At 44.0% G+C, this 72,089-nt stretch overlaps 1 protein-coding gene across 1 annotated transcript; it reads left to right on the plus strand.

Annotated features, from left to right (window-relative positions):
* Positions 1 to 12,260: 12,260 nt before the first annotated feature.
* On the plus strand, positions 12,261 to 52,701 carry fscn2b (fascin actin-bundling protein 2b, retinal). Its single transcript, XM_078401274.1, has 5 exons — positions 12,261 to 13,180; positions 45,402 to 45,558; positions 47,207 to 47,328; positions 50,400 to 50,567; positions 51,589 to 52,701. The coding sequence occupies exons 1-5, from the start codon at positions 12,358 to 12,360 to the stop codon at positions 51,792 to 51,794; spliced, it is 1,476 nt and encodes a 491-aa protein (XP_078257400.1). The 5' UTR covers positions 12,261 to 12,357; the 3' UTR covers positions 51,795 to 52,701.
* Positions 52,702 to 72,089: the final 19,388 nt, after the last annotated feature.

The following is a 72,089-nucleotide window of genomic DNA, read 5'->3' on the forward strand; positions in this document are numbered from 1 at the left end:
ATTTTAACAATTCTGATAATAATAATATAGTGAAAATTGTCCAATGCTATTAATGTTAAACAACTGACTTGTGTAAAAAGATTGTAAAGGTTGGTTATAAATTGAGCACTTTAGCTTTAAATTCCTGTTGCTGCATATTTCCAAGTGATTAACTTTCTGCAATTTCTCCACAGAGGGAGAGAGTTGTAACTAATGGAATATGAGAGATCTAAGGAGCTTGTCAGGGATATATTTCTGCTGAGAAGTCTGGAAAGATTTAAAGTCCTCAGTGCAGGACTAGAAAGGTGGGAAAAAGTAAAAGTCTATCGTGAAGCCCTAACTTATGAGTATATTTTCTTTGTGTATACAAAGGTGACAAATATTTTTTTTCCCTGCCACCTGGGAATAAGAGATGCCACACAGCAGAAATGTATTAAAATTAAGGGTAGGAATAGGTAAAGAGTTTCTGTAAAGTTCTGTTCATATGAACTAAATCAAACTACTAACTTGAGCCTGAAGAAGGATCCCAACATGAAACATCACCTATCCTCCTCCAGAGAGGCTACCTGACCCGCTGAGTTACTCCAGCACTTTGTGTTTTCATCAAGATTTCAGCATCTGAAGTTCCCTTTGTCCATCTAATTATCCTCCTCAATTCTTTTTATTTGTCAAGGGCATTGATTGGTATCCATTCCCCAACAAGAGCCAATTGTCATCAGGAGACAGTAGTTTCCATCAGAGTTCTGTCAGAAGATAGATACAACCTTTAATTTCTTTTGATAAGGGTTTCTAATTACTAAGGTATCAGGAGACAAGCTCGTTTATGTTGGTAAGATTTGTTTTCATGTCCTGTAGCTTTTTGATTGTACTATCTCTAGAATTGATTGGGTAATAGATGCCTGGCTGTAGGAGGGAAACCAAGTAAAGAAGAATGCAGTGTGTAAGCAAAACTAATGACATGAGACTCAGTATGAAATAATCATTAGAAACCAAACCACCAAGGCTGGCAGTGTAGCATTCATCCCGACACAACTGAAACTCAACCCGTGCTGTTAGTAAAATAGGAAAGTGACTAGGAAATCAGAGCCTGGCCACAACTTTAAAGAGATTAAACAAAAAAATTAATCATGGATTCCTTAAGTAGATATAATGCTTGCTGCACTGCAGGAAAACCAGCAAAATTATACCATGCGTTTACCACAAATTCTTAAATCAGTGCTCTTATAGGGCAACACACAGACACAGTTGTAGAGTTGCTGCCTTACAGCGCCCTAGACCTGGGTTTGATTCTGTCTACGGGTGCTACCTGTACAGAATTTGCACATTCTCCCTGTGAAAACGTGGGTTTTCTCTGGGTGCTCGGGTTTCTTTCCACATTCCAAAGATGTGTAGGTTTGTAGGTTGATTGGCTTGTGTAAATTGTCCTTAGTGTGTAGGATAGAACTGGTGTACAGGTGATTATTGGTCGCCGTGGACTCGGTGGGCCGAAGGGCCTGTCTCCACACTATATCTCTCAACTAAACTAAACTAAAATATCATTAAAAACAGACATTTTATTTAAATACATGAATCATGACATTTTTTATGTTTTTTAGCAATTAGTTTTTCTGCATCCAGTTACTGTCTGACTGAGATGGCAGGACAATATTTCTTCAAAGACATCAACATTTAACAAGCTAATTGGAAGTGTGACAGTATGATCTATGGCAATTTAGTCTCAATTCTCTTTATTTCTCTTTAAACTGATGTTTTTTTCTGATGTGAAACACTACCTTTTGATTGAGCAAATGACATTATTTTTATATTAATGCTCATTAAATTATTATTTCACTCACTCACATACTGATGCAACCAAGGTCATGAACGATGAATTAAGGGTCATTCTGGAAACCTACACCCGTTCAAAAGCCCCCACATCCTTCCTGGGTGGGGGTGAGCAGAACCACAGACAATAACTCGTTTTCACCTAACCCACAGCTAACAATGGCCTGTTTTCTTTATCATTGGTACTTTTTTTGCATATCTTCCATTCATTTCTTCTATATCTATATCATCGTATTTATCTTTCCTTTCCCTTTCCCTGACTCTCAGTCTGGAGAAGGGTCTCAACCCGAAACGTCACCGATTCCTTTTCTCCAGAGATACTGTTGGACTCGCTGAGTTACTCCAGCTCTTTGTGTCTATTTTTGATTTAAACCAGCATCTGCAGTTCCTTCCTATACAATATTCCAAATGCGGCCTAACCAAACTCCGACAAAGCTGCAACATAACTTCCTGACTCTTATACACAATGCCCCGAATGAAGGCAAGCATGTTATATGCCTTTTTTACCAATCTGTCTACTTGTGTTGATGCTGCTTATTGTACTGCATCTGACTGACAGTGCTCTGTGGTATAAGAAAATAGCTGCAGATGCTGGTACAAATCGAAGGTATTTATTCACAAAATGCTGGAGTAACTCAGCAGGTCAGGCAGCATCTCGGGGGAGAAGGAATGGGTGACGTCTCTGTGGACTCAGTAGCTCACCATCAATGCTTTCCAGCCACTAAAGTTGTAAAACCTGGGGCAGGTGCATAGGCAAACAAGATGAAAGTTAAAGAGTTCCTGGCAAACCAGGAATTTTAATGACGAATGTCATGCCCTGACTCTGTTCTGATGAAGGGTCTCAGATCCGAAAAACTAACTCTTTCTTTTTCCATGGATGCTGGGTTTTCTGGATTTTCAGTTTTTATTTCTAAGCGTTAGCTCAGTTTGTCAATGTGTTTCCCATCTTACATTTGAAATCACTCTCCTCTCCTAAACCAGCAATGTATCAAGGCCTTGAGTTAATCACTTGGATTGGATAAATATTACTTAATTTTAGACTAAACAATGAATTGTATCAGAATTCCTTTCATTCCACTTTCCCCCAAAACTGATCCAATTGCTGTTTGAAAACAAATATGGATGCATGCCTCAATTAACTTTCTTTTCAACACCATTTTCTGAGTACTTGTTCAATAACAATAACATAAATCTTGGGGCGCAGAATAACACTCATGTACCCACAAGTACCATGACTTTTACTTGCAAAATATGACTGTCATGGCAGTATTCCTTTGGGTTAAAACGTTGTGTGAATTGCAGAAACATGGCAGGTACAAATTGGTTTTGGCCCTTTTTCAGAATTAAACTAAATGACATGCTGCAAGAAGTCTGTGGCCCCAGGCAACTAAAGAAATTGACCTTTTTACCACTTTTTAATTAAAAGCCATCAAAAAGAGACAAAAGCAAAAAAAAATGCAGTTGCTGTAAATCTGGAAAAAATAAATTGGAATTAACAGGTCAGCCAACATTTATGAAGAGACAGAGTTAATGTTTCAGGCCTTCTGATGATATGTCTTTGACCTGAAATGTTATCTCTGTTTCTCCATCTGCAGATACTGCTTGACAACACCCACTGAATGCTTCCAATATTTTCTGTGTTCATATCAGTTGATCTTTCATCCATTGGCAGGTCTCCAAAACGTCTGTGATAACAGCTCTGCCTGTTGCCTTGCTGATATATTCCTTGGGGTGACAAAATGGGGGAAGGGAGATTATTGGTGACATTGGAAGCTAACAGCTGCTATCAGAGGTGCCAGATATTGGGTGTATGCTGCCGCCTCTGGCTCTGTAATAAAGTGGATGGAGAAGGTCTTGACTGGTGACAGATATGACTGAAGTCAGCGTGATACTACACATATCAGAACTGAACTGTACTTAGGCCTGCTACTTAATGCAAACCAATTCCGCGCAGATATCCTAGGAAGCATAACAAACAGGATTAATCCCAGTTTATGCTGACTGGCTGCGTGTTGGTGGCGCGAGCCACAGGGTGTTGCATGTGTCTAGTGCCCTGGTATAAATCCAGATGCTGCTGGCTAGCAATTTTTGTGAGAAAGGGAGCCGAGTGCGTAAGCCTCCCTCTGCCAGTACATAACCTCTGCATCATCAAGACTCTCACAGTGCCTCCTCGTGGCAACACATGGTAACTGGGGCCACCTTCAGTCCCAGGCTAAACTGCGCGGGGCTCTCGGAGGAACTGGCCCCCAGAGATGTGACGTGCAGGCCCACCGGCGTGTGGACACATCCTGATGTCCATCAACCAGGTCCCAACAAGGTTAAATAGCACCCCGCTGCCTTGTGGGTAAGGCTCAGGAGAGCCAAAGACACTGGAGCTGGAGTCCCTAAATACGGTCGGCTGATCACTCATGCATCCGCCTTCCGGCAACTCCTGCAACCGAGTAGGCCCCAGACGTAGCAGCCACGCCTGGAATCAGCCTATCAAGTCGAGAGGGGAATGCAGATGCTGGGCAAGTTTGTATTCCCATTTACCTGCCCAGGCTCAGCGGCCAAATCAAAAGGAAAGGACACTTCATCTTTGCTGGGCACAGGGAGATGTAACCACAGATGAAAAATCCCCCTCTCCAAGCAGGACAACGCCAAGCCGCACTATCATCTCTCACAGATGGACGGATGCCAGTGCCATGCTGACTGGCCTTGTGGAATCACAAAATGGCTGGAACACAGATAGAAGCCTTTTGGCCCATTGAGTCAGTGCAGGCTGTATATAAAGCCAACTCGGCCAATTCCACGCGAAACTATGTTTTTGAAAATCCTTTCCTTTTGAAATACTACGATTGATGCTGTCTCCACTACCACATCTGGCAGTGCATTCCAGACCCTATCAGTCATTCCTGGCTCATTTGCCAAACATCTTCATTCTATCCACCCTAGTTCTTGGATTCCCTGCCAAATCAAAGAGTTTCTGTCCTTCTAGTCTAGTCTAATCATATCCTTTCTGATTTTAAACACATCTGTCAAGTTTCCTCAAAACTGCTTTTCTAAGCAGAACAAAGCTAGCTTGTCCAGCAACTCCCATCCTCATCCCTGGAATCAAATTATTTAATCTCTTCTGAATCTTCTCCATAGCTTACCCATCTTTGGAACGGCACAGTGGCGCAACGGTAGAGTTGGTGTCTTACAGAGCCAGGGACCCTGGGTTCGATCCTGACTACGGGCGCTGTCCGTTCAGAGTTTGTACATTCTCCCTGTGACCGCCGGGTTCTCTCCAGGTGCACCAGTTCCTGCTGTAATCTGATAACAAAGGGGAAAAAGCTGTCCCTGTATCTGGTTAGACATGCTTTTAAGCTTTTGTATCTTCTGCCATCGGGAGCCAGGAGAAGAGGAAATGACCAGGATGAAAAAGCCCTTGATTATGTTGGCTGCATTCTCGATGCAGTGTGAAGTGCAGATGGAGACGGTGGTGGGAAGGCTGGTTTGCATGATGGTCTAGGCTATATCACAACAGCGGCACGGTGGCGCAGCGGTAGAGTTGCTGCCTTACAGCGAATGCAGCGCCGGAGACTCAGGTTCGATCCTGACTACGGGCGCCGTCTGTACGGAGTTTGTACGTTCTCCCTGTGACCTGCGTGGGTTTTCTCCGAGATCTTCGGTTTCCTCCCACACTCCAGACATACAGGTATGTCGGTTAATTGGCTGAGCAAATGTTTAAAAAAAATTGTCCCTAGTGTTAGTGTGCGGGGATCGCTGGGCGGCGCAGACCCGGTGGGCCGAAGGGCCTGTTTCTGCGCTGTATCTCTAAATCTAAAAAATCTAAAACAAAATCTCTTCAATTTTTTTGTGGCCTTGGGCAGAGCTCGAAGGGCCAAATGGCCTCCTCCTGCACCTATTTTCTATGTTCCCAAAACAGGCTTTGATGCAATCGGATAGGATGCTATTTACAGTGCATCTGTAAAAGTTGGTAAGAGTTGTTCGAGACTTGTCAAACTTCCTTAGCTTCCTGAGCAAGTAGAGGCATTGGTGTGCTTTCTTGGCCTTGGCATCAATGTGGTTAGATTGTTGGTGACGTTTATGCCTGGAAACCTGAAGCTCTTGATCATTTCCACTTTGGCACCATTGATGTTGATTGGGGCATGTACTCCATCATACTTCCTAAAGTCAATAATTAGCTCCTTCATCTTGTTGACATTGAGGAAGGGGTTATGGTTACTAAGCTCTCCATCTCCTTCCTGTACTCTGTCTCATCATTGTTTGAGATCCAGCCCACTACAGTAATGTCATCTGCAAACTAGGAGATGGAGTTGGAGTAGAAATTGGCCTTACAGTCATGAATGTATATGGAGTATAGAGGGGAAAGAGAATATCCTTACGGTGTACCATTAAGAATTATTGTGGAGGATGTTTTGTCACCCATCCTCACTGATTGTGGTCTATGGATTGGAAAGTCGAGGATCCAGTGGGAAAGGGGAGGGGCTGATTCCTAGGTCCAGGAGTTTGGAGATGAGTTTGGTTATAGTTTTGAAAGCATAGCTACATTCAATAAATAAGAGCCTGGTCTTGATGTCCTTGCTACCTAGATGCTCCAGTGATGAATGTCAGGGTAAGAGAGATGGCTTCTGCCATGGACCTGTTGCGATAGTAGGCAAACTGTCGTTGGTCAAGGATCTCTGGGAGGCTGGAGTTAATGTGTGCCATGACCAGCCTCTCAAAACTTCATGATGGTGGATGTCAGAGCCACTGGCCAGCAGTCTTTAAGGCACTCTACCTTACTTTTCTTTGGCACCGGGATGATGGTGGACCTCAGAATGAGAGGTTAAAAATGTCTGTGACTACCTCTACCAGTTTGTCCGCACAGGTCCTGAGGACATGGCCAGGAACTCCATCCAGGCAGGTGGTTTTCGACGGGTTCATCATCAGGAAGATTGATCAGACATCTACAACAGTGACTGTGGTGCAGGTACATCCGAGGCTATCGGGGCAGAGGACGACATTCCACCAACATTCTGTTCAAAATGAGCATGGAATGAATTTTGCTTGTCCGAAAGGGACCCATTATCGCCAGAGAAACTGCCCAACTTCAGTATGTAGCCGTGTGGTATGCAAGCCTTGCCCCATCAACAGGTGTCTATGTGGTTATTTCTTTCTGTTCGATTAAGCATTTATGGATACTAAGGCTTGAGAGGAACCTGATAGAATCACCTGGAGAAGTGACTGGGTCTATCCACTTGATTAATTGGGTCTAATGCAGTCCAACTGGGCAGCTTACAACCTAGTGGTACGAATATTGATTTCTCTCATTTCAAGTAACCCTTGTATTCCCTCGCTCTCCATCCCTCCCCCACCTTAGGCATCCTGCTAGTTTCACTGTTCATATCCTTTCATTATCACCTCTTCCACAGTCAACAATGTACCATCGTGGGCTCCACCTTTTCTTAGTCACCGGTGTCGGCTCTGATTTGTTCTGTGCTTTTTTATACCTCTAGTTTTCCTCTTCCCTGACTCTCAGCCTGAAGAATGGTCTCGACTCGAAACGTCGCCTATTCCATTTCTCCAGATATGCTGCCTGACCTGCTGAGTTACTCCAGCATTTTGTGTCTATCTTCAGTCTACTTGAATTTTATTTCAGCAGAATTGTTCTACACTGCATGAGGGATGTTTTTGACCGCATAAATAACATTTAGTTTGAGCCTTCAGCATCTTTGAATGCTGTTTTAAGTCATGAATATTACCACTCATGTTAAAATTAGTGCAAAATCACCACTCATGATTAAAACTGGTGCAAAACCTCATCAGAAACTAATTTTGGTTGTTGCACTATCATTGTGATCAATTTCAGTAACTGCCACCTGCAAGGCAACATGAGTGTAAATGAAAAACGTGCATGAAAACTAAAATGATAAACAGTTATTAACGTTTAACTATCGCAGAAATGTGCTCAAAATTGATTAACGCTGCCTTAATACAACTTTCACCTACTCAACACTTTTTCTGGAATTGTGCCGCCAAATTGCAAGCCCATATGTTTTTAGTCAGTAGCAACTAAACATGTTTGGAATTACTTTTTTTTCATTTTGAAGTATTTTGTGCTTTTAAGCTTTTCTTTGTGTTAAAAAAAAAAGAAGGTTTTATAGGTTTTCAAATGTTTCTGAATGTTCCTGGACATTTCTGAAATGCTCAGACTATTTTAGTGCTTTTACTGCTTTCATTGGATGTGATGTAGCCATCTATCCTTTTTCAGTCCTTTTCGGGAGCAGGTACTATTTTGCCACCTGTTGTCCTTATTACTGACCAGAAGACTGCATTATTGAACAAGGCGTGATCTGTGAGGAAAAGTCCCAGTGAGTCTCATGTGTACTCACCTGAAAGTTAAAAAACAAACATTATAAATAAATGCACATTTCTTTTTTGATATAAAACCCTGGACCGGTTGAACAGGGAATGGCACTGTGTTGGACATGCCCATCAGCCCATGATGTCCATGCCAAACTATACTAATCTTCTCTGCCTGCACTTGATCCATATCCTTCCATTCCCTGCATATCCTGGTGTCTATCCAAAAGTCAACTAAACTCCACTATTTGAGATGCCTCCACCACCAACTAAGGCAAAGCGTTGTAGGCACCCAGTACTTTCTGTGTGAAAAGATTAACCCACACATCTCCTATAAATTTTGCTCCTCTCACCTTAAAGCTCCACTCTTTGATATCTCCACCCAGGGAAAAAAGTTCTGATGTATATTACATTTTTTTTACTTCTAGCAGGTCTCTCTTCAGCCTCCAATGCTCCAGAGAAAACAATCAATGTTTGAATAGTTTCAATAGCCTGATTAGCAAATAAACTGCCTGGTGTAATTTTATACCACACAGAACAGCCTCAACCCAATTTAATTTCTGGAGCTTTGAAAAGTTAAAATCAGCTGGAGTTACATGGCTGAAAGCTCTCTGCTGTTCCTTCCTGCAGGTGGAGGTGGATAGGAAAGATGCAGGTGCGACTGATGTCTTTCACAGATGAATTGTTCCTAAACGCTCAGAGCTGGCCACATGATCACAGTTGACGTAGTTGCTTCAGTAGAGCTTTGGAGAATATATTCATTACTTGCAAATCATAACAGATTGCCAAGATTAAATAAATTAGGTTACATGTTAAAAGTGGGAAAGAGTCATGTAGTCACGGTGTTATACAGCATGAAAACAGACCCCTTAGCCCAACACGTCCATGCCAACCAATGTGCCCCATCTCAGCTAGTTCCATATGCCCGTATTTGGCCCATAGCCCTCTATACCTTTCCTATCCATGTCCTTTAAATGCTGTTATTGTGCCTGACTCAACTACTTCCTCTGACAATAGACACAAAAGCTGGAGTAACTCAGCAGGCCAGGCAGCATCTCTGGAGAGAAGGAATGGGTGACGTTTCGGGTCAAGACCCTTCTTCAGACTGGTTAGGGATAAGGGAAACGAGAGCTATAGACGGTGATATGGAGAGATAAAGAACAATGAATGAAAGATATGCAAAAAAGTAACGATGATAAAGGAAACAGGCCATCATTGTAAGCTGTTTGTAGGGTGAAAATGAGAAGCTAGTGCGACTTGGGTGGAGGAGGGATAGAGAGAGAGGTAATGCCGGGGGTACCTGAAGTGAGAGAAATCAATATTCATACCACTGGACTGTGAGCTGCCCAAGCGAAATATGCGATGCCGTTCCTCCAATTTGTGTTTAGCCTCACTCTGACAATGGGGGAGACCAAGGACAGAAAGGTCTGTGTAGGAATGGGAAGGAGAATTAAAGTGTCCAACAACCAGGTGTTGCATCTTCTGCGGTTGCAGGGGAAGGTACCAGGGGAGGGGGTGGTTTGGGTGGGAAGGGATGAGTCAACCAGGGAGTTGCGGAGGGAACGGTCTCTGCGGAAGGCGGAAAGTGGTGGCGATGGGAAGATGTGGCTAGTGGTGGGATCCCGTTGGAGGTGGCCGAAATTTCAGAGGATTATGTATTGTATGCGATGGCTGATGGGGTGGAAGGTAAGGACTAGGGGGACTGTCTCTGTTGCAACTAGGGGGAGGGAAAGCAAGGGCAGAGCTGTGGGGTACCGAGGAGTCGTGCCTCATCTATGATGGGAGAGGGGAATCCCCAATCCCTAAAGAATGAGGACATCTCGGATGTTCTAGTATGGAACACCTCATCTTGGGCGGCGTAGACGGAGGAATTGGGAGTAGGGGATAGAGTCTTTGCAGGAAGCAGGGTGGGAAGAAGTGTAGTCGAGATAGTTGTAGGAGTCAGTGGGTTTATAATGGACGTCAGTCAATAGTCTATTTCCTGTGATGGAGACTGTGAGATCAGGAAAGGGGCGGGAGGTGTCGGAGATGGTTCAAGTAAATTTGAGTGCATGATGAAAATTGATGGTGAAGCTGATGAAGTCCATGAGTTCTGCATGGGTGCAGGAGGTAGTCATCAATGTAATGGATAGCAAAGTAGCTAACTGAATTCCCATCACCACCCACACACTGGATAAGAAACTCCATCGGCAAAAACTCAACCCACCACAGTGCAGGCCAAAGACTGATCAAAGCTGGCAAATTACGGTTTGTCGTATGAGTGTAGAAAAAAGCTGCAGATGCTAGTTTACACCAAAGATAGACACAAAATGCCACAGTAACTCAGCGGGTCAGGCAGCATCTCTGGAGAAAAGGAATAAGTGAGGTTTCGGGTCAAGACCCTTCATCAGACCTGCTGAGTTACTCTGGCATTTTGTGTCAATGTACGGATGTAATTACACGGGCGCCTGGAACCTGCAATTAGAACGTGAATAATGTTGCTGTCACAGTCAGGTACGTGTGCAGATTGTAACATCTGAGAACAGGCGAATTAAACATCTGCAGATCGATGTGGAGCAGGCACATCCAGCATGTGTTGGGCCGCTCAGCCTCTTACAGATCAGGCCTGCGACATTGTTGCTCTCTGTTCCTATCTCTCACTCCATTTTAAAACTTTGTCCCTCTTCTCAGATCAATGGGGTATTGCACGAGGATGTTGTAGTGAGTGGCACAATAAACAATGGCTGAACTAAACAATGAAGGAACATACATGCAAATCAGAATATCACCATGTTATTCCAGCAGGAAGCTAGATTTGACTTTGGTGTTTATGAATAGTTTTCAGTCCCACTATCCTTGGAACAAAGACGAAATTAGCAGTGTTTGTATTTGCATTTAAATCTTCACGCCTGTTCTGGGGTAAAGAAGAGAAAGGATGATTTGTGTAGGAAGGAACTGCAGATGCTGGTTTACACGAAGATCGACAGAAAATGCTGGAGTAACTCAGTGGGCCAGAATGACAATAATAAAGTTTCCCCTCAGAATCCTATTAAATATTTTCTCCTTCACCTTAAACCTGTCCTCTGGTCCTTGATTCACCTACTTTGGGCAAGAGATTCTGTGCTTCTACCAGATCTATTCATCTCATGTTTTTATACACCTCAGGAAGGTCACCCCCTCATCCTGCTGTGTCCCAGCCTACTCAACCTCTCCCTATAGCTCAGACCTTCTGGTCCTGCCAACATTCTCCTATGTACCCTTTCCAGCTTAATCTTAATTTTGTAATGAGGTTTTTTTTGCCAGGAAAGGAGATAACAAGGTAGAGACAGGACAGATGAAGGAAGGTGAATACCACAGGATAAAAGGATTAAGACTGAGAAATCGAGGCCCTGAGTTCATTGCAAAGAAGCTTACACTGTATAACAGGAGCCGGCTGTAGATGACCCGCAGAGAAGGAATCAGACACCCGGGTAACTCTACCCTCCAGCAAAAGAGAAAGAGGACACCAAGCCAACTCTACTGCAGGTAAACGCTATCATATTTCATCCAGGTTTACACGCTGAAAAAACTGCGCAATAATTCAGAGGGACGGCTAGCCGGTGAGCAAGGTTTGAGAGATGTACTCTGGAGGCTGGAGGTGCCGGTACCTAAACGTACTCTGAGACAGAAGAAAGGACTCGACAGTCAACCGCTTTGTGTCTGAAGAGATATATCCACTGGGACTCAAGGGGAGCGAAGGAAACGTACAAAGGACCACTGTTTGACATAAACCTTCATCCCGTTGCACTATCGGGCGCTGCTATTAATTACAGAGCGCTGGCAGTTTATTAAAATTCGTGTTTATAATCCTCGACGTGAACAATTAGAGCAGACTTCAGCAGGCGAGACAAGCAACTTACTTCCCACCAACAAAAAAAATTCGACCTGCACAAAAGCAGATCTTGAAATGCTAAAGCTTTGATAATACTTAAATGATTTGCTGAGGTGCTTTTTTTGTTAATCGCTATTAAAGGCTTTATAGCGGATAGTGGAGGAGCTAAGAGGGTAAATGACTGGGCATTTAAGCCGACGTCACTGGATGCTTGTGTAGGATTTGGATGTTTTGGCAATTTGGACCACTTTAAATCTTTCAGGAGCAGACCCGCACAAACAAAGTGCCTGTATTGTTTGTGTTTCTGAGATCAACTGGAAGAACGGGTTGAAGTTCCGCTGCAAGAAGGAAAAACATAACTCGAAAGGAGAGAGATGCCCACTAACGGAACCCACCAAGCTTTAAAGATCCAATTTGGACTCATCAACTACAACAACAAATACTTGACGGCAGAAGCGTTTGGTTTCAAGGTGAATGCATCAGGCGCCAGCCTAAAGAAGAAACAGATCTGGACGTTGGAGCAAGACGATGGCAAAAACTCCGTGGTCTTTCTGAGGAGTCACCTTGGGCGCTACCTGTTGGCTAACAAGGATGGCAACGTGTCATGTGAAGCCGAGAAGCCAGACGATGACTGTAGGTTCACGGTCATTGCACATGGCGACGGCAGGTGGACCTTGCAATCTGAACCCCACAAGCGGTATTTTGGTGGGACCGAAGATCACCTCTCGTGTTTTGCCCAGAACATCACCGAGTCGGAATTCTGGTCCATTCACCTGGCCAGCCATCCCCAGGCCAACCTTTTAAGCGTCAGTCGGAAAAGATACGCCCATCTCTCGGTGCAAGAGGACGAGCTATCCGCCGATAGCAACATTCCATGGGGGGTGAATGCTCTCATCACCCTGATCTACCAAGATAAGAAGTACAGCATCCAGACCTGCGACAACAGGTTTCTCCGCAACGATGGCAAGCTGGTTAAGAAGCGGGATTTGGACACGAGCTACACCTTGGAATTTAAAGCTGGGAAAATCGCCTTCAAGGACCACGAGGGGAAATATCTGAGTGCAATGGGACCAATTGGCACTCTGAGGTCGGGAAGAAACTCCAAGCCTGGCAAGGATGACCTCTTCGATTTGGAGCAGAGTCACCCCCAAGTGGTTTTACGGGCCTGCAACGACCGCCTGGTATCAATCAGACAAGGTGAGATCTGTGTGGAAACAAAGAACGTGTAGAAACAAAGATGCCGGTTTGTACCAGAGATATACACAAAGAGCTGGAGTAACTCAGCGGGTCGGGTAGCATCTCCGAAGAAAAAGGGTAGATGACGTTTTGAGTCTGAAAGTAGGGGGTCGGGGTATTGAGGGGGGGGGGGGGTGGTAGTGAAGAGCTGGAGGGAGGTGAGAAAAGACCAGGTGCATTCAGGGCCAGCAACAAATGACCTCGGGTAGGGTGGAGCCCTAGTAGGCCCATTGTTGGCTCGGGAAGGTATGATCTCAAGAGGAATACAATGTGGTCAACTGTGCAACTGGTTAAGCAATTAGGGTGGAGGATGGGGGGCAGGCAGGGGAGTGTTATTAGAAGTTACTTAAAATTAGAGAATTCAATGTCCATACCTTTTGGTTGTAAGCTACCCAAGCAAAATGTGAGGTGCTGTTTCTCCAATTTGTGTGTGGCCTCAATCTGACAATGGCGGAGGCCCAGGACGGAATGGTCAATATGGAAATGGGTAGGGGAGTTGAAATGGTTGGCAACCTGGAATCCCCGTAGGCCTCGGCGAACTGAGCGGAAAAAGGTGAGATCTTTCACTGGTTTACTAGGACAAAGTTAAAACCACCTCTTTCAAAACATAACTCCACATTATAGAAAAGTACAGCACATGTACGGGCTCCTTGGCCCACAATGACCAGAATATTATTCTTGTTATGGAATCATCGAGACTTTTACTGCTAAAGTTAGTTTACTTCCCAAGCAACTGTTGTAGTGTGTAGGGAGAAACCACCAAACTTGTGTTTCTAATGTAAGAGGCATTGAGTGATAGTGATACAGTGTGGAAACAGCCCTTCGACTCAACTTGCCCACACCTGCCAACATGTCCCAGCTACATTAGTCCCACACACCCGGGTTTGGTCCATATCCCTCCAAACCTGTCCTACCCATGTTCCTTTCAAACTGTTTCTTGAATGTTGGGATAGTCCCTGCCTCAAGTACCTCCTCTGGCAACTTGTTCCATACACCCACCACCCTTCGTGTGAAACAGAGACCCCTCAGGCTCCTATTAAACCATTTTTGATTGCACCTCAAGCAGGCAGAGTCATCTCATTATTATATTTATTTAAAGTGTTCTTTTCAATCGGATTGAAAACAGTGTGGGGATCTTGGACTGGCTATTAGTTTACAGAGAAGTGATACAATTTTGCTCGAAAACTGCAGTTATAAGTGAAGCCCAAACCTGTTAATAACCTGATCTTGTAGCTCTTATTTCATTAAAGCCTCCTTGCATATTCTCCATTTTTTACCCATTTGTCCATTTTTCCCATTCCTCCCTGAAGAATGTTTATATGTTGCAGTAAATTTTATTGAATAGAATATCGCATTGACGGTAAAAAAAAAAAAGTCATGAGTAGTGTACCTTGTAACCCTGTCCTAATCTGAGCTTTTCAACAACAGAAACCATTGAAATGCTGAATTTAAGTATAGTTTTTGATACAGTGTGGAAACAGGCCCTTTGACCCACCGAGACCACGCTGACCATCGATCATCTGTTCACACTAGTTCTATGTTATCTCAGTTTTGCATCGTGCAGGCTGGGGGCAGTTTAAAGAACCCAACAAACCCACACATCTTTGGAATGTGGGAGGAAACCTGCGCCTCCTGGACAAAACCCACACGGTCACAGGGAGAACGTACAAAGCCCACACAGACAGCACCCATAGCGAGCATTAAACCCAGGTCTCTGGCGCTGTGAGGCAGCAGCTGTGCCACCGTGCCGACCCACTAGCGCTGTGCCACGAGTTAGCCACTGGTCACTTTACTTTACAGTTTAATAAAATCCTGATTTATTCATCCAAAATATATTAATTACTGCGGTATTACGATGAGTTTATAACAGGATGGTCCAGCAAATTTACCAACATAGTAACTAATTAAAAAGTGATTACATGGAATTGTTTTATAAATTATTGTGGTTTCATTCTGTCAATCGAAGTGGAAAAATTGCAAGAGCTTTAAGTCTCTCAAACTTGGAGTTTAGAATTTTGGGAATTTTTTTGCAGGAAATGGTTGACAAATAGACGATTCTCCCATGGAGTGAATGACACGATTTACAGGTTTACAACGATTCAATGATACTTTGTATAAGAAAATAACTGCAGATGCTGGTACAAATCGAAGGTATTTATTCACAAAATGTTGGAGAAACTCAGCAGGTCAGGCAGCATCTCAGGAGAGATGGAATGGGTGACGTTTCGGGTTGACCCAAAACATTCTCGACCCGAAACGTCACCCATTCCTTCTCTCCTGAGATGCTGCCTGACCTGCTGAGTTACTCCAGCATTTTGCGAATAAATACCTTCAATGATACTTTGTTGTCACGTGTACTAAGGTGCAGTGAAATTCTTTGTTTTTGCACCTAATCCGGTAAAATCATACCGCAGACCTCACCCGAGCAGTACACAAAGAGTCATCAAGTTTCTGGCGCCGCCAAAGTTACAAAAAGTTCATCGAACAGTCTTATCTACTCACACTGGTGTACCAGGCCCGCCACCACACGTGGCCCCTGCATTCTCATTCTCTTCAACCACTTCCCCACTTGTTCATGCCATTACAATCAGATGACTGTCAGTGACAGTACGGAAAATGTAACTTCATAAGTTCTAGGAGCAGAATTAGGCCATTCGGCCCATCAGATCTCCGCCATTCAATCATGGCTGATCTTTCTTCGCCTCACAACCCCATTCTCCTGACACCCTTACTGATCAAGAATCTGTCAATCTCCGCCTTTAAAATATCCATCGACGGCCTCCACAACGTCCATGGCAATGAATTCCACGGATTCACCACCCTATGGCTAAAGAAATTCCTCCTCATCTTTCTAAAGATACATCCCTTTATTTTGAGGTTGTGGCCTCTGGTCCCAGATACTCCCACTAGTGGAAACATCCTCTTGACATTCACTCTATGCAGGCCTTTCACTTTTCGGTAAGTTTCAATGAGGTCTCTGCTTATCATTCTAAATTCCAGTGAGTATAGGCCCTGTGCTGTCAAATGCTCATCATATCTTAACCCAATCATTCCTGGGATCATTCTTGTAAACATCTGGACCCTCTCCAATGTCAACACCTTGAGCTCCACTTTGCCTTAGATGCATAGTTTTTGTTTTTCAGACAATTGGTAGAGGCCAAGGAGTTAGAATATCATCGCGTGTAGAATTTGATCCAACAATGTAGCTCAGCCCTGACTTTAGAAGGACATCCCACCAAGATCAGTATGAAATGGTTTCCATGTGGCGTGTGCCAATTTAAGTAGTGTTCCATCTACTCATGATAACTATCCAGTGAATTGAAGCTTTCTAAAATATATTAGATGGAGTTTCGCAAAGCACACATGCAATTAAATATTAAATTCAATTTATAAATCTGTAAACAATTCCTAGAAATGACTGGAGACATTTTATCCAGATATATTTCAATAATTATTCGTCTCTAGTCAATTGTAAAGGGATCACTGGATAGTTTTGTTGCTTTTCACTATCAGTTTTGGACATTTCCAAGGTTACCTCATGAATAGAAGAGCAGATTTCAGATTAATCCTATAAATGACACCAGTTTCAAGAATAAGCCAGGGTGCAATTTCCAGACTTTTAGTATTAGTTGTTCCAAATATATTCTGTTATAGCATATATAAAACTCTTTGCAATGAGGAGTTGAATGCCTTGAATTCATCCCTGGTTGGCAGGAACAACCCCCTACAGAACAGGTTGTTGGACTCCAAAACCATGACATAGGAGCAGAATTAGGCCATTTGGCCCATCGAGTCTGCTTGTCATTCGATCATGGTTGATCTATTTCTTCCCTTTCAACCCCAATCTCTTGCCTTCTCCCCGCAACCTTTGACGCCCTTATTAATCAAGAACCTTATGTTAAAGTATATAGAAATATAACACCCATTCAGGGTGGTGGTTGGTGCTGGATATTGAAGAGTTCTGGTGTTCTAGTGTACACACTGTTGTAGCAGCAAGTTCTGGACTGAGTTTGGAACTAAGACAGCTTTGGACTCAGGCAGGAGGCTTAAGGAACTTAAGATTAGTCTGTATGGTACTTGAGTTTCATGTGCTATTTAGTAAGATGTAAGGTGACACTATGTTCTTTGCCCTCATTCACCAAATCATCTGATTGCTTTAGTCTTCATAAATCTCGATACGATGTGCCATTTTGGAAGTGCCATCAATGCAGGATGATATTCACCATAGGTCCTGCTGTTTGATACTTAACTTGGGAGTGTGTAGGAAAGAACTGCAGATGCTGGTTTAAACCAAAGATAGAAACAAAATGCTGGAGTAACTCAACGGGACAGGCATCATCTCTGGAGAGAAGGAATGGGTGACATTTCGGGTCGAGACACTTCTTCAGTCTAGTCAGGGGAAAGGAAAACGAGAGATATAGACAGTGATGTAGAAAGGTATAGAACAAATGAATGAAAGATATGCAAAAAAATAACGATGATAAAGGAAATCTGCCATTGTTGGCTGTTTGCGAGGTGAGTACAGGAACCTAGTGTGACCTGGGTGGGAGAGGGATGGAGAGAAAGGGAGTGCAGGGGTTACTTGAAGTTAGAGAAATCAATATTCATACCACTGGGTTGTAACCTGCCGAAGCGAAATATGAGATGCTTTTGGAGTACTTGATTCTGATACTGGCAGGGCAAAGGAGAAATGGTTGCATATTCCAAGTAGTAAAATCCTTCACATTCCTGCATATTTTTCACATTAGTTTATGCCTGGAAATTAAATTAAACAGAGCGGGGAATTGGTGGACTTATTTCTCTATTCACTTTCAAGATATTGGTTTTCTAAATGGCTTAATTACAGTAAAACCCAATGCTGCCCTCATTTTAACATCAGGTCTGACTGCAGTGAGACAGCAAATGTAGCATTCCTTCTATCTTTCTGTCATTCTGCGCACACAACTGCTTTTAGGTTAAGGGTAAGTCAGTGATACATGTGTTGATTCCCAGTCTCTTGTTCACAGCAATAAATTATAGTCGACTGGTGCATTGAATGGATTTGTGGAGCTTTATGTAATAAAAAAGGCATTTAAATCGTCTTCATAAATTTGACTTTTTACAGTCAGTGCAATTTCCCCAGGGTGGGAATAAATGTCAAAGCCTTAAGGGCAGAACCATAAGTTGAGGGAGGCAACGTCTAAAGGCAATGTGCAGGCAAGTTCTTTACACAGAGAGTGGTGGGTGCCTGGAAGACCCAAAGGCTCATCGGGCCGCGGAGCCCGGCCGAAGGCTTGGCGGGCCGCCCGTACCGGGAGCTCGCTCTGAGGCTCGGCGCATTGTGGTACCGGGAGGGAGCCGCTGGAGCCATCGGACGTGAGGAACAAGGGCCGGTAGGTGGGTGAACCGGGGTAACGCCTCCAATCCCTTCAAGGTCAGCTGCAGGCGGTGAAGCCGGGACACGAAGATGGCCGGGCGAGGAAAGGGACGTCGGTTCACGGGCCCATCTGATTGAAGGTGACGGAGGAAGGTCCTGCAGGAGCCTGGGGCTTACCTGGATCGGGAACCGTTCCAGTAGAACGAGCGGGGGGGCAGACCAGACTTTGGAGTTTGGAAATGGTGCCAAGACATGCTGGTGCCTGCATGTGTAAATATGCAAAAGAATTTCACTGTGCGGTTGCACATGTGACAAATAAAGCACCATTGAATTGGAATGTGCTGCCAGTATTGGTGGTAGAGGCAGACACGATAGTGGCATTTGCTGGAAAACAGATGCTGAAAATCTAAAACAAAGCAGAAAATATTAGAAGGACTCAACAGGTCAGCCTGCATCTATGGATAGTGAAAATTAAGTAATGTACAGAAATAGAGGTATACAGCAAGGAAACAGGCCCTTCAGCCCAACTCGTCCATGCCGACCAAGACGCCCCATCCAAGCTAGTACCATTTACCCGCATTTGGTCCATATCCCTCTATAACTTTCCTATCTATGTACCTGTCTAAATGTATTTTATGGTGGCGCAGTAGTAGACTTGCTGCCTTTCAGCGAATGCAGCGCCAGAGACCTAGGTTCATTGACTACGGGCGCCATCTGTAAGGAGCTTGTACGTTCTCCCCGTGACCTGCGTGGGTTTTCTCCGAGATTTTCGGTTTCCTCCCACACTCAAAAGACGTACAGGTTTGGATGTTAATTGGGTGGGCAAATGTTTTTAAAAAATTGTCCCTAGTGGGTGTAGGATAATGTTAGTGTGCGGGGATCGCTGGGCGGCGCTGACCAGGTGGGCCGAAGGGCCTGTTTCTGTGCTGTATCGCTAAATCTAAAAAAAATCTAAAAATTGTAGACTTTAAAGATCTAAAGGGCGGAAGCTGAGTCGGCCCACCGTGTCCGCGCCGACCAACGGCCACTCCATACGCTAGCACTATCCTACACACTAGGGACAACTTACAATTTTACCGAATAACCTGCACGTCTTTGGAGTGTGAGAGCAAACTGGAGTGCCTGTACAAAACCCACGCGGTCACAGGGAGAACGTACAAACTCCGTACAGACAACATCCGCAATCAAGATCGAACCCCGGTCTCTGACGCTGCAAGGCAGCAACTCTACCGCTGTGCCACTGTGCAGCCCAACACTTGTATTTTCAAAGAATTTCATTATATCTTCCAGAAAGATTTCAAAGTGCTCCCCACACTATCATATATCTTGCAAGACAGCCAGTCTATGTAGGTAGACACAAAATCCATTTTGTTGGCTAAAAGACATCATGGACAGAAATATAATTAATTGGCTTTTTATAGGTTCATTTCAGGACGTATCGTTTGGTATCGTAAAAACACTTGTTTTCTTTCTTTCCGATAGTGCCTTTGGGGCTCAGGGTTTGATAGAGGGCAGCTCCAGTAGTGCAGCAGTACATACATACAGCAATGATGTTAAATGGCCCAAGTGGACGCTTTCCTGGGTTGTATCCCTTTTGGTATCCACAACCATCTGGACAAGGAGGCAATTGCTACAAACTGAATAGATTATCGCTTCATTCCATTTCCACAATGATGGAGATCATTAGGGAAGTAGTTGAGCCAATACTATCGCAACATTTTGAGAAACATTTAGACAGGTACATGGATAGGATGGTTTTAGAGGGATATAGGCCAGGTAGGCAGATGGGAATAATGTAGATGGGCATATTGGTCGGTGTGGGCAAGTTGGGCCAAAGGGCCTATTTCTACGCTGTATGACTCTGTGACTATGACTTTATGACTCTATGGAGGTCGAAAACAATTATGAACAATCACAAATCACTTAAAGGACAATAAAGTGCTTTCCATCTATCAATGCTATCACCCAACTCTAAGAATAGTGATGTCTTGATTTTCATTCTGAAATTCCTCCAGCAATATCTGGCTGTTGAATTCTTGCATAACTGAAAATGTCATCCTTAATTAAATACTCAGAAAATATTCCCTACCGCAGTCATTAAGCTAACAGGTTTGTTATTGTCAGGTCGGAATCAGCGGGACCAGGTGTAGACCAGGTGACCGTTTTGTCGAACACTTGCTCTCAGTCCACCAAGGCCTACTGGAGATCCCGGTTGCTGGCTTAACTCCCCTTCCCATTCTCGTACTGATCTTTCTGTCCCTAGCCTCTTTCACTGACAGAGTGAGGCCACACACAAACTGGAAGAGCAGGACCTCAAATTTCACTTGGATAGCCGCCAACCCAACAGCACGAACATTGAATGCTCCAATTCTGTAAACCCTCCTGACTTCCTCTTCTTACCCCCCCCCCCTTCACCCACTGGTTAATTGGGCACCGTAGAATGTCCCCTAATGTGTCGGGAGTGGATGAGAAAGTGGAACAACATAGAACTTGTATGAACGGGAGATTGATGGTTGATGTGGACTCGGTGGTGAAGTGCCTGTTTCCATGCTGTATCTAAACTAAACTAAACCTAAGATACCTCAGGATTTGTTTTATATCCAAAAGTACTTATTAAAAACAAATAAGAAAACCTAAAGTCTCCTTGGCTCTGCTTCACTATTATCTTTTGGAGGTATTTGTTAAAAAAAATCGTTTGATGTTTGTAAAAAAAAAAATTCTCATGCACATTGAAATTTCCTCATCCTATTCTTAATTTACTTAATTTTCCTTTTTTCCTTTTTGATATAGTGCTGGCAGGTTATTTTTCAATTTTAATTGGCTTCTGTCTTTATTCATCCAGGACATTCTACAACAATTTATTGTCACTAATGTTTCCTGAAATATGTCTACAAGTACTGTCACCATATCTTTGCTAAAAAAGAATCCAATTTTTATTTGATTGTTCCTTAAATTTACTGTACCCAATTCACCCCTTACTATAAGAAAATAACTGCAGATGCTGGTACAAATCGATTTATTCACAAAATGCTGGAGTAACTCAGCAGGTCAGGCAGCATCTCGGGAGAGAAGGAATGGGTGACGTTTCGGGTCGAGACCCTTCTTCAGACCTTCACCCCTTCTTCACCCCTTACTATCTTTGCTCTCAATCTATCTGATATTCTATATTTTGTACAGATTATTTACTTCCCATTTGGATCTTAAACCTTACCAAATGCATTAATTAATCTAATTAATTAAAATCACTCTTGAAGAGTTCACTCCTAATTCATCCATCTGATTTGCTTCATTAAATTCAGCAAAGTTTTTGCCCATAAAAAGCCCCCACTTTCCTCAAGGTTTAGCCAGTAACACACCACGAGCTACTGATCCCTGACAAATTTGTCAGAGTTTATTATTTCTAGAGATACCAATTTCTAAATTTGAAAATGAGACAAAACTTGGAACCACAATGAACTGTGAAGAGGGTGTAATACAGTGGCAGCACAGTGGTGCAGCGGTAGAGTTGCTGCCTTACAGCGCCAGAGACCTGGATTTAATCCTGACTATGGATGGTGTCTGTACGGAGTTTGTACTTTCTTCCCGTGACCTACGTGGGATTTCTCCAGGTGCTCCAGTTTCCCCCCACATCCCAATGATGTGCAGGTTTGAAGGTTAATTGGCTTCTGTAAATTGTACCTACGGTGTAGGATAGAACTATTGTACGGGGGTTGCTGAACGGCACGGACTTGGTGGACCAAAGGGCCTGTTTCCACTCTGTATCTCTAAAATTAAAACTACACTGAGAAGAAATGGACAGGCAGGTGGAATGGGTGACTCATGAAATTTAAAGTAAAAGGTTGCACTTTGTTACATCTTGGTGGGAAAAAGAATTGGCAGTGCAACATAAAAATGGTTCATCAAATGAGAAATCTGAGGATGTATGTGCGTAAATGTTTGGAAGCAGCAAGGTGCTTTGAGAAAGCAGTTATAAATAGTATATGTGCTCTCAGCTTTATAAGCAGAAGCATGAAGTACAAAACCTAAGAACTTATGGTTCAAACATACCCGTGTCCATACCATTAGGAAAGATATGAATGCCTTGTGATTGTGCACTCACGTGTTACAGAGATACACTGGCAAATTTGGAGTTTTTCTCCATGGAACAGAGGAAGTTGAGAAGGGATCTGATAGATAAAAGCCTGAATGGTCTAGACAGAGAAGATAAAGAAGAAGCCGTTCCCATTGGTAGAAGGGGCAAGAACCATAGAACGAAAAGACAAAAGTGTGAAGAAGATTTGATGTGTTGGAAGGAATTGCAGGTGTAGGAGAGAACTGCAGATGCTGGTTTAAATCGAAGGTAGACACAAAATGCTGGAGTAACTCAGCGGGTCAGGCAGCATCTATGGAGAGAAGGAATGGGTGACGTTTTGGGCCGAGACCCTTCTTCAGACTCATTCCAACCATTCTAAAGAAAGGTCTCAACCCGAAAAGTTACCCCATTCCTTCTCCCCAGAGATGCTGCCTGACCCGCTGAGTTACTCCAGCATTTTGTGTCCACCAAGGAATTGCAGGTGTTGGTTTATACTGAAGATAGACACGAAAAGCTGGAGTAACTCAGCGGGTCAGGTAGCATCTCTGGAGAAAAGGAATAGGTGTCACCTATTCCTTTTCTCAAGGGATGCTGCCTGACCCGCCTAGTTACTCCAGCTTTTTGTGTCTATCTTCGAAGAAGATTTGAACCTGACCTCCTTCTGTCATTCTCTGATTGCCACTAATAATCTCTCTAAATAGAGCTGTAAATGTCAGCATCACAGTCTCTATCTCATGGTCTGGTGTGCAGCGTGTTAGAGGATGGAACTATTACAGCAATAATTAACACAATGGTTCTTCCGGGTTCCTGAAAATACTTGTCGATCGTGAGTTGAATATACTACTTATCTATATACCGTGGCACCTTGATTGTACTTATGTATAGTCTTTTCACTGACTGGATAGCATGCAACATAAAACATTCCACTGTTCCTCGGTACACGTGACAATAATAAACTAAACTAATAAACTAAACTAATAAGGTTCCCACATATCTGATACTGGCCGCAACACTAGGGATCCTCTGCAAACAACAGCCGGCTACTTTCTAAGGCATGTTATCCCAATTCTATGGCATGTTATCCATTCCCCATAATTAGGGGCCATTTAAGCCAATTATACTACAGACCTGCACTGCTTTGGGATGTGGGAGGGAAGCGGAACACCCGGAGGAAACCCACATGGTCACAGGGAGAGAACACAAACTCCATGTAGACTGCACTTGAGGTCAGGATCAAACCCAGGTCTCTGGCACTGTGATTCTTGTCTCATGTTCAAGTGTAAATGAGGTTTCGGTGAGGTCAGTTTTTTAATTGACCAAATAATTCTGAACACAGCAACGATGCTCCTCTATTTCATCACAAATATTTTCTTTGTGTCAGACTAGAACATTTATATTTCCTATAATAACATTTATACTCTGCAAATCCCATCCTTGTCCTCCTTTCCAACCAGCCATGATCACATTGAATGGTGGTGCTGGCTCAAAGGGCCGAATGGCCTACTGCTGCACCTATTGTCTATCGTCTATTGTCATTATAGATCTATGACGTCCTTTCACGAATGTGTTCAATCCTTTGCAGTTCTTCAGTTCTCTCTAATAGGATTCTAAGTGGATTAAGTTTTCTATTTAAACTCCTTTACTCTCATGCTGTGTTGGTGAGCCCCATTTTTCTCTGTCTGATGCCTGTTGGTCCTGGCAACTGGGCTTTACAGGAAGGAAATGACAGGACACTATTTTTCCTTGCGCTGCTTTGAGAGATGGAGGGTAAAGTTCGCCACGTTGCTTAATGTTATGAATGAATGAATGTTTATTGGCCAAGTATGTGCATATACAAGGAATGTGCCTTGGTGCTCCGCTCACAAATGACAACACAAACATACAGTTAACAATTAAGAATAAAGCATAACCACATCAAAACAATAAGGATACAACATTACGGTCTAAACATGTGGGTGAAAATAAACCAGAGCAAAAAAGAGACCCACAGACTTTGGTTATTGAGTAAAACTACTGCTTGTGGAAAAAAAAGCTGTTTTTATGTCTGGCTGTGGCTGCTTTGACAGTCCGGAGTCGCCTTCCAGAGGGAAGTGCTTCAAATATATAACAGGTTCACCACCGGCATCCTTGGTCCTACAGCCTTGCCAGATCCAAAATTGTCACTGCTGCTTTCAAATCGATGAAGTCATTACATTTCTGGTCTCTATAATCTTCTCCAGCCCTCCAAAACCTGAGTGCTCCTCTAATTCTGACCCCTTGATCAACCCTATGGCTATCTGCTTCACTGCTAGGGGCCACATCTTCAGCTGCCAAAGCCCTAGGTTCTGGAATTCCTTTCTTAAAAGAATTCTGCCAATCATTTTCTTTCCTCAAGGCACCACTTAAAGCCCACCTCAATATCCAACCTTGTAATCAGCTGCCCCAACACTTTTCTTTAGGCTTAGGGTCAATTTTTGTTTGGTCATGCTCAATTGAAGTACTTTGGAGCCTTCTATTCTTAGGCTCTGTTGATTAGATTTTTAAAATTGCCAATTAAAAATGATTTTTTTTTAATGAACATTTGAAGTGGTGTCTTTTCACTTCCTTTGAAATTTCCACTCAGCTTGGAAGAATCCTCCCACTCATGAAACGTATCATAATTCGTCAAATTGCTCTTGGCTAATGGCTGATCCGTAGACTGAGAAGTGCTCAGCATTTAAGTAGACAGCAACACTCTCTCATGTTACCATGAAATGGCTAAAGAACTTGAGCGATCAATCGTCGCCACGGCTCATAAGTAATCCTCAGATAACAAACAACACTGAAAAAGCCGTCATATTTCTAAAGCAAAGATGATCTTATGGAGGTATACAAAATCATGAGAGGAATAGATCGTGTAAATGCACAGAATCTCTTGTAGGGCAATTGAGAACCAGAGCACATAGACAATAGACAATAGACAATAGGTGCAGGAGGAGGCCATTCGGCCCTTTGAGCCAGCACCGCCATTCAATCAATCAGTCATTCTCAATCAGTACCCCGTTCCTGCCTTCCTGCCTTCCCCCCATACCCCCTGACTCCGCTATCCTTAAGAGCTCTATCTAGCTCTCTCTTGAATGCATACTCCGCTATCCTTAAGAGCTTTATCTAGCTCTCTCTTGAATGCATTCTAGCTCTCTCTTGAACATAGGTTCGTGGTGAGGGGCGAAAGCTTTGAAAGGAACCTGAGGGGTAACTTTTTTACACAAGGGGTGGTGGGTGTGTGGAACAAGCTGCCAGGGAGATAGGTGCTTTCGCAATGTTTAAGAAACATTTAGATAGGTACATGGATAGGATAGGTTTAGAGGGATATGGGCCAAATCCAGGCAGATGAGATTAGTGTTACTTGGGACATATTGGTTGGCATGGGCAAGTTGGGCCGAAGGGCCTGTTTCCGCGCTGTTTGACTCTATGACTATGATCATAAAGCCAGAATTGGATGAGAATGTAGGGGGGAATAAGCAGTAAATTTGCAGGCATCATCACAAATGGTGGAGTTGCATCTGATAAAGTTGTCAAAAGCATAACTGGGCCTTGATCATCTGGAAAATTGGGCACAGTGGCGGCAGCTGGACTTTATTTCAGACAAGTGTGAGATAATGCAGGTTGACAAGTCAAATTCTGGTAGGACTGAGAGAGTAAATGGCAGGGGCCATAGAAGCATTGAGTTAGAGAACTTGGGGGTGCATGCCCATAGCACCTCAAAAGTGGTGACACAGGTGGATAGGGTAGAGAAACATACACTTGGCATGCTTGCGTTCTTAGGCTGAGGCGCTGAGTACAAGAGTTGGGAAACCATTTACAGCTGTACAAAACATTGGTTAGGCCACGCTTATAGTATTGTATACAGTTCTGGTCACCACACGACAGGAAGGTGACTTTAGTCCTTAGACTTTAGACTTTGGCAATACAGCGTGGAAACATACCCCACAGCCCACCGAGTCCATGCCGACCAGCGACTAACACAAGACAATTTACTGTTTTACAGAAGCCAATTAACCTACAAACATACATCTTTAGAATGTGTGAGGAAACCGGAGCACCCGGATAAAAACCTATGCGGTCACAAGGAGAACGTACAAGCTCCATGAAGATAGCACCCATAGTCAGGACCGAACCCGGGTCTCTGGCGCTGTAAGGCAGCAGCTCTATCGCTACACCACTGTGCCGCCCATAAGCTTACATGTTTATAAAATTACGAGGACTATAGATAGCTTAGGTAGTCAGAATTTTTTTGAACGAGACGGCACAGGTTTAAGATATATGGGAAGAAATTTAAAGAAGATGGTAAGTTTTTCGCACAAGAGGGTGGTGAATATAGGGAACAAGCTGCCAGAGGAGGTTGTGGAAGCAAATACAATTACGATGTTGGAAAGTTGTTTAGTCTTGGATAGTAAGGGGATTGAGGGGTAAGGGTCTAGTGCAGATAAATGGGATAAGCATAGATGGGCTTCACATTCAGCAGGGACAAGATGGGCTGAAAGGACCTATTTCTGTGCTGTACAGTTCTATGATTCTATTGTCAACAATAGTCAACATGTGCAAATTCGTAGTGCTCATATGAGCTTCAAACTTGCAATATTTAACCGATTTGTGCTCTTTATAAAATATCAAGGACAAAAATAATTTTTAAGTCCTGTATGTGTCCGAACAACAACATCTCATCTAACGTGGTGAAAATGCAGGGCTCAGTTATCTTTCAAGCACTGTGCAATTATTTTAGTACGACTGGGAAGCTCAATGAAAGCAATCAGTTTTTCCTGCTCACACGCCAGAACTCTTCCTTACAATCCTGAAATAGTTACACTAAGAAAATATTAAAAAACTGGGGTGAACGAGCCTGTGAGCACAAACAGTTCTTTGTAAAATACATAGCAACACCTTCCTGGGTCACCTTACACTGAATCATTTATCAGTTATCTACTTGATAAAACTATTCACATTCCAAAAGAGGGAATCAGCAATTAAACTGTGGCTGATATGTAGCTCAACTCTATTTATCTGCCCTCTATGAACCTTCAACCTATTCATTGCAAAAGTCTCAATCTTAAACATTTTGATAACCCAATTTTTGTCAGTGTGAGGCCAAACGCAAATTGGAACAAACGCAAACAGTACCTCATATTTCGCTTGGGCAATTTCAGTGGTATGAATATTGATTTCTCTAACTTCAAGTAACCCTTGCATTCCCTCTCTCTCCGTCTCTCCCCCACCTAAGCCGTTGTTCTAGCTTCAAAGTTGTGTTGTTGAGTCTCATTGTCTGTAATTCGTTTTCACCTAGACCACAGCCAACAATGGCCTGTTTCCTTTACCATCATTACTTTTTTTGCATATCTTTCACTAATTTCTTCTATATCTCTCATTTCCCTTTGTCTGATGATAGGTCAGTCTGAAGAAAGGCCTCGACCCGAAACATAACCTATTCCTTTTCTCCAGAGATGCTGCCAGACCCGCTGAGTTACCCCAGCTTTTTCTGTCTATCTTTGGTACAAAACCCCCATTTGGGTTTTGAGAATTTTGTACTATCTGTCCACTATTCTTTGACCATATGAACATAAGGAATAGGACCAGGGATCGACTATAAGAGCCATGGACCTGTTCGGCTTTTCAATAACATCATTCTGATTGATCTTATATCGACCTTCAATTTTCTGTTGGTATTTTCTGTCGGTTCCACATACATTTGTTTCCCCTGTTGATTTAAAAACTTCTCTCAGCCTTGGGTACATTCAATGCCTTGATTTTCAAAGCTCTCTAGGGTAGAGAATTCTTGGATCAATGACCCTAAGAAAGAAGAAATTCCTTCTCATTTCGACCTTAAATGAACAACCTCTTATTTTGAAATGCATGGGAAGGAACTGCGGATGCTGGTTTATACTGAAGATAGACACAAAATGCTGGAGTAACTCAGCGGGCCAGGCAGCATCTCTGGAGAAAAGGAATAGGTGACATTTCGGGTCAGACCCTTCTTCAGACTGAGTACAAACTTAATTTATGCAACCTGGCTAAGATCAATATACATTTCCAGTGTACAAAGTTGTCCAGGAGGGGTGTTTACCCACTGTGTTTCACAGCGGAAGATTGTTTGGTATGGGTTTAGCAATCAGCCACTTGTTATTCATGAGTTTAAATGTCTTTCTCAGATTCTAAAGTGACTTTACCACAATCTCTGTCTGCCACTGCTGTTCTATTTAGTTAGTCTGTCTGTGTCCCCTGTAGCTTCCTTCTTAATTTACAGTAGACAATAGACAATAGACAATAGGTGCAGGAGGAGGCCATTCAGCACTTCGAGCCAGCACCGCCATTCAATGTGATCATGGCTGATCATTCTCAATCAGTACCCCGTTCCTGCCTTCTCCCCATACCCCCTGACTCCGCTATCCTTAAAAGCTCTATCCAGCTCTCTCTTGAATGCATTCAGAGAATTGGCCTCCACTGCCTTCTGAGGCAGAGAATTCCACAGATTCATAACTCTCTGACTGAAAAGGTTTTTCCTCATCTCAGTTCTAAATGGCCTACCCCTTATTCTTAAACTGTGGCCCCTTGTTCTGAACTCCCCCAACATTGGGAACATGTTTCCTGCCTCTAACGTGTCCAACCCCTTAATAATCTTATACGTTTCGATAAGATCTCCTCTCATCCTTCTAAATGAGAAGGATGTAACTCCATTTTATTTTCTCCATACATGCACAAGCAACTTTCTCTTCCTTCATTTGTCATTAATATATAGCCCAAGGCAACCCCTCAAATCCTGTGGTCCCGCATGTTATATCAGTGTTTCCTTTATCCTTCTCTCTGTTTCCCATTTCAGAACAATTACCACCCATATCACAAGTGTATACATGAATTTTCATTTTTAATAATAACTTGCAATGCAAGCAAGGCCTCTGCCAATGCCTCTTGGAAATCTGTATCCAACATACAATGGTCTGAAGAAGGGTCTCGACTCGAAACGTCACCCATTCCTTCTCTCCAGAGACGCTGCCTATCCCTGCTGAGTTACTCCAGCTTTTTGTGTCTATCTTCGCTTTAAACAAGCATCTGCAATGGTGGAAAACAGAAACATGCAATGGTGGAAAACAGAACTCATTTCATCTGTTTCCAGTTAATAAAACCAATGCAATGAGATCCATTTTTAGACATAGAACAGTACAGTACAGGAATAGGCCCTTCAGTCCACAATGACTGTGCGGTACATGATGCCAAATTGTGAGAGGCATAGATACAGACACTTTCTCCCAGGGCAGCAATATCAAAGAATAAAGGGCATTGCTTTCAGATGAAAGGGGCAAGTATTTTCACACTGAGCGTGAGTGCTTGGAATGTGCTGACAGGGCTGCTGGTGGAAGCAGATACGACAGTGGCATTTAGCCACTTAAAGGCCTAGCATAGAATGGAGGGATATGAATCATGTGCGGGCAGAGGAGACACCGTGGGCCAAAACCACCTGTTCCTGTGCTGTGAAGTTCCATGTTCTGTTTTCAGTTAAACTAATCCTTTCTGCCTGCACATGATCTACAACCCTCTTTTCCCTGTCTATTCACGTGCCTCACTAAATGCCTCTTAAGTTCCATCATTGTATCTGCTTCCATCACGATCCCTGCCAGAACATTCAAGGCACTTCCTGATCTCTGAGTGTAAAAACTCTTACTCCACACATCTCTTTTAAACCATCCCCTTCTCATCTTACATCTATGCCATTTAGTAATTGACATTTCCACCCTTGGAAAAAAGGGTGAGACCGTATCTGGAGCACTATGTACAATGCAAACCAACCTCCCTTCCATTGACTCCATCTACACTTCACGCTGCCTCAAGGACTAGTTTCCTCTCCTCCCCTCTCCCATCGGACAAAAGGTACAGAAGTGTGAAAACGCACATCTCCAGATTCAGGCACAGTTTCTTTCCAGCTGTTATCAGGCAACTGAACCATCCTACCGCAACTAGAGAGCAGTCCTGAACTACGATCTACCTCATTGGTGACCCTCAGACTATCTTTGACTGGCTTTATCTTGCACTAAACGTTATTCCCTTATCATGTATCTGTGCACTGTGAATGGTTCGATTGTAATCACGTATTGTCTTTCCGCTGACTGGTCAGCTTGCAACAAAAGCTTTTCAATGTACCTCGGTGACAATAAACTAAACTAATCCAGGGAGCATCCTAATAAACCTCCACTGCACCCTCTTCAAAGCCTCCACGTCCTTCCCATAATGGAGCGATCAGAACTGCACTCAATATTGGAAATATGGTCTAACGAAAAGTTTTATATTGCTGCAATACGACTTCCTGATTCTCATATTCTATTCCCTGACCTATACCAATACACCTTCTTTACCACTCTATCTACTTGGTGCTACTATCAAGGAGCTCCACTTGTTCTCTAAGATCCTTCTGCATTAAGTGTATATTTTCCCAATACATTTAACCTCAGAACAGCTCATACTTGCCTGGATCAAACTTCATCTGCCATTTCTCCACCCGTATCTGTAACTAATTTATATCCCATTGAATCCTTCAGCAGACTTCTTTGTTGTTTGCAACGGTACCACTTGCTCCAGATCGACACAAAATACTGTATTAACTCAGCTGATCAGGCAGCATCTCTGGATAAAAGGAGTAGGTGGTTGGGTTCGGCCCAGAAACGTCAGAGCCTGAAGAAGGGTTTAAACCCGAAACACCACAGACTCCTTTTCTCCAGAGATGCTGCCTGACCAGCTGAGTTGATCCAGCATTTTGTGCTTATCTGCAGCAAGTGGTACCGTTGCAAATAACAAAGAAGTCTGCTAAGTTACTCCAGCATTTTGTGTCTATCTTTGGTGTAAACCAGCATTTTCATTTCCTTCCTACACATTTTGTACCAATTGCTGTACCATCTACAAACTTGCTCACAAACCCATCTACATTTTCATGCAGGTATGACACAAACAATACAGGGTCCAACACCGACCCTGGCCGAAAACGTATAGTCACAGACCTCCAGCCAGAAAGACACCCTTCCACCATTATCCTCTGTCTTCTGTGGATAAACCAGTTCTAAATCCAAAATACCAGGTCACCATGGGTTCCTTGCCTCTTTAATCTTCTGGATCAGCCTACCAGCAGGGACATTGTCAAATGTCAAATTAAAGTCCATGTAGCCAACATCCACTTCCCTTTGTCACCTTCTTGCCCGGACAAAGCCATGCTGTCTGTCCATAATTAGCCCATTCCCTTCCAAATGCAAGTAAATCCTATTCCTAAGAATACTCTGCAACAGCTTCCACACCACTCATGTGAGACTCAGGCACGTAGTTTCCTGGATTATCCCCGTTTCCCATCTTAAACACGGGAACAACATTAGCTATTCTCCACTCCTCCAGGATCTCCCCTATGGCTATAGAGGAGGCAAAGATCTTTGTCAAGGCTTTAGCAATCTCTTCTCTAGCCTCGCTCAATAACCTGGGATAGCTTCCATCAGCCCCTAGACATCCAACTTAATGCTCTTCAAAAGACCCATCACTGTCCACTTCTTGATCTCAAAATGTCCTGTTATATTAGTATACCCCACACTGATCTCACTATTTATCATCTCTTTCCCCTTGAAGAATATCGGTGCAAATTACATGTGTGGTACTTCGCCTCCATCTTCTGACTCCAAGCATAAATTCTCTCCTTTATCCTTGAGTGGTTCTACCCACTCCCTAGTCACTCTCTTGTTTTTAATGTATACTAGACCAAGTGGACCCGTTGAGCCCAAACCTCTCCTGCATTGGTGCAGCACCCTCTCCTCCCTCCTCCTCCTCCCCGTACACTAGCACTATCCTACACGCTAGGGACAATTTACAAACTTTACCGAAGCCAATTAGCCTACAAACCTGTACATCTTTGGAGTGTTGGAGGAAACTGAAGCACCTGGAGAAAAACTCACGTGGTCATGGGGAGAACAAGCTCTGTACAGACAACACCAGCAATCAGGATCGAACCCGGATCTCTGGCTCTGTAAGGCAGCAACTACCGACGAGCCACAGTTCATGAGTTGGGCCTGCCCTTTTTAGGATTCAACTGTAGCAGATGTGGATTCCCAAAGACCTCAAAACAAAATACATTTATTAAATTAACTAGAAAAATTTGTTTCCCTTTGAGCCAAGTTGAGTGGAGCCCATGGTAACTTCTGAATGTCCACGAGGGTTTTTGTCTCCTGACCAGATTATTACTGATTGCACATTATTCCAAAGACACAAGACAATGGTTTAGTGTAACACTGGGTTTTTCCTTTTAATTCAGATCAGCTTGTATCCCGAATTTCAATAGTAACAAAAGTAACTGTTGGCATTCCTGCGAGAAGCATGCGGAATTGTTGTTTCATGGTCAAGGTCGCGCACTGCCGCTATCTCAGGGACTTACAGCTCTGCTTGTAAATTGCTGAATTTGTGAGTTTAAGTCGCAGGCAAATCTGGCAGCCAACGGATAATGAGTTCTGTCAACACTCAGCTGGACTCCCTGCAGGTATAAAGCCAGGATATAGTTAAGGATAGGAGGGCGAGATGCACATATTTAGGGATGGGGAGCAGATTACACTAATCACCATAATAACTTGAGTCCAGCCCTGAAACACAGTTTCTTGGATCATAGGTTAAATTTTCCATGTGGTTTCAAAGCAACAAGCTTGCTTGTTCTGTGTTTTACAGTAATCCACTTGTTACCCATGAGTTATGATGTCTTCCTTATCCATCAAATATGTTTTACTTCCCACTGTTCTCGATCGCTGTATAATGGGCTTATACTCTCTCTCCTCCTCCCCCCCCCCCCGCACCCCACATATAACTGATTACTTCTTGATTAACTCTGGTTATCTGTCCATCTGTCACCCTGAGTATTTCCTCTGGCCAAACCTTTGTTGATTTTCTGATAACTTCTCTGTAACTTTGACTGTGTTACATCTTTGTCCTATTTTCTTTACAAGTGTGTAGTGTTTTTTTTTCTGTTTTAGTTTAGAGATACAGTGTGGAAACGGGCCCTTCGTCCCACCGGGTCCACGACAACCATCGATCACCTACACACCAGTTCTATGTCATCTCACTTTCTCCTCCTACACACGAAGGGCAATTTACAGAAGCCAATTAATCTACAAACCTGCACGTCTTTGGAATTGGGATGGCAGAAGTGGGAAGGAGCTCAAAGATTTACCAGCCTGTATTTATATTATAGAGATTTCCTGCATCAAAAGCTTTCTCCTGTAGCATGGTGATTTGCAGACCAATCTACTGCCACTGCGCCTAATGTAGAAAAGTAGCTAATCCAGTCTCGTGACAAAGATGATTATAATTTTGCATTGCACATCAGATTCTGTCCGAAGGTAATGGGCTTACAAACATTCGCACGCATACACTACATGGATTTACAACTCTTACCTAACCAACCACTCCACTTAACCTTTAAACAAAGTTTAAAAAAAAAATACCACTGAATCTATCAACATCAATCTTTATTATTCTAATTGGAGTGTTTGTGGATAAAAACCCTTTAACCTATGAGCTGGAGGAGGTATAACATTCATACCAAAGTGAATCTGCTGAGAAAACAAAGTCTGTGTAAAGAACGGTGAGGGAGAAATGGCAGCGGCTAATCTCGATGACACCAGGCCAATTTCTCCATTCAAGTGCTAAAGAGGACTTTAAATCCTGACATGGGTGAAATGTCTTATTTTTGGGATATCAACATTTGAAATGTCAACATTTTTGGGATATCAACATATTAATACATAGTATTTTGCAATTTGGAGGCGGCAGAGCCACTGGCACTCAGCATCAGGTTCGATCCTGACCTCGGGTGCTATCTGTGTGGAGTTTGTGACATTCTCCACTTGGGATTCCTCTGGGTGCTGTAGTTTATACCACTTCCCAAAAGATGTGCAGGTTTTTAGGTTAATTGGCCTCTGAAAGTTGCCCCGAATGTGTAATGAGTGGATGAGATTGTGGGATAACATAGAACTAGTGTCAATGATTAATAGTCAGTGTGGACAGAATAGGCCAAAGGGTCTGTTTCCATGCTGTATCTCTAAACTAAAAGAATGTTCTCCCTATGACTGCATTGGTTTCCTCTGGGTTCTCTGTTCTTTGCACATATTTCAAAAGACATGCGGGAGTTTAGTGTGTAGGGAGTGGATGCAAAATGTGGGGCATACTGTACGTTTCAATCGATCAATCAACTAAGGATAAGACACGATAAATGGCAGGGCACTAAGAAAGGTTGATGAATAGAGAGACTGAGGAGTCCAAGTCCATAGTTTCCAGAAAGGAGCAACGTAGGAAAATAAGGTGGTGATGAAGGAAACTGGAGCACCTGAGAAAGCCCACGTGGTCACTGTGAGAATGTATAGGTTGGTTGGTTAATTGGCTTCTGTAAATTGTAAATTGTCCCTAGTGCGTAGGATTGTGCTCGTGTACGGGGTGATCGCTGGTCGGCACGGACCTGGTCTGTGGAAGAGCCTGTTTTCACGCTGTATCTCCAAAATCTAAAGTCCAAAGTAAAGCTGCTGCCTCGCAGCGTTAGTTCGGGTTCGATCCTGACCTTGGGTGCTCTCTGTGTGGAGTCTGCACGTTCTCCCCGTGGCTGCTGCATGGATTGCCTCCAGGTGCTCCATTTTCCTCCCACATCGCAAAATCCTGTGGGTTTTTGTAGGATAATTGGCCTCTATAAAAAATTGCTCCAAATGTGTAGGAAGTGAAAGAGAATTTGGAATAACATGGAACTAGTGTGAATGGGTGATCGGTGGTCGGGATGGGCCGAAGGGCCTATTTCGATGCTGTATCTCTGTAGTAAACTAAACAGTTTGGAGGAATAGGGAGACGCACTGATGTCCAAATCCAAGTCTTTCAAGAAGGATGACCCTGTGCAAGTAAGACATGTATCGCCGAACGTCAAGACCTACAGCTCAAGCTTTCAGCTTCTTCCTCAATGCTTTTTAGTTTAGTTTGGTTTAGTTTAGAGATGCAGCGTGGATAAAGACCCTCCGGCCTACCGAGTCCGCGCCGACCTGTGCTCCCCACACACTAGCACTATCCTAATTGTCCCTACTAATTGTAGGGACAATTTTACAGTTTGTTTTTTACTCAAGCCAATTAGCCTGCAAATCTGTACGTTTTTGGAGTGTGGAAGGAAGTCGGAGCACCCGGTGAAAACCCAAGCAGGTCACGGGGGGGAACGTACAAACCACACAGACAGCACCCATAGTCAGGATCAAACCCGGGCACTGGCACTGTAAGGCAGCAACTCGACCGCTGTGCCACTATCTGGCCTCTGAACCATTCACATCTTTCGCAGCCCATATCTGAGGTGCAGTCGCGTATTCTTACTCTTAACTCTACCTCATTCAGTTATCCTGTTATTATACTTTAATATTCTTTAGCTTTACAAGGATTTTGCACCATTCTGCTGTTTAGCACTCATGATTGTATTTATTCATCATTACGGTACATATCTGTATACTAAAACCCTCGTTTGTTTGTTTGTTCCTGAACTACAGCCAAAACGGTACACGATAGCGCGACAATTTTAGGTCCACCTTACTCACCGCCGTTCCTTTGGTGCTAATGGAAGACGTTTCATTGAAATCGGTGTTATATTTTTTAAGTTATTCACATTTTAAGTTTAAATCTATCTCCTAGGGAGGGATGGGGGAGGGAGGGGTGTGGAGGGAGGATGGAGTGGGGGGGGGGAGGAGGAGGGAGGGGGGAGGGAGGGGGGAGGGAGGGGGGGAGGGAGGGAGGGGGGGAGGGAGGGAGGGGGGGAGGGAAGGGGGGAGGGAAGGGAGGGGGGAGGAGAGGGTCCTGCACCAATGCAGGAGAGGTTTGGGCCCAACGAGTCCACTTGGTCTAGTACTACTTACTCTGTGAGCTTCATGGGAACAAGGAATTTCATTGTATCCTAGTGCATATGACAATAAACTAATCTAATCTAAATCCTGCACTGAAAATAATTCCCAGGCAAATGGTTTGGAAGAACAATGTTCATTCAGATTTTTTCAGCTGAATTGCTCTCTAGATGGACAATAATTTACAGGTCAGCCCAACAGGAGGCACAAGATGGAAAAACAAGCATCTATTGTTGACAATCTACAGAATAATCCTGTTTCAATTTCAGATCTGCAGTGTCCGTGAGCCGAGTAAATTGGTGACAATACAAACTATTCAAAGTACATCGATTGAATCTCGCACAGCAAAAAGTTGAATAACATCAAGGATCTTAATCAATTGGCCAAGTGGGCTGAGGAATGGTTGATGGAATTTAACACAGTAAAATGTGAGATGTTGCAAGTCCAACATGGGCAGGACCTACACAGTGAATGGTAGGGCTCTGAGTAGTGTTGTAGAGCAGGGATCTAAGAGTGCAGGTGCATAGCTCACCGAAGGTGGAGTCGCAGGTAGATCGGGTGGTCAAAAAGGCTTTTGGCACATTGTCCTTCATCAGCCAGAGCATTGAGTATAGACGTTGGGAGGTCATGATGCAGTTGTATAAGATGTTGGTGAGGCCACATTTCGAGTATTGTGTTCAGTTCTGGGCACCGTGTTATAGGAAAGATGTTGTGAAGCTGGAAAGGTTAGAGAGAAGATTTATGAGGATGTTGCCAGGACTAGAGGGTGTGAGCTATAGGCAGAGGTTGAGTAGGCTGGGGCTCTATTCCTTGGAGCGCAGGAGGATGAGGGGTGATCTTGTAGAGGTGTATAAGATCATGAGAGGAATAGATGGGTAGATGCACAGAGTCTCTTGCTCAGGGTAGGTGAATTGAGGACCAGGGGATATATGTTTAAGGTGAAGTGGAAAAGATTTAATAGGAACCTGAGGGGTAACATTTTCACACAAAGAGTAGTGGCTGTATGGAACAAGCTGCCAAAGGAGGTAGTTGAGGCTGGGACTATCCCAACATTTAAAAGCATTTAGATAGGTACATGGATAGGATAGGTTTGGAGAAATATGGACCAAATGCTGGCAGGTGGGACTAATGTAGCTGGGACATACATGTTGGCTGGTGTGGGTAAGTTGGGTCGAAGGGCCTGTTAACACACTGTATCACTCTGTGACTCAATGACTCTCTATAACATTTTCAAAACTAACCATGACCCGACTTTATTCAACAGGTTGTCACATAGCTGGTTCTGTATGTGATAAAATGATTTGATTGATTGGAACAACAACATCTTGTGCTTCTTTCACTGAGCTGATAAGTGGCAAGAAATGTTGACCTGAAGTGACCATTGCAGTGGGAATGGTCAGGAAGACGTGCACTCGATTGATTGATACTTTATGCTTTATTATCACATGTGACGTGTCACGGTGAAATCCCACACCGGGTCCATCTTTGTTCTCAGTGGCTCCCCCAAGCTGGGATCCTCTTTGTTCACGGCGATCCCTCGATGCCGGGTCCATCTTTGTTCTCAGTGGCTCTCCACGCCGGGTCCATCTTTGTTCTCAGTGGCTTCCCCAAGCTGGTACCCTCTTTGTACACGGCAATCCCCCGATGCCGGGTCCATCTTTGTTCTCAGTGGCTCCCCCAAGCTGGTATCCACTTTGTACATAGCAATCCCCCGATGTCAGGACCCTCTTTGTTCTGGCGACGCGTCCTTCAGAACAGAATGCAAAAGATTTGTAACCTTCTGACAGAGTCTGAAGTGGACTGTAATTATACTCCTGTTAGGAAGTGGTGTACTGTTCCCCACATCCTTGGGAATGTTCGCAAGCCCATTGTCTTTAATTAGCCTCTTAGGCAAAATGAAAAAAAACTCCACTTGAATTCGGCTTGTATTAGTCAGCAAGATGGTGCAACAGTGAGTGTCTTACCACTCCGGGGACTGGGGTTTGACCCTGACCTCAGGAGCTATCTGCAGTTTGCACATTTGCTCCGTGACCGCATTGGTTTCCTCAGGTTGCTCTGGTTTCCTCCCACAACCCATAGACATGCTGGTAGGTTAATCAGCTGACGTAAGCATTGGTGAGAGGCAGCAAGAATCAAAGGGCAGGTTTGAGAGACAGAATAAGTTGCACGGAGAAAGGGTTTTAAGTGGAGGGAGAATGGATGGTTCATTGTAAATGGAAGATAGACACAAAAAGCTGGAGTAACTCAGCGGGACAGGCAGCATTTCTGAAGAGAAGGAATGGGTCACGTTTCGGATCGAGACCCTTGTAAATATACGATGACGTAACACAGTGGACAAAAATGTGCAATGCATGGCTAGGAGTTGGCATTTCATAGTTTGGGTGGCTCACACCTCAAAAGTTTTCTGTTCTTTTGTTTTAAAAATTATTTTTTATTTACACCCCTATCTCCCCCCTCTTTCTTTGAGGTTTTGTTCATTTCTGAGCTCCAGTTCTTCCAAACCGTTTGAGAAGTATTTTCAGTGGAAGATATCGATTGGATAAGGATCTGCGGGGAGCGGGGGGTGGGGGTGGTTGGAGGAATGGGTAGTCAGCTCTTCTTCTCATTCACCATTCATTCCTCTTCCTTTCAGTCATAGAGTCACACAGCGAGGAAACAGGCCCTTCGACCCAACTTGCCCAAACCAACCAACACACCCCATCTATACTAGTCCCATCTGCCTGCATTTGGCCCATGGGCCTCTAAACCAGTCCTAACCATGTACCTATCCAAATGTTTTTTTAACGTGTGATGGTACCTGCCTTAACTACCTCCTCCGACAGCTTGTTGCACATACCTACGAACCATAGTGTCAAGAAGTTGCCCCTCAGGTTCCTATTAAATCTTTCCCTTCACCCTCATCTTAAACCTATGCCCTCTGGTTCTTGATTCCCCTGCTCTGGGTAAAAGACTGCGCATTTATCCTATCTATTCCTCTCATGATCTTATCTATCTTGATCTTATCTATTCATCTCATAATCTTATCTTTTCTTCCCCAAATAGTGCTGAACTTAAGTCCTGCCCATAGATTTTATATCCACATGGCAGGATTTAAGTTTAACATTTTAACTGAAAGCAATTCTAACAATAGTGCAGGATGGTGAATCTGTGGAATTCTTTGCCACAGACGGCTGTGGAGACCAAGTCAATGGATATTTTTACAGCAGAGTTTGATAGATTCTGGATTAGTATGGGTGTCAGGGTTTATGTGGAGAAAGCAGGAGAATGGGGTTAAGAGGGAAAGATAGATCAACCATGATTAAATGGCATAGATTTGATGGGCCAAATGGCCTAACTCTGCTGGTATCACTTATGAACATGAGCACCCCGTCAATCTGAAGTGTATGAATATAACTGCAGATGCTGGTACAAATTGAAGGTATCACAAAATGCTGGAGTAACTCAGTGGGTCAGGCAGCATCTCGGGAGAGAAGGAATGGGTGACGTTTCGGGTCGAGACCCTTCTTAAGATTGATGTCGGGAGGGGGCGGGAGCGGGACAAAGATAGGTTGTAGTTGGAGACAGGACGACAGTGGGAGAACTGGGAAGGGGAGGGGAAAGAGAGGGACAGAGGAACTATCACCCCCTCCCCTGACATCAGTCTGAAGAAGGGTCTCGACCCGAAACGTCACCCGTTCCTTCTCTCCTGAGATGCTGCCTGACCCGCTGAGTGACTCCAGCATTTTGTGATACCGTCAATATGAAGGTTCTTCTGAATGGATTAGTGCCAAAGACTCTCTAGCTCGGGTGAAGGTGCTGCGATGGAGCAAAAGTTGAAGTGGAGCAGTGAAGCCAGTTGCACTCACCCCAGGCTCCCCCCAGCTGAGGCAGGTCAAGTCTGAGCCTGGGTAAGTGTTGTCTGTCTGATTCTTCCACTTACTTGGCAACATCTTGTTGAATAATCTGGAACCATGAGGATTATTGTGAGATACAAATTGAACGTGAACAGTAGCAGTGAAGCAATGCTACCATACCTCCCCCCCCCCCCACTGCTCTATCCTATGAAAGCCTAAGAGACTGACCACAGAACAAAGACTATAACAGGTACCAATGCAGCATCAGACACTTGTGGATCCCAAAGACAAATTTCTACTCTTCAATTGTTGTAAATATTCATTTATTTTCAGAAACCCTCGTCCACTTTGTCCAAAATAATTTTAGCTGCTAGAGGAATTAACTGAGGCAGATACATTAACATCAATTGAAAGACATTTGGACAGGTACATGGATAGGAAAGATTGAGAGGGATATGGGCCAAATGTGGGCATATATTTTTTAGTTTAGTGTCCAGAGATACAGCGTAGAAACAAGCCCTTTGGCCCACCGAGTCCATGCCAACCAGAGATCATCTGTACACTAGTTCTATCCTACACACTAGGATAGTTTACAATTTACAGAAGCCAAATAACCTACAAATCTGCATGTCTTTGGAGTGCAGTAGGAAACCAGAGCACCCATTCCTTCTCTCCAGAGATGCTGCCTGTCCCGCTGAGTTACTGCAGCATTTTGTCTCTATCTTTGGTTTAAACCAAGCTTCGGTTAAACACGGGTCCTTCTTATGCTGAGAAGAGCTACGCGGTCACGGGGAGAACGTACAGACTCCGTACAGACAGTACCCCATAGTCAGGATCGAACCCAGGTCTCTGGACCAGTGAGGCAGCAACTCTACTGCTGCACGACTCTGCCACCCTAAATATGGGACGAGCTTAGATGGATCATCTTGATCAGCATGGACGAGTTGGGCTGAAGGGCCTGTTTCCGTTCTGTATAACTATGTGGCTATACCATTGTGGAAGTAATGCTCAAAATAATTTCTTAGAAAACGGAATGTTTTTATAATGACAGATGAGATGCGATTTAATACAGTCGAACGTACATTGATCACGTCTGTGCCCCAATTAATCAGTGAATGAAACCATAGGTGATCTGGTTTCCTCCCATACCCCAAACGATGTGCTGGGAGGTTAAAATACTACTGCAAGTTGCCCCTTAGTGTAGGTTAATGGCAAAAGAATCAAAAAGGAGCAGATGGGCACATGTGAAAGAAAGTAATTTATAGAGGTACAGAAAAATGTAGAGAAGTGGAATGGAACTTTACTTCAGACTTTAGAGATACAGCGCGGAAGCAGGGCCTTGGGTCCACTGAGTCCGCACTGAACGGCAATCACCCCGTACACTATCTAACACACGATGGACAATTTTTACAACTTACCTAAGCCAATTAACCTACAAACCTGCACGTCCTTGGAGTGTGGGAGGAAACCGGGGCACCCGGAGAAAACCCACACAGCCACAAGGAGAACATACAAACTCCATACAGACAGCACCCGTAGTCAGGATCGAATCCGTATCTGGCGCTTTGAGGCAGCAATACCGTTGCACCACTGTGCCACCCTGCATGAAAGCATGGATCGGATGGGCAGAATGGCCTTTTGTGCTGTAAGATAATCAAACGTGTACTCTGCTTGACTATTGTTGAAACAAACTGCTCTGCTCTTGACCCTGTAACGTAAACCCTTGTGGAGAGATGGCTTAGCGTGTCATGACAAAGGGTGCAACAAAATAATTTCATTATTTAAGCGTTGATGTGAGTGCTGATATTTCAGCATCAAAATAAGGAGATATAACGGTGCCTTCCTAGGTCTAAAGCTTTACAAAAACTGTAAATATCGGGAATTGTCAGGTTCTATTGCGTTTGTGCGGAGAATAGTAGGGAGAATTCTTTGTGAGGACCTGGTTATAGGTTTAACACTCGGCTCCAGTCCAGTGAGATAACCAGATGAGGTTACACAATCTCTGCTGCAGCTCACAGTCATAGAGTGATACAGTACGGAAACAGAACCTTCGGCCCAACTTGCCCACACCGCCCAACATATCCCAGCAATACTAGTCCCACCTGCCCGCATTTGGTCCATATTCCTCCAACCTATCCTATCCATGTACCAGTCTAACTGTTTCTTAAATGTTGGGATCGTCCCTCTCGCCCTGGCAACTTTCTTGTAAATCTTCTCTGTACCCTTTCCAGCTTGACAACATCTTTTCTATAACATGGTACCCAGAACTGAACACATTACTCTAAATGTGGCCTCACCAATGTCTTATACAACTGCAACATGACCTCCCAACTTCTATACAATACTCTGACTGATGAAGGCCAATGTGTCAACGCCTTTTTGACCATCCTATCTACCTGCGACTCCACCTTCAAGAAACCATGCACCTGCACTCCTAGATCCCCACCTGCTCTACAACACTCTCCAGAGCCATACCATTCACTGTGTAGGTCCTGTCCATGTTAGACTTTCCAAAATGCAACACCTCACATTTCTCTGTATTAAATTCCATCAACCATTCCTCAGCCCACTTGGCCAATTGATCAAGATCCTGCTGCAATTTTTCACAACCACCTTCACTTTCTGCAAAACCACCCATTTTTGTATCATTGCAAACTTGCTAATCTTGCCGTGTATGTTCTCATCCAAATCATTGATATAGATAACAAACAGTAACAGGCGCAGCACCAAACCCTGAGGCACACCACTAGTCACAGGCCTCCAGTCTGACTGAGCGGCTGGGCTGCTGAAAGGAATGGAAGTCTAAGACTAGTTTACCCATGCCTCTGTCCACAGCCTAAGGACAGATCAGGGGCGACCCGGTGGCGCAGCGGTAGAGTTGCTGCCTCACAATGCCAGAGACCCAGGTTCGATCCTGACCACGGGTGCCGTCTATACTGAGTTTGTACGTTCTCCCTGTGACAACGTGGGTTTTCTCCGGGTACTCCCGTTTCCTCCCATACTCCAAAAACTTGCAGGTTAATTGGCCACTGTAAATTGACCTTAGTGTGTAGGATAGTGCTAGTGTACGGGGTGATTGATGGTCAGCGCGGACTCGTTGGGCAAATGTTTCCGCACTGTATCTCTAAAATCTAAAAATCTAGATCTAAATCAGAACCTTACATGGCTGGGAAAATTGCCTTTGCTGAAGATGTGTTGACTAAGGTGGGATAGACAGGAATGGTTAATTAGTTTTAAAGACCCCGCTCTTCAGGTGAGAAATTCCAAAGGCTTCTCTCACTTAGTGACATTGTTTCCTAATACCTTGTTTGTAATATCAGACCCTCATGCCTAATCTGCTGCCATGACTATTCATTGGATTAACCAGTGCAGCCATCTGTAAGGCCTTGAAGACTGTACTCATAACAGAGTCAGCAAAGAAAAGTCTACAACAAAGATAACTAAGATACAGGAGAGCTGAACCAGATTTTTAAAGAATGATGTATTTAAAAAAGATTTAACCCCTAAATATTACTAAGAACCTACCAAACCTTCCTTTGATATGGTCGATATAATGGTAAAATATTAAAGATGACCTAAAATCATATGTTAGAGCTCTTTAGTTCTGTACTGTGGTAATCTCCACAAGTTTGCATTTCAAAAGTTTGAGGATGTAAATGGCTATTCATATTTTTCTAAGAAACCTTTCAGTCTGCCACTTGCTGGTAAAATATGATAATGTCCCAAAAAAGATCACTTGAGTTCGAGAAGAGTTGGTGCTCATCAAGTGAGCAGTGCCATGATGGTTTAGTTTAGTTTAGTTCAGAGATACAGCATGGAAACAGGCCCTTTGGCCTACCTAGTTCACACCGACTAGCGATCCCCGCACACTAGCACTTTCCTACACACGTTAGGGACGATTTACAATTATACAAAGCCAATTAACCTACATCATTGGAGTGTGGGAGGAAACTGGAGCACTCGGAGAAAATCCACACAGGTCACGGGGAGAAAGAACAAACTCCGTACATACAGCACCCATAGTCAGGATCGAACCCGGGTCTCTGGCGCTGTAAGGCAGCAGCTCTGCTGCGCCACTGTGCCGCCCAGGATTAAGTGAAGAATGGCTATTTGCTAAATCAAGACAATGATAGTGGTGTTTTAGAGGCTTTTACAGTATGTATTTATTCAGTGTTACCTCATCCGTGCAGCACGGTGGCGCAGGGGTAGAGTTGCTGCCTTACAGCGAATGCAGCGCCGGAGACTCAGGTTCGATCCTGACTACGGGTGCTGTCTGTACGGAGTTTGTACGTTCTCCCCGTGACCTGCATGGGTTTTCTCCGAGATCTTCGGTTTCCTCCCACACTCCAAAGACGTACAGGTATGTAGGTTAATTGGCTGGGCAAATGTAAAAATTGTCCCTAGTGGGTGTAGGATAGTGTTAGTGTGCGGGGATCGCTGGGCGGCGCGGACCCGGTGAGCCAAAGGGCCTGTTTCTGCGCTGTATCTCTAAATCTAAAATCTAAATCCAGGCTAATTGTCTTTTGTGTAAGAAAGAAATGCAGATGCTGGTTTAAACCGCAGATAGACACAAAAAGCCGGAGTAACTCAGTGGGACAAGCAGCATCTCTGGAGAGAAGGAATGGGTGATATTTCTGGTCGAGACCCTTCTTCAGACCTGGAGAGAAGGAATGGGTGACTTTTGTTACTTTGTCAATTGTCTTTTGTTAGTCGACACAAAATGCTGGAGTAACTCAGCGGAACGGGCAGCATCTCTGAATAGAAGGAATGGGTGACGTTTTGGATCGACACCCTTCTTCAAACTCTTTGTGATCACAAGAAACTGAGATTGAATGACATCCGCTAAATACCCCGGAGGTGCCAAAGTGATGTTATTTTAATTGAGAGACACAGGGAGCTGCAGATGCTGAAATTCTGAGCAAAACACAAAATGCTGGAGTAACTCAGCAGGTCAGGCAGAACCTGTGGAAGGAATGGATAGGTGACGTTTCGGGTCAGGATCCTTCTTCCAACTCCTAATCTAATTTAATAATTGTTTTATTGCTAGGCGTGAATATCTCCGCCAACCAGGATGAAGAAACACATCAGGAAACGTATCAGATGGAAATTGATAAAGAGACTAAGAAGTGTATCTTACGTACACACACGGGAAACTTCTGGACATTGGTGGCTCATGGAGGGATCCAATCCACAGCTACCGAAGTGTGAGTTATCTCCTTCACAGAAAGAGCTTAGGAATTACGTAAACTGGTCACACCGTGTTAATACCATCAGTTGGCACAATGGTAGCACAGTGGCACAGCATTAGAGTTGCTGCCTTACAGCGCCAGAGACCTGGGTTTGACCCTGACTACAGGCGCTGTTGATGTTGAGTTTGTACGTTCTTGTGACCGTGTTTTTCTCCGGATGCTCCCGTTTCCTCCCACATCCCAAATCCTTGCAGGTTGTAAGTTAATTGTCCCCAGTGTGTAGGATAGTGCTGGTGTATGGGGATCGATGGTTGGCTTTGACTCAGTTGGCCGAAGGGCCTGTTTCCTCTCTGTATCTCTAAACTGAACTAAATTGCCAGCTAAAGATAGACATAAAATGCTGGTGTAACTCAGCGGGTACGACAGCATCTTTGGAGAAAAGGAATAGGTGACATTTTGGGTCGGAACCCTTCTTCAGACGAGTTCCTCAGACCCCTTCAGTCTGAAGAAGAGTTCTGACCTGAAACGTCATCTATTCCTTCTCTCCAGAGTTGCTGCCTGACCCGCTGAGTTACGCCAGCATTTAGTGTCTATCTTTAGCTGACAATTTAGTTTGTTCTGGGTTTGCACCTGACTACGGGTGCTGTCTGTATGGAGTTTATATGTTCTCCCTCTGACCGTGTGGGTTTTTCACCGGGTGTTCCGGTTTGAAGTTAATTGGCTTCGGTAAAAATAAAACTGTAAATTATTCCTCGTGTGTAGGGTATAGACAATAGACAATAGGTGCAGGAGTAGGCCGTTCAGCCCTTCGAGCCAGCACCGCCATTCAATGCGATCATGGCTGATCACGCTCAATCAGTACCCCGTTCCTGCCTTCTCCCCATACCCCCTCACTCCGCTATCCTTAAGAGCTCTATCCAGCTCTCTCTTGAAAGCATCCAACGAACTGGCCTCCACTGCCTTCTGAGGCAGAGAATTCCACACCTTCACCACTCTCTGACTGAAAAAGTTCTTCCTCATCTCCGTTCTAAATGGCCTACCCCTTATTCTTAAACTGTGGCCCCTTGTTCTGGACTCCCCCAACATTGGGAACATGTTTCCTGCCTCTAATGTGTCCAATCCCCTAATTATCTTATATGTTTCAATAAGATCCCCCCTCATCCTTCTAAATTCCAGTGTATACAAGCCCAATCGCTCCAGCCTTTCAACATACGACAGTCCCGCCATTCCGGGAATTAACCTAGTGAACCTACGCTGCACGCCCTCCATAGCAAGAATATCCTTCCTCAAATTTGGAGACCAAAACTGCACACAGTACTCCAGGTGCGGTCTCACCAGGGCCCGGTACAACTGTAGAAGGACCTCTTTGCTGGTAGTGCTGGTGTACGGGGTGATCGCTTTTTCAGTGGGCCGAAAGGCCTGTTTCCACACTGTATCTCTTTCACTGTATCTTTAGAGAAACAGTGTGGGAAACAGGCCCTTTGGCCCACCGAGTCTGTGCCAACTAGTGATCACTCCACACATTAGCTCTATCCTACACACTAGGAATAATTTCCAATTTTTTTTAACACAAAGTCTAAAAGCCTGAGCACATGGACCCGGTGAGAGATGGTCAGGCATGTGCACAGATTTTAAATGGATTGTTTTATGCTTTCAATTCCAGAGATGCCAACTGTATGTTTGAAATAGTGTGGCGTGGGAGAAGAATCGCACTCAAGGCCAACAATGGCAAATACGTTTGTACAAAGAAAAATGGACAGCTGGCATCTGTGAGCGATTCAGCTGGTGAGTTAAGCAAGGAGAATCTCCTTAAGAAAAAGATAAATGTAGGAATGAGACTTATTATGTCATTTTCACTAATTATGAGCATCAATTCAAAAATCTATCTATTCTAACAATGGCTGTCGCCTTGATCAGGTTAATTGCCTTAATCAAATCATAGATAGAATTCATGAATATGTAATTGCATTTGGTAATAATATTACACGGTGCAATTTGACAGAAAAATGTTAAGTACGGTACTAAATATTTGGAAGGTCTTACTTAAAATTGTAGATTGAAAATGTGCTTGTGGCATTCCGAAGAAAAACATCTTAGCTGATCATCTGGTGCAGTGGTACGGGAGTGTCACAGTGTCAAAGGTGCTATCTTTTGGATGGGTCATTAAACTAAACTCCATGTTCTCTCTCAAATGGATGTAAAATATTCCATGGCACTACTTTGCAGTAAAGCCGGCTTCTGAATGGTCCCTCCATAAGCTAGAGCACTGTCCGATTCACCCCCACCACATTGCGGTCGTTGGGCATGACTCTGGAATTTAAACTTTTAGACTTTAGACTTTGGATGGAGATACAGTGAGGAAACAGGCCCTTTGGCCCACCGAGTCTATGCCCACCAGCCTTCACCCCGTACACTAGCACTATCCTACACACTAGAGACAATTTACAGAAGCCAATTAACCTACAGACTGTACGTCTTTGGAGTATGGAAGGAAAGGGGAGCACCCAGAGAAAACCTGCAAAGTCACAGGGAGAACGTACAAACTCCTTACAGGCAGCACCCGTAGTCAGGATTGAACTCGGGTCCCTGGCACTGTAAGGCAGCAACTGTACCACTGCGCAACTGTGCCGCCCCTGTGCCGAATGGTTTGATTGTATCTATGTAGAGTATTATCTGATTTGACTGGATAGCATGCAAAATCAAGCTTTCCACTGTGCCCTGGTACACGTGACAATAATAAACATAAAGCTTGAACTAAAAAGCAGGGGACTAGTCCCTAGTATCCTGGGCAATAGGTATCTCTCAATCAACATCATTAAAACTGTTCATCCAGTTATTGCTGTTTGTTGGAGCTTGCCATTGTTAGCTGCCCGGCTTCCTAAATTACAACAGCGACATTTCAAAAGGATTAATTGGTTCAAAAATGCTTTGGGAAGTTCTCAAAGGGTCATGAAAGGCATTACATAAATATAAACTTTTCTTTAAATTACTGTTTGATAATATATCACTAATAGAGTCACTGAAGAACACAATTTCAATGAAAGAAAAACCTTCAAGCTCACTAACTCTCCATCCACAGAGAAAAGCAAACTGTAAATTGCCCGCAGTGCATAAATCAAGGAGAAACTATTTCCTCATGGCAACAAAATGCATTGAGTACATCCAACCTCCATATATTTTATGAGCTATTCCTTTCGAGATCACAATCAATATGCGGTTTCATGCCTGGCTAAATGGTCACTGTTACTAATTAAGCCTCTAAGTCTTTAGCTTAATTTTTTGTCTTTCTAAGCAAGAAACTCATTAAACTAAATGTTTTAGCAAGTGACTTATGCTAAACCGCCTCGCATTTATCTCCAGGAAAATTGTTAATTAAGGAGCAAATGAAGCGAACAAGAAATACATTTTGTGAGCCATGTATTGACAGACAGGTTATTTTATATCGAATGATTACAGTAGAAAATCCATCAGGTTTTCCAGCTGGGAACTCGAGCAACACAGCAAGGTGTGACATTGGTTCTCCAAGTTTCTTTCCAAATCTCATTCTTGAACACTTTTTAGCTTAAAGTTGTTCATCGTTATATTGGTGACAAACATATTTCTCCAAGAACTCATGTCGTCTTTGATAAAACGAGGAGGAATTTGAAATAGTCAGCAGGTCAGGCAGCATCACTGGAGAACATGGATAGGTGACGTTTTGGGTCAGGACCTGTCGTCAGATTGATCGGGGGTGGGGGGAGGGGAATATTTTCCAACATTATGTGTCTATTTTTGATCTCGACCCGAAACTTCACCCATTCCTTCTCTCTGGAGATGCTGCCTGTCCCGCTGAGTTACTCCAGCTTTTTGTGTCTATCTTTGGCTTAAACCAGCATCTGCAGTTCCTTCGTATACATCTGCAGTTTCTTGTTTCTGCAAGGAATTTCAAATGATAATTAACTATACAATCTGGAATCCTCTAATATTCTGCTCAGATGCTAAATGGGTAAAGCATTGTTAAGACCATTTCCACCATTTTTATGGCAGCACAGTGGCACAGCTGGTAGAGCTACTGCCTCCCAGCGCCAGAGACCCGGGTTCGATCCTGACCACAGGTGCTGTTTGTGTGGAGTTTCACATTCTCCCAGTGACCACATCGGTTTCCTCCGGGTGATCGGATTTCCTCCCACATTCCAAAGACAAGCGATTTTGGAGGTTAATTGATCTCTGTAAAAAATACTTCTAATGTGCATGGAATATGTGAGAAAATGGGATAATATAGAACTAGTGTAGTCGGCGTGGACTCGTTGGGCTGAAGGGCTTGTTTCCATGCTGTATCTTTCAATCGGTTTAGTTTAGTTTTGTTTAGTTTCTTATTGTCAGGTGTACCAAGGTTCAGTGAAAAGCTTTTAGTTGCATGCTAGCCAGTCAGCGAAAAGACTATACATGAATACAAGCAAGCCATTCACGGTGTACAGATATGGGATAAAAGGTATAACATTTATCACATGGGAGGTCAGGACCACTGTGTAATTGGTGATAGTTACATGATAACAGCTTAGAAGACACTGTTCCTGAATCTGGAGGTATGCGTTTTCAAACCTCTGTACCTCTTGCCCGATGGGATTGGGGAGAAGAGGGAGTGACCGGGGTGAGACTGGTCCTTGGTTATGTTGCTGGCCTTGCCGAGGCAGCGTGAAGCATAGATGGAGCCAATGGAAAAGGGGGGTGGGTGGGGGGGGGGGGGGTTGGTTTGTGTGATGCTCTGGGCTGCGTCAATTCTCCTCAGATTCAATTTCCCTCAGTATGATTGGCAGCACTTCACTGCTGCATAGCAAGAATGTGGACCACTGATTTTGTCTTGTCTTTGGCATCAGGTGAAGACGAAGAGTTTACACTGAGGCTGATTAACAGACCTATCCTGGTTCTACGAGGAGATCATGGATTTGTCTCCCACCACAAAAGCTCCAGCACACTCGATGCCAACCGGTCGGCTTATGACGTCTTTCAGCTTGATTTTCAAAATGGAGCCTATCAGATTAAAGGTGAGCACCTGGATTCTATGAGCATGTTTTGGATAAACTTTTACTTGAGCTTAACATGCCACCCCTATCCCTGCCTCTGGATTTACATTTCACTCCTCCCTTTCTTTCCTAATTTGACAACCTTTTTGTCTCCTTTTTACGTCTGTCACGTACTCCACCCATCTGCTCATCAAACCCCCCTCACCTGTATCCACCTATCACTCGCCAGCCATTTGTCTGCAAATGATCCATATCCCTCCATTTGCTGTTTATTCATATGCCCATCTAAAAGCCTCTTAAATGCCACTATCACATCTGCCTGATTTGTTTAGTTTAGTTTAGAGAGGGAAACCTTTGGCCCACTGTAGAAACAAATAACTGCAGATACTGGTTTATACCGAAGGTCGACAAAAAAGTGCTGGAGTACAGCAGGTCAGGCATCATCTCTGGAGAAAAAGGGCGGTTGAAGTTTTGGGTCCCGAAACGTTACTCCAGCACTTTGTGTCTACCTTTGGCCCACTGAGTCCACATCGACTTTTGATCATCCTTTCACACTCGATCTGTTATTCCACCATGCTATCCACTCCCTATACACTGGGGGTAATGTATAGAGGCCACTCAGGACTTATGGGGATCACCCCATACACTAGCACGATCCTACACACTAAGGACACTTTAGTTACATTTTTTACCTAAGCCAATGAACCTACAAACCTGTATGGCTTTGGAATGTGGGAGGAAACCAGAGCACCTGGAGGAAACCGACACGGTCACAAGGAGAACGTACAAACTGTACCTACAGCCCCCATAGTCAGGATGGCACCCAGGTCTCTGGCGCTGTAAGGCAGCAACTCTATCACTGCGCTACTGTGCCGCCCCAATGTATCAAATACATTCCTGGAGAAAAACATTCATATTGAGCAACAAATATGTAAAATAATGTGAAGTGTGAAGGGATGGCTGTGTTTAGTTGGCTTTATATTCGGTTCTTGGACACTGCTTTATACCATCACAGCTATAAACTCATGTTCCTTCTCCACAGGCTCAGATGGCAGGTTCTGGTGCGTATCCAGTACCGGCACAATCTGCACCGACAGCACCATTCCTGAAGACTTTTACTTGGAGTTTAGAGATCACGGTCGTCTGGCCATCAAAGGAAAGAACAAAAAATATCTGCGAGGAAACCAAGCAGGCACACTTAGAGCAGAGGCGGATGAAGTGGACAGCTCCACATTGTGGGAATATTAAAGAATGGACTCAGTCCCATTAGACCATGTGAATTAGAGATGCATTCTATGTATGATGTGATGGATATGTAGGGAAAAATCGTAGGACAATCTGCAGAGATTAATATTAAATGTTAAATTAGGCCCTTTGTTAAGAATCCACCATTTCAGAAAATCATAAGATCATGAGTGATAGGACTAGAATTAGGCCATTTGGCCCATCAATTCTACTCCGCCATTCAATCATGGCTGATCTATCTCTCCCTCCTAACCCCATTCTCCTGCATTCTCTCCATAACCTCTGACACTCGTACTAATCAATTTCAATTTTGGGCAGCTTACAACCCAGTGGTAGGAATATTGATTTCTCCAACTTCAAGTAACCCTGGCATCCACTCTCTCTCCATCCCTCCCCCACCCAATTCGTTGTACTAGATTTAAAGTCGTCTTGTTGTCTCATTGTCTGTCACTCGATTTCACCTAGCCCACAGCTAACAATGTTTCCTTTATCATTGTTACTTTTTTGCATATCTTTAATTCATTTGTTCTATATCTCTCTATATCACCGTCTATATCTCTTGTTTCACTTTCCCCTGACTCTCAGTCCGAAGAAGGGTCTCGACCCGAAAAGTCACCTATTCCTTTTCTCCAGAGATGCTGCCTGACCCTCTGAGTTACTCCAGCTTTTTGTGTCTATCTTCTGTTTAAACCAGCATCTGCAATTCCTTCCTATACGAGATCTGGGTGTCCTAGTGCATCAGTCACTGAAAGGAAGCATGCAGGTACAGCAGGCAGTGAAGAAAGCCAATGGAATGTTGGCCTTCATAACAAGAGGAGTTTAGGAGCAAAGAGGTTCTTCTGCAGTTGTACAGGGCCCTAGTGAGACCTCACCTGGAGTACTGTGTGCAGTTTTGGTCTCCAAATTTGAGGAAGGATATTCTTGCTATTGAGGGCGTGCAGCATAGGTTTACTAGGTTAATTCCCGGAATGGCGGGACTGTCATATGTTGAAAGACTGGAGCGACTAGGCTTGTATACACTGGAATTTAGAAGGATGAGAGGGGATCTTATCGAAACGTATAAGATTATTAAGGGGTTGGACATGTTAGAGGCAGGAAACATGTTCCCAATGTTGGGGGAGTCCAGAACAAGGGGCCACAGTTTAAGAATAAGGGGTAGGCCATTTAGAACTGAGATGAGGAAAAACTTTTTCAGTCAGAGAGTTGTGAATCTGTGGAATTCTCTGCCTCAGAAGGCAGTGGAGGCCAATTCTCTGAATGCATTCAAGAGAGAGCTAGATAGAGCTCTTAAGGATAGCGGCGGTAGGGGGTATGGGGAGAAGACAGGAACGGGGTACTGATTGAGAATGATCAGCCATGATCACATTGAATGGCGGTGCTGGCTCAAAGGGCCGAATGGCCTCCTCCTGCACCTATTGTCTATTGTCTATTGAATTTGCCATCTGACCTGTGGAGCCCCTTTAACACTCACAATATAAACTTTGGAAGATAACGATTGCATGATATGTTTGGCATTTCAATCTCATTCAATGGCAGGAGTAAGCTACTTATTGTTTTTTAGGCTTCAGTTTCTAGCATTTATTGCAGGAAAATATTTTATGAAAACTCATTCTAGTTAGGTGCTAACTGATTGCTTTGTATATATGGTGATGTTTTATTTCATCCTTGATTAGATAATATGTACTTCCGTTAGTATAGCACGGAGATTGGGAACAAGTGATAAACAACTGTATATATTGCGGATCAGCCTCAGTTATGATGTTGAAACATCAGTTTTTTTAACGATACAGCATGGAAACAGGCCGTTTGGCCCACCGAGTCCATGCTGTTCATCGTTCACCCTTTCCCACTAGTTCTATGTTACCCCACTTTTGCATCCACTCCCGATACACTAGGGACAATTTACAGAGGCCAATGGACCTACAAACCCGCATGTCTTTAAAACGTGGGAGGAAACTGGAGCACCTGGAGGAAATCCACGCGATCATAGGGAGAACATGCAAACTCAACACAGACAGCACCTGAGGTCAGGATCGAACCCGGGTCTCTGGCGCTGTGAGGCAACAGCTCTACCAGCTGCATCACTGTGTTGTATGTTGTGGACACACCAGCCAGGTACAGCAGAAACCCCATGGCTGTAGAACATGCCATTATTATGAGTCTCCAAAACAGTGATATGTAAAGGTTTTGCATGTGGCTCAGATTCCTTATGATTCATTTCCTACCACATTGCCTCTGTCACATTTAGTTGACGATCCCGCCACTGTTACAAAATATGTCTTGGATCGCAGTGACTAATGCCATAGGAAACCTGCCAGTAATCTGGCGACTCAAAGCATGACCTCTGAGTGCATTAAGCAGGTTTTTCTCTGAACAGCTTCACTTGCAAATAATTTTCCATTGTACATTTGTATTTTAATTGGACATGTAGATTGTTCACACACTGAACCTACTATGATTCACTCGGTGACACAGTTAACTGCAATGGTCATCTATATTGTCTGAGTAACAGTTATTTAGGGTGTTTCAAAAATATATATTATTTAGTGCATAAAGTTGTTGTCATAAAGTTCGTTCCTGTTTTGTTAGTAAATTAATACAGTCTAATCCAGTGGAAATTACTTTAAGGTTTCTGTTAATTTGGAACACAAACATTTTACATTTATAACTATATTTATAATAAAATAGCAACAATGTGGTGGCTGTCTTAACAATGGGACCAAGGAATATTGTGGATCATTTTACTGGTTTCTGAAAACACACCCAAAGATTATATTTTCAGCCTGTTGTGTTCCTGTGCTCTACTGTTCTAAACCTGCAAGCCGTTATTACTGGTGAACGGAAGTTCATTTTTAATGATCTTAGTGAGGTTCAGCGGCTATCAAGGATGGCCTGTGTTGTCCTCTGATTGGCGTTAGAACGCTTGCCACAACTTCCCACCTCAATTCACAACCATTGCAGGAAGTCTCCACCACTCGACAATGACAAGCTTGGGTGAAAAGTTCAGAGCATTGATACTAATGGTCAGGTAAGTGCCAAGATTCAATTTATACGTATACCAATTAGCTGATGCCTCTTCCTTGAAGGTGGTTGTATAAGTAATGTTGGTGGGGAGTTGGGGGAATGGTGCATGTCTAGCACCAGTTTGTTTCTGAGGCGTATACTTTTAAGCAGTACAATTAGACTTGGATTGTTTTCTGGACTTGGGTTGTTTTCTCTGGAATGTCAGAGGTTGAGGGGAGACATGAGGGAAGTTTATTAAATTATGAGAGGGATGGATAGGGTAAACAATTAGAATTTTTTTCGCAGGGTGGAAATGACCGACACTACAAGGCATAGATAGCTACAAGGTGAGAGGGGGACGTTTAATAGAGATGTATGAGGCAAGTATTTTACATAGATAGTTGTGGGGGCCTTGAACGTATTGCCAGGGGTGGCAATGGAGGCAGATATGATAGTGGTGTTTAAGAGGCACATGCAACTGCAGGAAATAGAGGGATATGGATCATGTACAGGCAGATGAGATCAGTTCAACTAGACATCATGTTTGGCAAGGAACTGTGGGCCGAAGGATCCTTCCCTGTGCTGTACTGTTCTATATTCTGTTTTATGTTAAGCACAATGCCACTAGGTGAATATGGCGAGAAGCTTTATAAACAGTCCGATTATTCTAAATGGCAACCCCCCCTCATAAACTAGTTCTATCCCACACACTAGGGACAATTTACAGAAGTCAATTAACCCACAAACCCGCATGTCTTTGGAGTGTGGGAGGAAACCGGAGTGCCAGGTGAAAACCCACGCGGTCAAGGGGAGAAAGTACAAACTGTGTACAGACAGCACTCATGGGCAGGATCAAACCTGGTCTCTGGCGCTGTAAGACAGCAGCTCTACCGCTGCGCCATTGTGCTGCCCTTGAGCAAGCGGAAAGTTAGAGCATTGAAAGCAAAGTTACTTTGAAGTTACTGCATCTGTACATGCATAGATTAGCACAAAGTACAAACATAATGGAGGGTTAAAAGCAGAGACAACCAGGTGACATATTCATACTGCTGCTACGGAGATCCTGCTCAGACACAACGGTCTGAATGGCTTCCTTCCACACTGTAAACCTCTATATCGAATCCAGCTGTACAATTATTTGCTTAAACGTGCTTGCTGTAATTAGATTGAATACTTGACAAAGAAAAATGGTCCTCTTTCGAAATGATAATATTTCCAGATCTGATAGCATGGGTGTAATTTCATTCAAAGTTTATCTCAATAATGTTCTTTGTGATTGAATTGATTAAAAGATACAGCATGGAAACTGGCCCTTCGGCCTACCATGCCCATGCCAACTATCGATCACACTAGTTCTCTGTTATCCCACTTTTGCATCCACTCCTTACACAATAGAGGCAGTTTACAGAGGCCAATTAAGCTGCAAATCCACACATCTTTGGGATGTTCAACGTTTAGAGATACAGCATGGAAACAGGCCCTTTGGCCCACTGAGTCCACGCCGATCTGCCTCCACATTTTATTTTGCCTAGTCCAATTAACCTACAAACCCGCACGTCTTTCAGATGTTGGAGGAAACTGAAGCACTCGGAGGCGGCTTACGCAGTCACAGGGAGAACGTGCAAACTCCACACTGACAGCACCAGAGGCCCGAAACCCACCCGGGTTCTGGCGCTGTGAGGCAGCAACTCTACCAGCTGTGCCACTGTGCAGAAAGTAGAGTAAATGTTGAATAATCAGAAGTAACAGCTTTCAACTGTTTCCACAACTAAATACCACACTCTGAATATGGCTCAGCATCAGATCACATTTCACCTGGGTTCCACAAGCAGAAGCTGGTACCAAGAAAGAAAGGACCTTGGTATAGAATGGCTCAAAGATTCAATGGTGCTCTATTTGTCACAAATGCAACTGCACAGTGAATTTCTTTTTGTTTATGTTACAAGTGCAGGCACCACCTTGTTTTGACACAATTCCAAAGTCCGGTTGGCCTGCGCACTCGATGTACTGGAGCAGTTCCCATCAACGACGTTCCGCGTCCGGCCATCTTTGTGTCCCAGGGTCGCCTCCTGCAGCCGACCTTGAAGGCGCTGGAAGCATTTCCCCAGTGCACCCCCCTACCGGCCCTTGCTCCTCGCATCCGATGTCTGCCATCCGTCGAGCCGCCATTTCTGGCCGCCCCACCAAATGTTGTATATGTGCAGGAGTAGCACAGAATTGGATGTACACCTTGAAAGGCCATGGCAGAGACACCCTTAAAACATACCAGATTTTAGGTCTGAGGGCAGGAGCAATTAAAGTTATAATAATTTGCATTAGATTTGAGGAAATTTGAGGAAGGACGTCCTTGCTATTGAGGGAGTGCAGCATAAGTTCACTAGGTTAATTCCCAGAATGGCGGGACTGTCGTATGTTGAAAGACTGGAGCGACTGGGCTTGTATATACTGGAATTTAGAAGGATGAGAGGGGAGCTTATTGAATCCCATCAAGACTACTGGAGCTAGGGAGAGAAATCTAAGGGGCAACCTTTTTACTCCAAGGATATATGGAATGGGTATATGGAAAAAACTACCAGAGGAGATAGTTGAGGCATGTACAACAAGAACACTTAAAAGACAGTTGGAAGGGTAGCTAGATAGGAAAGGTTTAGAGAGATATGGACCAAATGCTGGCAAATGGGACTAGCTTGGATGGTGCATCTTGGTCGGCGTGGATGAGTTGGGCCGAAGAGGCTGTTTCCATGCTGTATGACTAGGACTCTAATAGTCAAGGATGTTCATTTGTCATATGTATCACACCAGAGTGATGAAATTCTTCCTTACTGTAGCTTTACGGGCTCATTAAATGCATCAACACAACAAATATACAGTAAATTATCAGTTATACTTGGAAAACCAGACCATAATAGTGGAAGCTAAAGTACATCAGTCCCATTATTCCACATATTTCTCTCCAACCTTTACTCTTTTTCCTGTTGCATGCTATTCAACTCCCATGGATTCCTATGTTACTTGCCGACATAAAGAAGACATTTTCAGAAACCCATTGCAAAGTCAATGGGACCTCAAGTTAATATCCTATCTCTAATGGTGCAGCACTCACACAGAGTAATGATCTAAAGATTCATGTAGATTTAATCAGTTTGAAGGGAGAGATGAGGAAATTTTTTTGTTTTGTAGGGTGTCAAAGGTTATGGGGAGAAGGCAGGAGGATAGGGTTGAGAGGGAAAGCCACGATTGAATGATGGAGCAGTCTCGATGTGCCGAATGGCCTAATTCTGCTCCTATGTCTTATAAACATGAACCTATGAGTCTGAAGCATGATTTGATGTAGGCCAATGAACATGACCTCATTGCCTCATGTTTGGCCAATGCAGAGGGGGTGCCTCAATGTCACATCAGTTTACAAACTAGATTTCTTGAGGAGCCTCCTGGTGTGGGCCAGTAGTGAGTGCTCTGCACACACCTCTATTTTTTACAAAGCTGTTTATTTACTTTCAAAACTGCTTGTAGTTTACATTTGAACAGATTTTTTTTGGAAGACAGGTCCTGGATTTTATTAGCGCGTGCCATCAACATAAATCCATAACTTCTGAATAATCCCTAACAGAAGTGTCAGCACAGTGGCACAGCAGTAGAGTTGCTGCCTTACAGCGCCAGAGACCCAGGTTTGATCCTGACCACTGGTGCTGTCTGTACAGAGTTTATACGTTCTCCCTTTGGCCACGTGGGTTTTATCCGGTGCCCCGGTGTCCTCCCACATTCTGAAGACATGCAGGTTTGTAGGTTGGACGTAAAATGGTGGAATAACTCAGCGAATCAGGCGACATCTCCAGAGAAAAGGAATAGGTGACATTTTGAGTCGAGACCTTTCTTCAGACCGAGAGTCAGGGGAGAGGGAAAAACCTCAGGTTTGTAGATTAATTGGCTTCTGTAAATTGTCCTTGATGTGTAGGATAGAACTAGTGTACAGGGCGATTGCTTGTCAGCGTGGACTCGGTGGGCCGAAGGGCCTGTTTCTAGGCTGTATCTTTAAACTAAACTAAAGAAAGGAGTCTGTCTCACTTTAATTGGAAGCTACTGCCATCGAGAAGTCCATGCCTGCAGCAGTTTGGTGTTTTTGGAATGGTGGAAGAGACACATGACAGTGCCATGTTAATTGAGATGACTTGGCCCACTCAATGTCACCCAATCTGCTACATTCACTGTCGCATTGCTCAAAAGGAAGATTCACTTTGACAGGAGCTAAGACAAGGATCCATTCACCTGAATTGAGTGTGGTTCACTTTACACGTCATTCCTTTTTTTTGCTAAGAATTTGCTTCACATATCTTGGCACCATCATTTTCAGTGCAACCAAATGATGCCACTTCCATACGTACGAGAATTCAGAGTGCTGCCATACAATGAAAGCAAACTTATAAACTCCATATTTGTTAGCACTTTGGTCTTACCAACACTGTTTCAAAAATTGCTAATAGAGACTGCAATATTGCACAATGCAGTTTAGAAAAGTGTTGACAGACTCCTCTGAGTAGCACCGTGCTGTATAAGAGACAGGTGACACTATCGAAACAATGCAGTTCAACTTCTTGCAGCTGCTGGCAGTCAGCCATGCAGCTATGACTTCATCAGCCATGCAGCTATGACTTCATCAGCCATCTCTTAAAGGCACACACGCACACACCAAACACCACCAGCACTCTTCCAGCTACTGGAGATTGCTGTTGCTTTGCAGGTGGCTGCACCAATGGTACCTGATGGCATGGACCATGCGGCCAGCTTCGATGAGAGGGATGCAGGTTAATCATGATGCCTGTTGGAAGGAAATACTAGTGTTCATAAGTGAAAGGGGCAAAATTAGGACATTCGGCCCATCAAGTCTACCCCGGCATTCAATCATGGCTGATCTACCTTTCCCTCAACCCCATTCTCCTGCCTTCTCCCCATAATCCCTGACACCTGTACTAATCAAGAATCTATCAATCTCCACCTTAAAAATTACCATTGACGGCCTCTACAGCCTTCTGTGGCAATGAATTCCACAGATTCACCACCCTCTGGCTAAAGAAATTCCTCCTTGTGTATTTGACGGAACCACACAAACCAACAAGACCACTCACAGGTGATGTTAGCAGGGCATTACCAACAAGGTCTCTATTAGATTAACATTAAATGTATTGCTGCCCAATGTCACCAAAAAACATAATCGCACAAGATTTTCTCTAATGAGCTAAAACTTAAGATTTCTTCATCACATTTACAGCTCTCACCTTTACCTCCATTTAGATTCTGCCCACATTACTCCTTACAATAGACTGACTCACACAAATAATGTAGGTGTCCCAACAGCCCGTGGAAGGTAGAGGAACAGATAAGTACATAGATTATGGAAAGATTTTAAAGCAACTAGGTGGCTTTAACTTCCCCAAGATGGACACAAAATGCTGGAGCAACTCAGCGGGACAGGCAACATCTCTGGAACGATGGAATGGGCTCCAGCATTTTGTGTCTATCTTCGGTTTAAACCAGCATCTGCAGTTCCTTCCTAACTTAATTTCCCCAATATTGACCAGGACTACCTTGGTGCAAGAGGCAAAATTTGTTCGGTGTATTCAAGAGGATTTTGTGATTCAGTATGCGGATCATCCAACGATAGGAAGAACAATTTTGGACTTTGTATTGGGAAATGAGCCTGGTCAGATGACTAGCTTTCAGTGGGAGAGTATTTTGGGAACAGTGATCACAACTTAAGTGTTGTGAGATAGTTATGAATAAGGATATGTCTGGATCTTGGAGAAAATTACTAAATTGAGGTTGGGAAGATTACAACCTAATTAGGCAGGAATTAAGGAGAGTAAACTGGGAGTATGTGCTATTGGGTAAGTCCACATCTAATATGTGGGAGCTGTTTAAAGATCAGCTGATCAGAGTTCATGACCAGCATGTTCTAGTAAAGAGGAGGGATAAGGATGGCAAGGCAAGTGAACTTTGGCTGAGGAGAGGGATTGTACGTTAGGTCATTAAGAAAAAAGGAAGTACCTGTCAGGTTTCTGAAGATGAAGTCAGACAGGCCCTTTGAGGAATGTAAAGAAAGCAGGAAAGAATTCAATCTTAGAATTTGGAGGGCCAATATGGGTCAAGAAATATCTTTTGCAAGTAGGATCAAGAGAGAATCTCAACACATCGTGTACATACATGAAAAACAAAAGGGTAACTTGGGAGGGGGGGGTAGAACCGCTCCAGCATTAAGGATGAAATTTATGCTTGCAGTCAGAAGTCAGAAGAAATAGGGAGGTACTAAAACTGTACATTGCAGTGGTATTCACCAAGGAGAAGGATAGGAAGGATAGTGAGATCAGTATGGGATATGCTAATGTGCCGGGGCATTTTGAGATCAAGAAGGGTGGTGTTGGTCTTTGAATGCGCATTAAGGTAAATACGTTCCCAGGGCCTTTGGTGTAAACCAACATCCGCAGCTCCTTCCTACACGATACTAAGGGGCATAGATTTCAGATGAGAGGGGCAAAGTTTAAAGGAGATGTGTGAAGCAAGTCTTTTTACACTGAGGATGGAGAGTGCCTGGAATGTGCTTCCAGGAGTGGTGTTGAAGCAGATACTTTAGCGGCATTTAAAGGATTTTTGGATAGGCATATGGATATGCAGAGAATGGAGGGATATGGGTTATGTGCAGGTAGATAAGAATAAGGGGTAGGCCATTTAGAACTGAGATGAGGAAAAACTTTTTCAGTCAGAGAGTTGTAAATCTGTGGAATTCTCTGCCTCAGAAGGCAGTGGAGGCCAATTCTCTGAATGCATTCAAGAGAGCTGGATAGAGCTCTTAAGGATAGCGGAGTCAGGGGGTATGGGGAGAAGGCAGGAACGGGGTACTGATTGAGAATGATCAGCCATGATCACATTGAATGGCGGTGCTGGCTCGAAGGGCCGAATGGCCTCCTCCTGCACCTATTGTCTATTGTCTTGGCATCATGTTCAGCACAGACGTTGTGGGCCGAAGAGACTATTCTTGTGCTGTACTGTTCTATGCTCTATGACTTCAGTAAGGAATTTAATAAGGTCCCTAATGGTCGGTTGATCCGGAACATTTCCCTGCATGAAAACCATGGTGATTTTGTAGTTTGGATTCAGAACCGGCTTATCCATAAAAGACAGAATATAATGGTGGAAAGGTGTCAATCTGGCTGGAGGTTTGTGACCAGTGGTGTTCCGCAGGGATCTGGTGTTTGTGATATATAGAAATGACTTGGATGGAATGTAGGTGGGTTAGTTAGTAAGTTTGCAGATGACACAAAAACTGCTGTAGTTGCAGGTGATGAAAGGAGGCTGTCAAAGGATACGGCAGGCGACACTGTAAATCAATTAGAGATATGGGTAGAGAAATGGCTTCAGTAAAAATTATAAATTGTCCCGAGTGAGTAGGATAGTGCTAGTGTCCTGGTAATCGCTGGTCAACAAGGACTCAGTGGGCCGAAGGCCCTGTTTCAGCGCTGTATCTCTAAAGTCGAAAGTAAAGAATGATTAGTACGTCATTTGATGCACTGGACATAATGAGAGGGACCTCATCTACTCGTTGGGAAAACACGTTTAATTACAGTGTAAAACAAAAACCAAATATGAAAATTGAAAACAAGTTGCTTTTTTACTAAAAGTTACAGATCTCCAGAGTTTTCTCTCTTTTATTCACTTCATCTACGTGCTCATTCACTGCACTCTGGCCTGGGAGAGGCATCAGGAACTATCAGCACCACAATGAAGTGAAAACACAGCAATGTCCTCTGACTGACCTGCATTGAGAGTGAGGAATGTTTACACTTCTGCGCACGGCCACCATCGAAAGACAGGGAGGGGCAGTTTCATTCCTGTTCCACATAATCAGATACGCCATTCTGACACTTCAATTCATAGAATCACACAGTACAGAGACAGGTCCTTCAGCCCAGTTTGTCCTTGCCGACCAAGATGCCCCATCTACGCTAGTCCCACCTATTAGTTTAGCTTAAGTGTAGAGATACAGTGTAGAAACAGGCCCTTCGGTCCACCGAGTCCGCATTGACCAGCGATCCCCTACACTAAAGACGTGACATAAAAAGCTGGAGTAACTCAGCGGGTCAGACATCATCTCTGGTGAAACGGAATGGGTGTCGTTTCGGGTTGAGACCTTTCTTCAGGCTGAGAATCAGGGGAAAGGGAAAGGAGAGATATAGACAGTAATGTAGAGAAATATGGAACAAATGAATGAAAGATATGCAAAAAAGTAACGGTGATAAAAAGAAACAGCTGTCAGGTGAGAATGAGTACAGAAATTCACAGAGTCGCAACAGTAATGAGACTCACCTACACTAGTCTTGTCCTACATACTAGGGACAATTTACAAAAGCCAATTAACTCACAAACCTGCACGTGTTTGGAAAAAACATAGCACCAGAGAAAACCCACGCAGTCAGAGGGAGAACGTGCAAACTCCGTACAGACAGGTTCAAAGCAGGGTCTCTGTCGCTGTAAGGCAGCAACAGAGCCACTGTCCACTACCACTGAGCCACTGTCTCGCACCTGACCCTTATACCTCTAAGCCTTTCCTGTCCATGTACCTGTCCAAATGCCTTTTAAATGTTGTTTTAATACCTGGCTCAACTACTACCTCTGGCAGCTCATTCCACATACCCATCACCTTCCGTGTGAAAAAGTTAAACCTATGCCCTCTGGTTTTTGATTCCCTTACTCTGGGCAAAAGACTCTTGAGTATTTGTGCTAACTGTACACCTCAAAGAGCAGGTTGATGTTTGAGTTACACAATGCTGGCATTTCATTCTGCCTTCACTGGGTGCTCTGGTTTCCTCCCACACTCCAAAGGCGTACAGGTTTGTAGGTTAATTAGCTTTGGTAAATTGTAAACAAAAAATTGTCCGTAGTTTGTGTAGGTTAGTGTATGGGTTGGCGCAGACTCGGTGGGCCGAAGGGCCTGTTTCCCCGCTGTACCACTAAAGTCTAAAGTCAGAGACTCTGGGCTAGGTGTGGAGCGTTCCAGAGCCGGCCAATCCACCTCCAGTTAATCTCTGCAGTCTCTGGATTATCCTTCATTTTAGCAAATTTGCAGATGATACTAAGCTGGGGGGTAGTGTGGAAGATGCAATAAGGCTGCAGGGTGACTTGGACAGGTTGTGTGAGTGGGCGGATACATGGCAGATGCAGTTTAATGTAGATAAGTGTGAGGTTATTCACTTTGGAAGTAAGAATAGAAAGGCAGATTATTATCTGAATGGTGTCAAGTTAGGAAGAGGGGATGTTCAACGAGATCTGGGTGTCCTAGTGCATCAGTCACTGAAAGGAAGCATGCAGGTACAGCAGGCAGTGAAGAAAGCCAATGGAATGTTGGCCTTCGTAACAAGAGGAGTTGAGTATAGGAGCAAAGAGGTCCTTCTACAGTTGTACCGGGCCCTGGTGAGACTGCACCTGGAGTACTGTGTGCAGTTTTGGTCTCCAAATTTGAGGAAGGATATTCTTGCTATTGAGGGCGTGCAGCGTAGGTTCACTAGGTTAATTCCCGGAATGGCGGGACTGTCGTATGTTGAAAGGCTGGAGCAATTAGGCTTGTATACACTGGAATTTAGAAGGATGAGGGGGGATCTTATTGAAACATATAAGATAATTAGGGGATTGGACACATTAGAGGCAGGAAACATGTTCCCAATGTTGGGGGAGTCCAGAACAAGGGGCCACAGTTTAAGAATAAGGGGTAGGCCATTTAGAACGGAGATGAGGAAGAACTTTTTCAGTCAGAGAGTGGTGAAGGTGTGGAATTCTCTGCCTCAGAAGGCAGTGGAGGCCAGTTCGTTGGATGCTTTCAAGAGAGAGCTGGATAGAGCTCTTAAGGATAGCGGAGTGAGGGGGTATGGGGAGAAGGCAGGAACGGGGTACTGATTGAGAGTGATCAGCCATGATCGCATTGAATGGCGGTGCTGGCTCGAAGGGCTGAATGGCCTACTCCTGCACCTATTGTCTATTGTCTAAAAGACTGGTGGCGCAGATCAAGCCTGCCTTTAACTCCGGTTTTCCCATCATCCATTGGTAACTTCAGCACCAGGAAATGACGTGTCCCAGTCGTAATGTCAATTGTATACACTGGAATTTAGAAGGATGACTTGTATACACTGGAATTTAGAAGGATGAGAGGAGATCTTATCGAAACGTATAAGATTATTAAGGGGTTGGACATGTTAGAGGCAGGAAACATGTTCCCAATGTTGGGGGAGTCCAGAACAAGGGGCCACAGTTTAAGAATAAGGGGTAGGCCATTTAGAACTGAGATGAGGAAAAACTTTTTCAGTCAGAGAGTTGTGAATCTGTGGAATTCTCTGCCTCAGAAGGCAGTGGAGGCCAATTCTCTGAATTCATTCAAGAGAGAGCTAGATAGAGCTCTTAAGGATAGCGGAGTCAGGGGGTATGGGGAGAAGGCAGGAATGGGGTACTGATTGAGAATGATCAGCCATGATCACATTGAATGGCAGTGCTGGCTCGAAGGGCCAAATGGCCTCCTCCTGCACCTATTGTCTAAGATGGCCAACACTTGTGTTGCTATTATGCCTGTTCTCATATCATGACCACGACCTATGAAATGATATTCATGATGTGTCGAAGATAGACGCAAAATGCTGCCTAACTCAGCAGGTCAGGCAGCAGCTCTGGATAGGAGATGTTTCAGCTCCAGACCCTTCTTCAAACAGATTGTAGGGAACGGAACTGGAAGCAAGAAAAGATAAAAACAGAATAAAAAATTTTAAAGTTATTTTTTTTGTTTCCAGTTCCTCCCCCCTACTTTCATACTGAAGAAGGGTCTCTGCCGAAATGTCACCTCTTCCTTTTCTCCAGAGATGCTGCCTGACCCGCTGAGTTACTCCAACATTTTGTGTCGATCTCCAGTGTAAACCAGCATCTGCAGATCCTTCCTACACATATGGGCACTGGAAGATGATATTGGTTTAGCAACTGTTATACACAGCACCCAATAATCTGTTCCACTGCACGTAATGGAATTAAATATCATTGGCTGCATTTAGAAGGTGCCAAATCCAACATTGTTCCTTTTGATCCCTGGGATGGCGGGATTTCATGTGAGGAAAGACTGGATAGACTGGGCTTGTACTCGCTGGAATTTAGAAGACTGAGGGGGGATCTTATAGAAACATATAAAATTCTTAAGGGGTTGGAGAGGCTAGATGCGGGAAGATTGTTCCCGATGTTGGGGGAGTCCAGAACCAGGGGTCACAGATTAAGGATAAGGGGGAGGTCTTTTAGGACCGAGATGAGAAAACATTTCTTCACACAGAGAGTGGTGAGTCTGTGGAATTCTCTGCCACAGAAGGTAGTTGAGGCCAGTTCATTGGCTATATTTAAGAGGGAGTTAGATGTGGCCCTTTTTGCTAAAGGGATCAGGGGGTATGGAGAGAAGGCAGGTACAGGCTACTGAGCTGGATGATCAGCCATGATCATATTGAATGGCGGTGCAGGCTCGAAGGGCCGAATGGCCTACTCCTGCACCTATTTTCTATGTTTCTATGTTTCTATGTTTGAGCGAAGATGAATTTCTGCCTCATAAAACCACCGGCCGGTTCTTCAATTTGCTGATTATCAAGGATTACAAAACCAATGTTTTTTAAGGCTGTGCAAAATACTCCTATTGATCCTTCAGTCAGTCAAAGTACAAAGTACAAAGCTCGAAAAATTTCCACTCATCTCATCGTTATTTATTATAACCACCCATGTTTTTAACAGAGGTTTACTGCAGATGCCAGCTTCAGTTATTAGAAAGAGAGAAATAAGCTGGCCCTCTATTCACTGGACCCATGGTGGCTAAGGAGAATTATTTGATTGAAGTTTTCAAACTATTGCACCTCCTCAGTAAATGGGTAGGGAGGGGTCGGAAGAAGGGGCTCGACCCGTAACGTCACCCATTCCTTTTCACCAGAGATGCTGCCTGACCCGCTGAATTACTCAGCATTTTGTGCTTATAAGGTCATAAGCTCATGTGACAGTAGAATTAGGCCATTCGGCCCATCAAGTCTACTCCGCCATTCAATCATGGCTGATCTATCTCTCCCTCCTAACTCCAGTCTCCTGCCTTCTCCCCATAACCTCTGACACCTGTACTAATCAATAAGATTTTTAATAAGTCGTGATGATAAAGAAACTAGTTTTCAAATGACAACAAATTAGTTTTCAAAGGACAACAGAATATACAGATGCCAAATGAGCTGTAAAGTTCCATGAATACTCACAGAGTGCTGGAGTAACTCAGCGGGTCAGGCAGCATCTCTGGAGAAAAACGATGGGTGACATTAGGCCCCTTCTTCAGACTTCCTCTGACCCGAAACATGAGTCTGATGAAGGGTCCCGAACCGAAACGTCACCCATCCTTTTTCTCCAGAGATGCTGCCTGACCCACTGAGTTACTCCAGCACTCTGTGAAACGTCACCCATCCTTTTTCTCCAGAGATGCTGCCTGACCCACTGAGTTACTCCAGCACTCTGTGATTATATTTGGTATAAACGAGCAACTGCAGTTCTTTGTTTCTATGTTTCTGTAAATTTCCATTCGTTGATAAGCCAATTGTTTCAAATCTATTTCACTGGCAACTCTTTATTCAGTGGACTTTGGTCTGAACAAGTACTTTTTCTTGATCAGCATAGTTCTGGAGCAGGGAGTGGCAGCTGATCTTTGCAAGTTCATTCAAGGGCAAACATCATCCCACTCATCGAGAACTGTTCCCCTGAGCAATCCGCAAGGCTTTTCCAGCAAAGTTCTTGCTGATAAATAAACCATGTATGAAAGAAATCCTGGTCGATACTTCAAATCGAACATGAATTTCATCATTTTAATGTGTTTGTATCAGCAGCATTTTTATATTTTTAGTTAAGTTTAGAGATACAGCGCGGAAACAGGCCCTTCAGCCCACCGAGTCTATGCCGACCTGTGATCCCTGTACACTAACACTATCCTACATATACTAGGGACAATTTCCAATTTTTACCAAAGCCAATTAACCTACAAACCTGAATGTCTTTGGAGTGTGGGAGGAAACCGGAGCACCCGGAGAAAACCCACGCAGAAACGGGGAGAAGGTACAAACTCATTACAGACAGCGGCCATAGTCAGAAACGAACCCGGGTCTCTGGCGCTGTGAGGCAGCAACTCTACCACTACGCCACTGTGCTGCCTGGTATATTCATCTCGATCGTTTGTTGGTTAGTTTTGGCATCAACTGAAAAATGCATTGGTGTACGTCTTACCACCTTTCAGAGCAGGCAAGAGAGGTGTGGTGGTATCTCACGTGCTCCTCAGTGGTAAGATCATGATCAATGTGCTGTGCTGTGTTATTCTGGTTCTGGTTCAAATGAAACTCAGTTCACTACTTAAAGCGACTTGCCAAGTGATACCTGCCAAGTATAAGGCGAAATAACAATAGACTGACAATAGGTCTGAAGAATGGTCTCGACCCAAAACGTCACCCATTCCTTCTATCCAGAGATGCTGCCTGTCCCGCTGAGTTACTCCAGCATTTTGTGTCTATCTTCCGTGTAAACCAGCATCTGCAGTTCCTTCCTACACGGAAGAACTAATAATATCCTTATAGCTCGCAAGAGCCAAATCAGTCGTGTGATTGCTGAAATCGATTTTCGGCCTTGAAACATTCTTTGGCTTTTCCTGTCCAAGCTCCAATTGCTTCTTCTTCCTGCCACGTTTCCTTTCCCAACCCTTCAGCCAAAGCCAGCAGGCAGCCTGTGTCTTTGTGGCAATTAGCTGCTCCTGGCTTCTGGGAAGTTGCAAGGTCAGAGTGCCACGTCACTGAAGTTACGCTAATTTCAGAGGCGACGTGTGGCGTCAAAGTAATGTCTGGGAAGGAACCGCAGATGCTGATTTAAACCGAAGACAGACACAAGAAGCTGGAGTAACTCAGCGGGCCAGGCAGCATCTCTGGAGAAAAGGAATAGGTGACGTTTCGGGTCGAGACCCTTCTTCCAGTAATGTCCGCGTCCTTGCTTTCCACTCGGGCTCCTTGAGATGCACTCAATGCTATTGGCCACAAGTCAAGCTAAACTCCCAAACTTCCTACAAGCTGCAAAGAAAGAAGCTGCTTCATAACTGGGTTTCAACGTCACAAAATCAAAACATATGTGACTGAAGGAAGCTGCCTGCGGCTGTTCTGGGTGGAATGATTACAGTCATCGTGAATGGAAAAAATGGGTTAACAAAACAACACTTGAGACAAACTCAACATGGCGGGTGATATTATGGAGTTATAGCCTTGAAGACGGTGGCTTGGTGGAGTCTGAAGAAGGGTCCCGGCCAGAAACGTTGTCTATCAATTCCCTCCACAGATGCTGCCTGAGTTCCTCCAGCACTTCGTATTTTGCTCTAGATGCCAGTATTTCCCTGCATTTCCTTTAAGTCACGGACATGTCAATTGTTCCCTGACTAAGTGGCTGCCCAACAACATTTCCTGCCCCCAGCTCTCTGCAGATGTGTCCTCAACTATAAGCAAGCAGCGAACACCTTTCATAACGGCAATGTCAAATGTTATATAAGTATAAGAAAATAACTGCAGATGCTGGTACAAATCGATTTATTCACAAAATGCTGGAGTAACTCAGCAGGTCAGGCAGCATCTCGGGAGAGAAGGAATGGGTGACGTTTCGGGTCGAGACCCTTCTTCAGACTGATGTCAAATGTTATGGTCGTTTAATATATGTGGTGCCAGAATGAAAGGGTTAATATTCGTCTCTGATTTAAGCCATACCAACCTGATTTCCTGTATACTCCGGCATTTTGTGTCTACCTTTCGCTGACAATTTAGTTTAGTTTAGTTTAGTTTAGAGATACAGTGTGGAAACAGGCCCTTCGGCCCACCGAGTCCGTGCCGACCAGTGATTACCTGCACACTGGTTCTATCCTACATTCTTGGGAAATTTGCAGAAGCCAATTAACCTACAACCCTGCACAACTTTGGGATGTGGGAGGAAACCGGAGGGCCCAGTGAAAACCCACAAAATTTCATACGGACAGCATCCGTGGTCAGGATCGAACCCGGGTCTCAAACTCGAAACGTCACCTATTCCTTTTCTCCAGCCATGCTGCCTGACCCCCAATTTTGTGTCGATCTTTGGTATAAACCAGCATCTGTATAAACCTTCCTGTATAACTTTATTCCCAAGTCACTGCTGAAAAGCATGCCTCACGATTGTGTTAAAAAAAAGCGCTTGTTGGAAAGTATTCTAACTCTCTCATTTCTCAACATATGATTTTGTTCTGAAGGCTAATGACTCAACTAACCTCCGATAATCAATGCCAGCTCTCCATTGGATGAAAACCATTTAACTTCCTTATAAGGAACAGGATTTTTCTGCTTGGTGCGTTGGAAGTGGCCTTGGGACTCGAGCTGCCTTCGGAGATACAGAGAATTTAAATGGAGTTGCAGCATATCTTATCTGCTGTTACTCACAAGTCAAAGAACTGATATTCCTGGCAATAACTCTGTTCATTGTTTTGAAACCAGTGCTTTGTTCCCTCCCCAACCCTTCCCCGACAATCAACCTTTACCCTCTGAAGTAAAACAATAATTGCAGTTGCTGAAAATCGTGAACAAAAGCAGGATCTGCCCAGAACACACGGCTGGACAAGCAGTATCTTTACGAGAGACGGAGTGAATGATTCATCTTAATGACCCTTTGTTAGAACTCTTCCCTTTGACACCTTCGAGGGGAGTGTACCTGTCATCTTTCCAGTACCTTGCCCACGATTCTCCTCTGGGCATCAGTAAACTAAATAGACGTTAGAATAAACTATTTGGCAATGTGTAGCAAGGAACTGCAGGTGCTGGTTTAAACCGAAGATAGACACAAAAAAGCTGGAGTAACTCAGTGGGACAGGCAACAACCCTGGAGCGTCACCAATTCCTTTTTCTGCTGTCTGACCCGCTGAGTTGCTACAGCATTTTGTGCCTAACTACTTGGCGATGGCGTATATTAAACAGAAACTTGATCTCTCCAAAGGAGACATGGACAATTGATGGGAGGAAATGGATTTGGTTGTCTTAGTTTAGTTTGGTTTAGTTTAGTTTAGAGATACAAGTTGGAAACAGGCCCTTCGGCCCACCGAGTCCGCACCGACCAGTGATCCCCATACACTAGCACTATCCTACATACTAAGTACAATTGACAATTTTTACCGAAGCCAATTAACTTGCAAACCAGTACATCTTTACATTGTGGGAGGAAACCGGAACACCCGGAGAAAACCCGCATGGTCACGGGAGAACGCACCATCTCCGTACAGATGGTATGCGTAGACAGGATCGAACCCAGGTTTGTGGCGCTGCAAAGCAGCAACTCTAACGCTGCACCACCGAGCCGCCCTTGTTTAGTGATCAGTGATGAGATCCCTGATAACGTTCTCTTGTTTAACTCAGTGGCCATGTACATCCAACAGAGATCGTAGGACAGCGTAGTGCAGGAACAAGCCCTTCAGCCCACAATCTCTGTGCTTAGATGAGGGATAGAAACTGCAACCTTTTGGTCTGTTCAGCTGAAATAGTGTGCCATTTGTAATCTTTTTGAAATCGCAGCAGTAGAGTTGCTGCCTTACAGCGCCAGTGACCCAGGTTTGACCCTGACTAAGGGAGGTGCCGTCTGTACAGAGTTTGTACGTTCTCCCTATAACCTGCGTGTGATTTCTCCAGGAAGCACCGGTTTCCTCCCACACTCCAAAGACGTACAGGTTTGTAGGGTAATTGGCTTAGTATAAATGCAAGTTGTCCCTAGTGTGTGTAGGATAGTGTTAGTGTGCAGGGATCACTGGTCGGCATGGATTCGGTGGGCCAAAGGGCCTGTTTCCACGCTGTATCTCTAAACTAAACTAAACTAACCCAATTGATTGATTGGAAGATACGACATGGAAAAGAGTCCTTCGGCCCACCAAGTCTATGCAGCCCATTGATCACCCATTCACACTAGTTCCATGATATCCCACTTTGGCATCCACTCCCCACACACTAGCAGTGATTCACAAAGGCTAATTAAGCTGCAAACAATCACGTCTCTGCAATGTGGGAGGAAACCCGAGTACATCAAGGAAACCCACACAGTCATAGGGAGAATGCGCCAATTCTAATTCCAATAACATCAGATGACTTTACCTATAATTGAGATTCTTCATCAAACCACAAATGTCACATTCCAAAATGTTATAAATAAGGAAAGGAAGTCACATTTGCAAAAGTTAAA

This window comes from Rhinoraja longicauda, chromosome 6, assembly GCF_053455715.1.
Source record: "Rhinoraja longicauda isolate Sanriku21f chromosome 6, sRhiLon1.1, whole genome shotgun sequence".
NCBI lineage: Eukaryota > Metazoa > Chordata > Chondrichthyes > Rajiformes > Arhynchobatidae > Rhinoraja > Rhinoraja longicauda.

Excerpts from the sequence above, each read along its gene's own strand:
- fscn2b (XM_078401274.1), top strand. The coding sequence starts at position 12,358 with ATGCCCACTAACGGAACCCACCAAGCTTTAAAGATCCAATTTGGACTC. Across the intron at positions 47,329-50,399 it reads ATCTGTGAGCGATTCAGCTG|GTGAAGACGAAGAGTTTACA; the intron begins GTGAGTTAAGCA and ends CTTTGGCATCAG. Across the intron at positions 50,568-51,588 it reads TGGAGCCTATCAGATTAAAG|GCTCAGATGGCAGGTTCTGG; the intron begins GTGAGCACCTGG and ends CCTTCTCCACAG.